A 62,252-nucleotide genomic window follows, 5' to 3' on the forward strand; every position below is an offset into this window, starting at 1 on the left:
AAGAAACTAGCTAGTTGTCCTTGTGGCGCTCGTTTTAAGAAAGAGGAGACGAAGAGAAGTTCTAGCGAGAGCACCCGTGGCGTGGATAGCAATTTGGTTTCACTGGCCGTAACAGCTGAACCTAGTTCTGGAATTCTCGCTGGCCTCTTCTCTAAGGTAATGCCAGCCAGGTCTCAGATCTTTAGAAAACGAGAGGCAGAGGGCGTCGGCAATGTTATCCCGATGGGTTCGTTGCCCAGCACCTCCCTCGAGTTTTGATTGAGATGGCTGTTCGATCAAATATTGTATACAAGTTTTGCGAAGATACTCTGCATTTAAGCTTGATTCTTCACATTCTTCTTTCACACAATTGTGTTACTGTGTGTATTTTTTTTGTAAAATAAGTTTTAGAATAGAGCATTCATGTGGCTATTGATTTGATCTGTATATACAATTACAGTGTTAAAATTGTAAACAAGCGTTGAAGTACATTTAGAATGGAGCATTTCCAATAAAAATATGAGTTATTGGTAAGAAAAATTTTACTCATGCCAAATTTTAAAGCTTGTAAAATTGTGTACTTTTCCAAGAATTATGAATAGATAAAAACTGAAATTTGACCATTATTAGTGAATTTTATACTCCATCCATCCGTCCCATAGAAATAGACCATATTTCAATTTTCGTCCATTCATAAAATAGTCCATATCTATTTATAGCAATCTTTTTCTTCTTCTCCTTTACTTTATCATTTATGGGTCCATTATCCACTACACAATTTCAACTATTTTTTTTTCATTATCTCTTATTTTACCAATTATGTATTAAAACTCGTGTCAATCCTAAATGACTTGACGGAGGGAGTAGGATTTAGCATTTTGGAAATAAATTACTGTGTTTTTGTTTTTTTTTCTACTTCATATCCCCACACATATAATATTTGATGGTATTTTCATTTTTCAAATTTTTCTCGCTACAAATATTTCCGCGTCCCCATCGCTCCACCCCCGAATTTCGCCCCGCACTCCTCACAACACTGTTTATACTATTACAATGTTTTATTTGTAAACAAGCTTTTCATATAATTATAAGGTTGCTTAAACTCTCATACTTTTTATCTATGATTTGCAGTGATTTGCTATTTGACCTTAAAGAAAGAGACAGCTACATGAATAATACATCTCTATTTTTTTTGTCAGAAATCTATTTGTAGTTACATACATTTATGGACTACTCTGTATGGACATGTACATCTCTCAAAACCTAAAAATCCACATCTTTATGAATCCAATCAACACTGAAACCTATAGCTTTTTAACCAAGTTTTTGCTCAAAACTTTTTTTGCAACATCTCAGAAAGCTTTACTGAGGTTGAGCATACCAATATGTCTCAGGAAACCACTTCTTTAGAGCCCAATGCTTCCCCTTCATCAGTAGCACGAAAACCCCATAGCACGGTATGTGCATCAACGCCACAGTTGAATACCTAAAACATAACCACACACTTCTGTTTATCCATTAAGCTACCAAGAATACTAATAGCCATGTTTGATGCTAAAACGCGCTTGTGAGTGCTCGAGAAAAGGATGCTTCTTGCTTACCACAATGGAGCATAGGATGATGAGAGGTCAAGAATGGGATAAGGCCACCTGTTTCAGATTACAAAAATGTCATTGGATCACATATATTTTGCATTTGATGGGAAATTGGGAATGTAAGAATCTTACCATATCCAGACACAGGCATGTAGTATCCATTGAAACAGGACATAAACAGAAGTCCAGAGGAAAAAGTATCCTATTCTAAACCATGGAAACCTCTGCACAAGTTTAAGGATCAATATCAGTATATCGTGTTAATTGTTATACTGAAAATAGTAATGAGTTGTAACTTTTACCAGGCTGTTTAAGGCAGTCTCCCCGAGCAGAAACACCGCGTTTATTGAGTGCATGTTTATGACCAGCTGCAAGAAGAAATAGAAAAACTCTTAGGCAGGAAAAATGATGGGAAAGTTAGATGGCACTAACACTATTTGAAGCACTTACAAAACTGAAATGGTAATCTTTGATGACAAGAAAGGGGACTAGTATGAACCAGAAGACGGAATCTGTCAGCATCACAGCTCCGGCATTCATCTGAAGAAACCAAAAAATTAGGCCTTGTGAAAGATGAGAATGTTATGATCCAATGTGATTCACCTGAAAAATGATCTGGAAAGCATAGGCCAAGAATCCTGCTTCTTCGCGAACATTATGGTGTTGATTCGGGTCCTTGCCTTTGCCACGCTCCGTGTCATGATGCGCCTCTGTGGAACCTCGGTTGTATTCATAGCATCCGTGAATAGACAGTAAGGATCCAAGCTGCATAAAATTTGAATGTGAAAGGATTAAAAGGCATGAAATATGTATATATGTTTAAAAATAGTGTATTAGTATTAGGCCATTTTCTCACTTACCCCAAAATATATGGTTATCAGTGTAAAAGTCCACCTATTCAATGGCAAAAGATATAATTAATTAACCATAAAAACAGAATTTTGAAGAGATGGATCATGAAAAAGCAAGAAACTTGAAGACTCACTGAGTGTAGAAGTAAAGAATGGTCCCTCCATCAACAGAAACATTTAGTATAAGCATGGAAAGAAGCACGAGAAACGCGAAAACTCTAAAGGCGAGGAGCCAGCCGGGGTGAATGCTTCGAAGGCAGGGTCTCCACACCTCATCTTCATGCAATATTCCAGGTGATTCTCTCTCCTGTCCATTTGAATTCTCTTGTGAGTTCCTTCGACATTCATGTCTCGATATGAGAAGAGAGGCGAACACCATCGACATCAGTACCCACAAAGAGCAGAGCAGCACCCTCCAGTTCAGCCAGTATGATGAAGCTGTTGTGTTCACTGTTATGGCTGGCTGCCATGATTTTGTGGAACCAATGAGGAATGTCAAGAAACTCATCCTCCTTCTGATCCAATCTTGATATGAGTCTTTTGAGAAATCCCAAATGAAAAAGAACTGTTTTTTGGGGCAGAAATTGTAGTAAGGTATCAAAGAATTGAATTGAATGCGTGGTTAGTAGTAGTCCTCTTGTTTCTTGAAGATGATGAGTTGAATCTACAAACATTTACACAAGAAACAGTTGAGTCTTATGAAAGAAACCAAATTCTTGAGGAAGGGGAAAATGCAGCCATGTTTAATGATAACATTAGTGAAGCTGAGAGAAATTTGCTCAGCATTATCATGTCAAAGTAATCAGATGGTGCATGATTTCAAAATGAAAGATTTGAGAAAGGAATAGAACAAATTGTAAGCAAAGAAAGGTTTAGGATCAAGGAAGAGATGCTTTGCTTGCCATTTTAAAAATTTGAAGTGAGAGAAAGGGAGATGCTTTGAGCATAAGCTTCAGCCTTTTTATATTGTGGTTATGCCCATAAGATCCTCAAATAGGGACTGGTCCAAAATCTGTTGTCACAATCTTTAATATTCTCATGCAGATTAATAAATAAGTATTTTGTTTAAAGACAGTTAAAATGAAGGAATAGTCACTTTTGTTGTACAGTTGCAGCAGCTTTGGTTTGGTCTTTATAGGATTGAAGAGAAGGAAAGAATGTTAGGATTTTTATAGGTTGTGAAAATATGTAAATTGATGGTGTTGTCAGATCAGGAGGAGGGAATAAAGCAGCTGTAAAAAAGGCATTTAGCATAGATTAAATTCTTGATAAATGATAATGTTTGATTTTTATAGGTGGTTTTATGACTAAAGGATATTGTGTTTAGCATCTACCCCACCTAAAGAAACCCAAAGAAGAAAAAGAAAAAGTAAAACATTTGAAGTTCCTTAATGAAGATTGAAGACTATAAAGACTAAAATTGGCAAATTTGTAGGACCTTTGTTCATAATTTATGATATAAAGTTCCTCAAAACGGAAGGATTATTAACTTAGGAAATATCAATGGATCTGCGCGCCAATCTTATGAATGTTGTTCGGTTTGATGCATTAGACAAGATTGAGTTATGAATGTTGTTCGATTAGGTAAATATGATTCAGTACTTAATCTCAGGACAATATCACGCATGATTAATCTTGGTTTATAAGCTTTTGGCTCACCTCTATAATAAAATTAATCTCAAGTAATCATAAAGCAATTCAATATCAAAATTTTAATTTTGAAAAACTAAACACTCATAAATATAATACTATGGGCTAAAAACTTGTCTTTGGAGTTGGGGGCCACTTTGAGATTGTGCTCAAGACATATTTTGAAACATATTTTCACACAAATGGTCCTCTTTCTTTAACAAAATTGGAGAAGTGGTCCATTTGAAAATTGAACAAGACAGAAATTGGGTCATTTATATTCATAATGTTGTGATTATTTTTATCTATTGAGATTCTATTTCAATGAAGGGATGTCGATCGAAAATATATCCTGAGTATGTCGATATTTAAAACTTTTGAAATATTCTTCCACTCAAAATTTAAATTACAGAAAAAAGAAAAATATATTCTGCAAATACTTAATATATTCCCAAGTTCCCAATAATATGTATTTTCAAGTTTTTAAACTTTTTTCACAAGAAAAGTATATTAGGAACATTTTAACAGGACCACTCATTTTACTATGGTCGCATAGAAATATGCGTGATCACATTTACCGAATAAATTTCAGACAAACAATATACGTCCAATTTCATGGTATGGGTGTAAGTATATTCTAGTCCATAAAAATTGATAAAGTATTTTCTGGGAGTAAACGAGCAACCAGAGGAAATTATTACAAAATTTAATCTAAGAGAGCATTTTGATCGTTTTTAGTATTTACATTAAAATATTTTATTTGAACGGTAATTACAATGAGTACGTAATGTTTTACAAAAAAAATTATAGACGAAATTGCTCTTGAAGTATTTCAACATTTTCTGCAAAATCTAAGGGCAATTTTGTCAAATGTTTCTTGTTGATTTATTTTTAATTTAAAATTAAAATGTCAAATATACTTTTTTGTAATTATTTAAGGACGAGATACTTTTGTTCAAATGTTAAAATGATGAAAGAAAATCATATATTTACCCAAGTAATTGTAGTCACGATACAAAATGTTACATGAGTTGTTATATTGCTAACTGACTCTTATACAACTACGAATATCAATATAAAAAATATCAATTAGGGATATTAATGTCAATTAATAAAAAGTTAGTTATATCTAGCTTTTAAAAAATAAAAATAAAAATAAAAGAACTACTCCCAAATAAAAGAAAACAAATTTTAAAAAGGCTGTGTTGACAGCACTAGAATAAAATTGAAGAAAAAACGATAAAATTGTTGAAACCGTGATAATTTGATGTCCAAATCGTTACATAGGCATCCCAAATCATTGTATAGGCATTCCATTCATAACAATATAAATTCAAATTAAAGAAAAGTAACGAAAATTGCATGACATTTACAACTGAAACGTGGAATAGCTCAAAAGCTTTCGGAAACACGCTTATTTCACAAAATCGCACTAAAACGTGGAAGAAAACACGCTTCATCAATGTTTATTATTAGTATTACCAAAGATAAACCTCATCAACCAATGCCAATTCAAAGGTGGCCTAAGTTTAATATATTCCATTATGCTACCATATCAATTATCTATAAAAGAAGTGGATAATCAAAATCAATAGATTTTGAAGTGTGACTTTTTTTGTGTGTGGGTGTTGATAATAATACATTTGTATATATTTTTTTAATAACCACCAAAATATAAAAATGTTTGTCTTTCTTTTCTAATCCTAACCAGCAATTCACGTTAGGTCATCCACAAATTAAGTGCCTAATACTACCTTCATCCCCAAAAATTTGTCCCACTTTGACCCAGCACGAGTTTTAAGAAATGTAATGAAAAGTGAGTTGAAAAAGTTAGTAGATTATGGGATCTACTTTTATATATTAGTTTTATAATAAAATATGAGTATGAATGAGTTAGTGGAATATGAAGTCCACTATAAAAAATGGTAAAGAGTGAAATGAGACAAATTTTAAGGGACAGAAGAAAATGGAAAACTGGGACAAATTTCCAGGGACGGGAGTAGTAGCAATTCGGCTACTTAGGTTTGAAAATTGTTTATTGGCTACAAAATTGAAAAAATGTTATCCTACCTGTATTAGACATAGCTAGAAAATTCAACATGAATATAATGGAAGATTCATTTAAATGTCTATCTTTCTTCATTTCCATCGATGTGGAGTAATTTACAAAAATATACTCCTTACTTTCCATATACTCTTCCTCTTATATTTCTCCTCAAGTTCTCTCTCCAACTATAATTTTCTCGCTCTAATTTATAAACTCAATTATCCAACGGAATTTTAGTAATTAAAGCGCGAAGTTTGGTCAAATTCTGACCAATCTTTTGAAATTTAAAAATAAAATATTAAATCAGGAAGTTTTAGTTTTTTTCAATTATCTCATTGGTAAATGTCATTTTTCATTAAAATGAGTATTTTCTTTATTCTAATCAAACAACACCGCTTTGAACATCACTAATGATACTGTTTTGTACGCGAATAAGATACTTTTGAGAAAAATTAAAACTTTGTAATTTGATAGTACTATAAGTACTACTATTTTATTTTCAAATTTAATAAATGTAATCAAATTTGGCCAAATTTCGTAAGTTTATTGGCTATTATAATCTATTCATATTACGTACTCCCTCTGTCCCGGCTAAGATGACACATTTCTTAGCCGGCACGGGATTTTAATAACTACTCCCTCCGTCCGCTATTAGGAGTCTCATTTCTTAGCGGCACGAGTTTTAAGAAATGTGAAGAAAAGTAGGTGGAAAAAAGTTAGTGGAATATGAGTCACACTTGTATATATTAGTTTTAAATAAAATGTGAGTGGAATGAGTTAGTGGAAGGTGGACCCTAATACCATTTATGGTAAAAGTGAACAGGGAATCCTATTCGCGGACGGACTAAAATGGAAAAACGTGACTCCTATTCACGGACGGAGGGAGTATTAGTTAATGTGTTTAATTGAAGAGAGAAAAGGTGAGGGGAAGTATGAACATACAGAGAGAGAAAGAAAGATGAATATTTTAATATGAGTGAAAAAAATAGTTGAATGTATTAATTGGAGAAAGAAAGTTTCCAAAAAAGGAAATGTCTCATCTTATTTGGGATAAGCAAAAAAGGAAAACGTGTCATCTTAAGTGGGACGGAGGGAGTAATATAAACTCTTAAAACATCTTATAAGCTATTCTTAATTTTAGACCAGGTTGAATGACTAAATGAAGTTTTGAAAATATTCCAAAAACAAAAAAAGGGCCCGACCCCAAGCCTGGGTTAAAGGCTAGAAAAGTATAAGCAAGAAAACTAGGAAAAGAAGGTAAGAATTGGATTGGTGCTCATGAAAAGGAGATGAAGATTTTTTGTGTAGGTGAAAGAGACTACAAATTTATAATAAAACACAAAAAAAGTGTAGTCTTCAATAAAGAGAAATATAGGTATAATAGTGGTGGCCATTTGATTTCACACATGAAGACCTTAAAGGGAGTGACTTCAAATGCGTGTTGCAGTTTTTACATAAAATGTTTATCTAAACAAATATTGCAAAATGGTCATAATTCCATTTTTTTTCTCTTGTTGGAAGAATCAAACATGAGTGATTTTATAAGCAATTCTTGAAAGAAACCAGTTTTTACAAGCTTCATCAACAGATTGCAAGTGCTCAGATACACTTCTTTGCTACATGTATACATGAACACTAGCAGTCTTCATTACCTGGCACACGGGGCAGACGTCGATGAACCCTTCGCAATCCGAGCACAGGCACAGATGCCGGCAAGGCAGGATCAGCACGGACACCTGTTTCGCGTTGCAAGCCCTGCATCTCGGAGGGTGCTTGTTTTTGGAGTCGTTTGGGATTACTCTCTGGTGATTCGAGCTTGACACTGCATCGTCCACCTCACTATCCCCGGATCCCTCGCGGGCCTGGGCCGTGCCCTGCTCCATCAGCTGCTGGATGTTGCTCTTGAGCACGTTCACAACTGACTCGTTGTATTTTGCTCTGTAGTGCCATGACTGAGCCTCCATGGCCACCTGCTTTATCCTGTCGCCGAGCTCCTTGTTCTTCTGGTTCATGCTCTCGATCTCGAGCTCCTTCTCTTGCAGTTTCCTGTGCACTCCCTTTTCGAGGGCGTTTAACAGAGAGACCGAGTGCCTTTGGTTTATCTCTCGTACTCCCTTCAAGACACTCTCTTCCTATCCACCCGAAAAAAAAGAGAGTACGCATTTAGATTGCAAACATTATAGTAGAACAGTCGAAGAGATGATGGCGTTCTCATACCTGAAGTTTGATGTACCGGCTGAATTCTTCAGTCTGTCGATCAATCTCCATTTTGACGGAGTTGCCAAAGGAAAGCACGGAAGGGACATTGGTTTTCATGTTCTCACAAGCAGAAGTGACAGAGGAGTTGCGCTCTTCTTCCTCATACGAGAGCTTGAGCCCCGTTGACACGGGATTGGGATTCAGAACAGAGCCAATACGGCCAGCTTCGTCCTGACAGAAGTTGTTGTTCAAAGATATGTGAAGCTTCTGCTGCATGGACAGGGTATCTCCATCCCCACCTCTGTTGATAGGGTGGTTGCTAGTTGGCGCGTGCCTGTTCCCGACATGATTTATGGTCCCAACGCCAGCACCACACTGAATTGGAACTGCAGACAAGTTCAATAAACAGATAAGGTCAAAAGGAAAACTGTCTGAGATGAGCTAATTAATAATCAGAGCAAGAGGAAAAAATCAAATGCATAACACTATAATGAATTCAAGACGTGGGAAATAGGAGCAACGGAATATTACATACTTTTAAGACGATTTCAACCTTAGAATATGAGCATTGTTGCAATCAGAGAAACAGAGGAAAACAGAGGAGAGACAACGAGCAGTCCAAAAATAGGCAAGCTAGATTCATTATTTTGATGCTCTATTTACAAAAAAACATTCCGAAAACGAAACTACAGTTGGATAGAATTAAGCATGGAAGAGGCGATAATCTTCGGATGGCAATGAAACAAATCCATTCATACACTAAACACCATAGAAACTTCAGTTCAGTATACAACAAATTCAAACAATCCCAAACTTCGTTTCATGTCAAATTTTTGCAATCTCTTTAGAAAAAACGAGCCTAGGATTCACAAATCTTGGCACGCCAAAGGAAAATCCTTTAGATGAGAAAGAAATCAGCACCACTTCATAATAAGAATTCGAAAACCAAACTAATTTGACAATGCTGATGAACCACAACAAGGTAAGATCAGAATAAGACTTCCGATTACAGTAACGACGCGTACTCTGAGAGACTTCAAGATCGGTTAAAATACATCTTAAGTTGATTGCAAAATGGATGAAAGCTCTACCAACAATCACAGAAGCACCACCATAGCCACAAATATATCAAGAAACTATGTCAAAGAGAAAGCAAACATACAAAAAAGAACCACATTTCGATCACAATCCATCCAAGGCCAAAAAAACACTCACCATTTGCAAAAAGCTGCAGTTGAGGCAATGTATTGTTATTGTATTGGGCACGATTTTCCTCCACATAACCAGGGAACATTGGATTCCCATTACTTCCTCCTCCTCCTAGCATTTTCCTAAAATACAAACAAAATATGTCGGTTCAAAGCTTCAAGAAATCCACAATATTCAAACAATACCCCTAAAAAGCCAAAGGGGCATGTGGTTTTAGCAGAAATAAACTTCAATCAATCATGAAAATCATCACAATCAATTCAATCCAAAAAGGAGCAAAATTTACAGCAAGAACACAAAAATCAAGATCCACAAAACACCCCACTAAATCAGTATTGATCGATTAATCATTGATAAAGGGAAAAACACAAGAAATCATAAAATAATCTGCATTCACCAAGAACAAACTAACCAAGAAGCAAACCCCAATCAAGATTCACACAAATGAAATCAGGAACCAATCACTCACCAAAAATAGCTCCGGTTGAGAAAAAAATCCAATCTTGGTAGGGAAGAATGGGGTATTGGGATTGCTTAGTTGAATTTAGGGGAAATGGGGAGAAGGGATGGTGACAATAATAACGAAAGAGAGAGGGATGAGTGAGAAAGAAAGGAAACGGGAATAAGAATAATAATTGCCATAATAATGAAAGTGAATGGTGGTGGTGGAGCTGTAGTTGTTATTGTTGTTTTTGGTAAGGAAAAGAAATTTAAAAAAAGGGGGAGAGGAGGAGAAGGATTCCATTCATTGGTATTGGTGATGATGCATTGTAGTTGGTGCGAGAAAATTAAGAAGAGGACTACTCCTTCGCATTGCTGTTGAAGAAATCGTCTTTCTCTTCTCCTCTCCATGTTTTGGGCTAAACTTTTGCCATTTCTCTCTCTCTTTTCTTTCACTCATTCAATTTTTTTCACTGTTTTGGTTTGTGAGGTCTGACTGTACGGCACCTTCCTTTTCGTTTTCCCCAACCACTGAATCAATTCTTCTGTCTTTTACCTTTTCTTTTTCTTTTTATTTTTTTACCCTTCTTTTTTCACTGCTCTTTCCCTCTTTAGGGCACCCGCAACGCTGTGCCGTTGCGGTTCCTATGCCGTTCCGGTGGAACGGTTCCGCGGCGGCACGCGTTGCGGGGTGCGTTCCGTCGCCGTTCCGTGCCGTCGCCATTCCTATGCCGTGCCGCGTTCCGTTCCGGAGGAACGCGGAACGGAATGTTCCGCCACGCGCCGAGGCGACGTGGCGGCCTCCCATTGACGCGTGAAGCCCACTCGCTGCCCCGCGAGTGGGCTTCGTCCGGTGACGCAATAATTCATTTTTTTAAAAAATTCAAATTTAATAATTTTTTTTTTTGCAACGGTAATGAGACCGTTTTTTTTATATCCGTTTTTTATTTTTTTTAATTTTTATTTTATTTATTTACTCTATAAATACTCCTATTTCATACTCATTTCAATCACAAACACACATCTATTCCTCTCTATTTCCACCCCAATTTTCATCTCAAATCAACTATATTTTCTTTCTCCCAAATTTAATCAAACTAATGGATCCTTATGAACAAATGCGTCAAATATTGGAACAATCACTTGAAGAAGATCGACGACGGGAGGCGGAAGAAGCCGCGCCGCCCCAACGACGCTCCCGTACGTACATCCATCGTAACAGGGAGGAAGCTCAAGCGCAAGTAGTCCGCCTCAAATAGTGGTTTAAGGAACGGTTAAGTAACGGTTAAGGAACGGAGGGTTGCAGGTTCCGTTCCTTAGTTAAGGAATGGAGTAAAAAAGTACAGTGGGGCCCTCAAATAGTGGTTTAAGGAACGGTATAGGAACAGCGTTGTGGATGGCCTTATATGCCTAGGAATGTTACCTACCCAACACTGTTAATTTTTATGGTTTGTATAATTGTATTTTAAATATTTTAGTTATTAAACGGTGGAGAAATTGATGGTTGATTTCTCAATCTGTAACCGTAATTTATTCATTATTATTTGCATCTTTTTGAGGTAAATGGGTCTAAATTTATGAAGCTTTATCAAATTTTTTAAGCAATTATCAATTACCTCTTAATTAGTGTTAATTATGAAATGTTTACATGACTAAGTAATTTATGTACTAATGGGTATCAAGTACTAGTCATATAGATATTAAAATCTTCGAAATTGACTAGTGAAAAACCATACGATTTTTAAATTTGTATAGTTGGAGTTATAATTTTTAACTCGTATACAAAATTGAAAATGAGTGAAAATTTGTACTATATTTTAACATAAATACCCATTTTCAACTTTATTTAATGAATTGTGGTTTGATCAATCATAAATTCATAACTACGTCGATTTACTTGTAAAAAGGTTATGCACCTTAATGAATGCTTCAAAAGGGTAATTATGTTAATTAATACATATAATTCAATCGATTAGACCTATTATGTACCTTTATTTTAAGTTGCCAGATATTTTTCCTAATGTATGCAGATTTAAATTTATGAACGTAATTACTTGTTCTAAATGTTTTCTTTTACCTTTTGAAGAATTCATTAATTAAGATGCAGGAATTATTTAAAATTTATGGCCAACTATATTTTTCTTAGTGGTCTAAACGCTTGAATCATAAATCGTCGATTCAATAATAAATAATTATTTTCTTTTTGCATTTTAATTTTATTTGTTTAGAATTTTAACTATGTATTCGCTCCTTTTTTTCTCACATCATTTATTAAATTTTCTTCTTTTTACCATGTTTGTCTCGTGTATTTTAATTGCCTCTTTGCTCCCAAGTCCCATCACCATAATAAAAAAATTACTGCGTTCTGCCCCCTTTTTTTAAAAATAAAGGGAAAATAAAAAAATAAAAGAAGAAAGAATGCAGGTGCCAAATTTGCATTAATTTTTTCCCCTAATTTCTACAAATATCCAAGGAGGATATTTAATCCATTTAATAAAAGCGGATATGTAGTTGCAATAGTGTTCTACTCCCTCCGTCCCATTAAATATGCAACATTTGTTTTTCGACACAGGATTTTATGCAGTGTTGTTTTGTGAGTTAATGAAAAGAGAGTAAAGTAAGAGAGAAGAAAAAGTAGAGTGAGTATTGTTTCCATTTTTAGAAACGTTTCATTTTTAATGGGACAGACTAAAAAGGAAAACGTTTCATTTCTAATGGGACAGAGGGAGTATTATTTAGAGATAAAAATAGCAAGATCTGATTGGTTTCATAGATAAATGAGAAAAAGGGAAAGAAAAGTCGTGAAACACAATGTGATGAGAAGTTGCAAGGCTGTTTCTTTGTCCACCATTTTTTTCTGATCTCATGTGATTTAATAAAGATAGCTCGTTTTAATCGAAGGCAAATAGCTAACGGCCAATATTGCTTTTCATTTCGAAATGAAAAAAAAAAATTTACAAATAAAAAAAAAAGTTCGTGACAATTATATAGTTGACAGGAAAATGTGACTATAACATGTTATGTCGAAGAGTTGAATGCATAAGAAGATTGGTACAAGTTTTTAGGTGAAATATCAGTTCAATATCGTATAGTTTGCTAGATATCTTTAGTTATTTTGTGTCCCATATCAATATACTTGTTTTTCATAATTGAATACAACTTATCAACGCATGAATATAAAAAATTCAAGGGAAATATACATGCTACTATCTTGTCATTATGCACTCATATATATAATACAAATATAATGCTAAAACTATCAGCATGATATATTTATATAAGCCATTATTGAGTAGTCTATTTTGGAAAGGCATCTCATAGGTCTTTTATTGAATTTTTGGAGTTAAAACTTAAAACTGAACATATTTTGGCAACTTTGAGTGTAAAAATCGTCTTCACAAAATCTTTGACATTAAATGATAAAAAGAAATTGCATTCAACCATCCAAGGGGTATTATAGTAATTTCACATGCATTGGTTTGTTGAAGTAGAGATGCCACTGGGCCCGATTCTCCTGGAGGTGGTGGAATCGGAACCAAACCGTGAGCCAACAACAAAAGTAGTTTGCATAAGACAACAAATGCTTGGTAAAGACATAATAGCACTCTGCGAGCGCTAACACAGATATTCCGAGCACTAGGAGGTCTAGTTCATGTTAAAACTCGGCGACATCAGATATAGTATTCAAATCAAACTAGAAAACCGGTCAGTGTTCTAAGGAAATCGCCGATTTCAGTAAAAAAAATTCGATTGTTTGAAACCGACGATTTTACATAGTATTGTCGATTTTCAAAAGTTTTTCAACCCCTACCCCAACAAAACATTGTACAATTGCACCATTGGACGAGGCTCCATGCATCTCGCCAAAACTAGCCTTCTTCGGTTACATTATTTACCCGTTACAGGTCCGGCCCATATTCGATTCCGGTAACGGTTCGGCCCAAAAACCATAGTCAACGGTTTCGAACCAATTCTTAACTATCCAATTCCAGGCCGAATCGCCCATTAAATTTTAAACGCGCATCTCTTGCTCGAACCGTTAACCGGGAGAGGCTCTCTTCCCGTGCCCGCACGACGACGGCGGCGGCGGCGGGAGAGTGAGTGAATCACGAGGGAATCAACAGGGCAATTAATAATGGGGATGCACGTGAGACGCGTGGCTAAGCTGATGCTGCCGCCCCATTTCATTTTCATAAGTCTTAATAAAGGCATGGATTTCTTCTTACTGTGTCCCCCACGTGCCAGCTAGCCTAGTAACAACAACAAATTCAACAATAATATATGGGTGAGGGAACACCGTGCAATATGGATTGCATCTTGCCGCATTAGGATTACCTAACTTTATTTAAACTTTAATTATTGACTTTTAAAATAAAATTGCTTAATTTAAGGAGACCACTAAACATGACTATATAGAATCATTGAAGGATTGCAGCAGTGGCTAACAGGCCAGTTTTTAGCCCATAACCATTTAGCCTCATCATATGCAATGTAATTAAGTGAAATCGAATGTGTTGTACTGACTTAGTGGTAAAATGATTAATGCATAAATTCAAAAGTGTTGGAAAAAGGAATCATAAATTAGCCGCCCCTCATTCATTACAGTGGAGTTCCTAGAACATATTTAATAGTGTAGTGTTCCTAGTTGTGGTGTAGTTCCAATACTCATTTATTGGTGTACTCCAAGAGACTCAAACCTCCCTATAAATACTAGGGAGAAGAGCATTTCAAATACACAACAAAAACATTGGAATATTTATCTATACACTTTACTATCAAATGTCTAACCAATCTTTCTTTACCTCTCTCGATTACCATCTTTAAGATGGTATCAGAGCAGGAAATCAACAAAAAACCTCAAATGGAGGTCAGCCAAATACACACTCTCGAGCTATTGATCGGGACAATCTCAAATCTAATTGATTTGTATAAAGCCAACCCTTATCAAAATCATATTTCCTACCAGCCGAAGAACTCTGTCTTGGAGTCTAATCCTACTGCTGCAACCGCCACAAGCCCATGCCTTCCTAAGAAATCCTCATTTCTAAATCTAGCCACTGTTCCGAAGAAGACCAACGGCGGCGAATTCAAACCTGACGGCTCAATGGAAGAAGCTGGCGGTATCTTCAGCCTGAGTAACCACCGCAACGGCTCACCATCCGATCGACTCCTCGAAGTGTTCAGTCAGCAGCCAGCGGCGGTGGCGCTAGAGCTCGGGGAGGGTGAAGGAGTATCGGCGGATTTGCGGTGGGGAAGGACGAAAAATCGGCAGAGGCACGGGGCCAACACACTGACGAACAGCGTCGATCCACCGCCGCCTTCCGAAAAGAGCGTCAATGGCGGCGGCTCTGCGGTGGGGAATGAGGATGAAGCGAAGAAGAATGAAAGGGGAGGAGCTTGGATCAAGGAGTGGTCGAAATTGGGGGAGTTTAAAAACTTTTCCTCCATTTTGCAAGTTAACCCCCCAAGTATGGAAAAATCTCAAAATAAACCCCACCACAAAATTTCCTCCCAAATTCTTCCCCAGCCAATTCCGATATTACGAAACATACCCCATTTTACCGAAAAATTGCATAAAAAACCCTCTTTTGTCCGAATTTCCAAGAATACACCCCGAACTTTCGACAAAAATGGAAATACACCCCGACATTTTGAATGTCAGCCTTCCATTACTTGTACAAACAAATTCCAAGCTTTAGCGTACTCATCTTCCTCAAACATAGGACCTAAAGACTACCATTGGATTTTTGACTGTGGGGCAACCGATACCATGTCCTTTGATGCATCGGACTTTCTCGATATTTCTCAACCCACAAAAGTTTTTGTCCAAACAGCTAGTGGGGAGTTAGCACAAGTAGAGGGGTCGGGAACTATATCTATATCACCAACCCTTCGCCTCTCAAATTGTCTCTATGTTCCGTCTTTGTCCCACAAATTGTTGTCAGTGAGTCACGTCACGAAAGAACTTAACTGCAAACTCCTAATGCAACCTCGTTTTTGCATGTTACAGGATATCAAGACGGGAACGATAGTTGGGCGTGGCACTGAGCGACATGGACTGTACTACGTAGATGAGATTGCCCAACACAGTACTGCGCTGCTAACTCATGGACTGAATGAAAGACAGGTTTGGCTCTTACACCGTCGGTTAGGGCACCCATCTATAGGATATCTCCGTCTACTCTTTCCCAAACTTGTTTCTTCTTCACTTGTTTTGAATTGTGAAACGTGTGTTTTGGCCAAAAGTCATAGACATTCCTTCAAGTTGAACAAAACTAGAGAAAAATCTCCGTTTGCTTTAGTTCATTCTGATGTTTGGGGGCCCTGCTCCGGTTACAGGGGGTCAAGGATTTCGGTATTTTTTGCTATTTGTTGATGATTTTTCTCGTATGACTTGGATTTATTTTTTAAAATCAAAATCAGAAGTCTTTGAAAAATTCACTGAGTTCTATAGCCTTGTCCAAACCCAATACAACACCAAAATCCAAGTCCTTAGATCTGATAATGGGAGAGAATATGTGAACTCTAGAATGAAAACCTTCTTCGCCGAAAAAGGTCTCATTCACCAAACAACATGTGCATACACGCCTGAACAAAATGGGGTGGCTGAGCGGAAAAACCGGTATATCCTTGAGATCACCCGTGCACTTCTAATAGAGTCCCACATCCCGAAATCTTTCTGGCCTGAAGCCATAGCCACATCCGTTTACCTTCTAAATCGTCTTCCCACGGGGATCCTAAACTTCAAAACCCCTTTAGAAATATTCTCTTCAAAACACTCAATTCCATCTTCTCTCAATCTTGAACCCAAAGTTTTTGGTTGCACTGTCTTTGCTCACATACCCAAACATGATCGCGATAAATTCTCACCATGTGCAGTCAAATGTGTTTTCTTGGGGTACGGGAAAAATCAGAAAGGGTATAGATGTTATGACCCGTCAACAGATCGCATGTATGTCACTATGAACTGTGACTTTGTTGAGAGTGAGTACTTCTATAGCCAATCTAGTGGTCAGGGGGAGAGAGAGACGGAAAATCCAAGCAATGACGCACTAAATTGGCTACCTCTGTGGGGAGAAACCATTCAGGGGGAGGATATTCAGGGGGAAAATAACCAAACTACCCTATCAGACCAAAATCTTGTCATAGAAATCGGTCCAACAGAGGAAGTTAGCAGTACCACCGGGCAGTCAAATCCACAGGAACATAACATGCCGCCTCAGGACACTGCCAATCTATCTGACCAGTCGTTGAATCCTGAGGTAAAAGCTTCTGATCTCAATATTGGTACCCTACTTGAAACCACTGACAGTGACAGGGAAAACAGAAGTGATACAAATGAGCCACCGACGGAACAAGAGACAGGGCACGACAAATTGCCCCAAAGAAGTACAAGAGGCATTCCTCCTCGGAGATATTCGCCAGACTGGAAAGGGCGGAAATCGAGATACAGCATTGCCAATCTCACCCAGGGACACCTTACCGAAATGGCTAGGGCGTTCGAAGCTGCACTTTATGAAGAAGAAAAGATTCCGCAGTCCTTCGAAGAGGCAATGAAACACAAGCACTGGAGGGAAGCCATGAAGAAGGAGATTGATGCCTTGATAAAAAATGAAACGTGGGAAAAGTGTACTCTACCTCCGGGAAAGAAACCAGTAGGATGTCGGTGGATCTTCACCATAAAAAGACGTGCAGATGGTTCAATCGAGAGATACAAGGCAAGATTGGTTGCTAAGGGATATACTCAGGTGTATGGAGTAGACTACGAAGAAACTTTCTCCCCTGTGGCCAAACTAAATACAGTAAGAGCGCTTCTATCTGTAGCTGCATGTAAGGAATGGCCATTATACCAGTTTGATGTTACAAATGCCTTCCTTCACGGAGAACTTGGGAAAGACAAAGAAGTCTACATGGAGGTCCCCCCAGGTTTTTGTGAAGAATTTGGAAAAGGACAGGTATGCAGATTGAGGAAGACTCTTTATGGGTTAAAGCAATCCCCCAGAGTGTGGTTTGGAAGATTTTGCCAGGCAATGTTCAAACATGGCTTCAAACAGAGCCACTCAGATCACACACTATTCCTAAAGAAGAGGAACGACAAAATGACATGTCTAATAATCTATGTTGATGACATGATCATAACAGGAGATGATGCCGAGGAGATCCAAAATCTAAAGGAGAATCTTTTCAGGGAGTTTGAAATGAAGGACTTGGGAGCTTTAAAGTACTTCCTAGGAATTGAAGTATTGAGATCCAAGCACGGAATATTTCTAAGGCAGAAGAAGTATGTTCTTGACATGTTAGCAGAAACGGGCCTACTGGACTGCAAGCCTGCTGAAACGCCAATGATACCCAATCATGGATTGAAGATTGTGGATGGAGCTAAGCCTACAGACCGTGAAAGATATCAACGGTTAGTAGGTAAACTTATCTATCTTTCTCATACCAGGCCCGACATCACATACGCAGTTGGAGTTGTCAGTCAATTCATGCATCAGCCTCAGGAAGACCATATGGATGCTGTCATGAGAATTGTGAGATATTTAAAGGGAACAGCCAGCTATGGGGTATTCTTAGAAAAGAAGAAAGATCTGGAGATTGATGGATACACCGATGCAGATTGGGCAAGCAATCCATTAGATAGAAAATCCACTGGAGGGTATTTTACCTTTGTTGGGGGAAACCTAGTCACTTGGAGAAGCAAGAAGCAGAAAGTTGTAGCATTATCAAGTGCAGAAGCAGAATTTCGAGGGATCAGAAGTGGTCTGATGGAGATACTTTGGCTTAGGAGGTTGTTAACAGAAATTGGCTTCCCCCCTTCACGAAGAAGTCAACTTTTCTGTGACAATAAAGCGGCAATCAGCATTTCAGAGAATCCAGTTCAGCATGACAGAACGAAACACGTCGAAGTTGATCGTCACTTCATCAAGGAAAAAATTGAAAGCGGCATCATCGAATTTCCATTCGTCCGATCTGAGGAACAACTTGCAGACATACTAACCAAGGCATTGAGTCCTAAAGTCTTCAAAGAATTTCTGGGCAAGTTGAGTATCGGAGATACCGTTGCTCAACTTGAGGGGGAGTGTTGGAAAAAGGAATCATAAATTAGCCGCCCCTCATTCATTACAGTGGAGTTCCTAGAACATATTTAATAGTGTAGTGTTCCTAGTTGTGGTGTAGTTCCAATACTCATTTATTGGTGTACTCCAAGAGACTCAAACCTCCCTATAAATACTAGGGAGAAGAGCATTTCAAATACACAACAAAAACATTGGAATATTTATCTATACACTTTACTATCAAATGTCTAACCAATCTTTCTTTACCTCTCTCGATTACCATCTTTAAGAAAAAGTTTTGGATTTGTGTAGATCGCGTAACAATCTTTTAAAACTTTTTATTATCTTTGTACATGAAAAATAAATTTTTTTTTTATTTTATTACGTCCACCAAAAATAATATTTCAATCATTTTTCACTCTATAGCTATATTGCTACTGTACTTATTTTGTATTAAAATCAGTATTATCCACTACAAAAGCGCTATATCTATTTAGACGGATATAATGTTTGTTTAACAATAAAAAAATTAAGTGCAATTGAAGTAGTCACCATTCTCCTGTATTATGACTTCCTTTCATCTCATTCAAAGTGAATCATTTTTTTTTCAATACACACTTTTATTTTATTACTCTTTCCGTATCATGCAAAGCGAATTATTTCTTTTTCAACACATGATTTTTATAGTATTATTTAGTGTGTTACATGTAAAGAGAATGGTGTTTTTATTTTTGTAAATGTTTCATTTTACATGGGACTGACAAAGTATAAAATAAATTATACTCATATTTATGCCAAAGCCTTAAGGCCTATTAATATTAGATAAATGGAGTATATAATCGTAGTAAGTATGATATTTGTGTTCTTGATTATATTAGAAGGCAACTGTGGCTCACCTGCAAGTAGAAGAACATATTGCCTAAAATCCACTTGTGCTCAAATGCAAGACGATAAATAATTTATTTAATAAAGTGATGAATCAACATACATCTTCAGGATTTAAAAACTGGAAAGTAAGTTTATATTTTAAAATTAATTTATATTTAATCAAATTACTATAACATACACTAGTACTTAATTCAGTATTTATAAAAATAAAACCAAAAAAATAGAAAGATGGAGACTTGCAAACTACTCGATACTCGAGTTTATATTCATTTATTCTTTTAACATTAGGCATCTCATAATTTTCTATAATATTTTTGGTCAAATTCACATATCATTGGCATTATAAATTCTAGAAGCAAAGAAACACTAGGCATTAAAAGTCGTTTAAATTCTCGGAGAAAAGAAACATTAGGCGTTAATAGTCGTGTTTCTAGAAAACGCGACTTCCGCGTACACAACATGATGGTGATTTAACTGAAAATAACCGAATGGATGACGTGTCAACTTCTCTCCTTCCTTCCATCTTCTATCCAGCCACTCGAAATTGGAAAATCCATCGTCCATGAAAAATCACCAAATTACCCTCGATCTCGAAGCTGAAACCAAACCGGCTTCCATGCCCATTACGGTAATTTCATATCCAGTTATCCTCCACTGATCAAAGTATAGCCATAGCCGCATGAACTCGTCAACCACAGCTCAATTTTCCCAAAAAATAAAACAAAACAAAATAAAATAAAAGGAGTGGTTTTTAGCAGGATGCATTGCTGCTTCACTCTGAAGGTTTTCAATGTTTGTCGGCGGGTCGGGTCAGACAGAAGCTGCGTAATCCGGGCCCGGTTCAAGATTCGAGCCAGATGGAAGTTTCTATAAAATTAGAGGTGTTTTTGCTTCTTCTTTTATCTTCAAAATTTAGTTCAATAGAATGCAAATCTTGTGAATTGTATTTTAGCTAGTTTGGTGGAAAGTATGCAGCATTTCTGAAGTTGAATTTGTTAATTAGTAATCATGATTTTGTGTATTAGTTGGTGAATTGATTTCTTGAACTGACTGAACATGTTATGTCAATTATTTTATTGAAAATGTGTAATTATAGTTATTTATATTTTTATATACATTCCTCAATAATGGGAGTGTAACTTGGTGAAAGTTTCCTCCTTCACCACAAAGGCAAAACCAAAGAAATTGAGAAAAAAATTGTTCTTGACCAAGAACTAGGAATAATGAGCTAAAGATTAGCACCGATCTTTGAAAAATACATCGTCCTTTCATTGAAAAAATAATTTTTCATAGAAGACTTGTGTTAATAGACAAAGACTTGGTACTCTTTTGATTGAAACAGCACAAGTTGGTGAATAAGAATAAAATGTGGTACAACCGTACAATCAAAACCAAAGAAAAGCAGAAATCGAATCGATAGAGCTAGCTTTCGAGTTCATGGCTTCACCCTCACAACCTCTAAACAATGTGCAATCTTCACTTGACTCAATCATGCCATGGATTGGCATGTATATTGCAGCAGCCTCTGCTGTCTGCGCACTTGCAATGGCAGCCGATGCTTTCATTGCCTTCCGAGGCAGAAAGTATTGGCTCCCGTGTAAGTATTTCTCCCTCAACGCTTTCTCCCTCGTACTACTAACAATCTCCATGAAGCTGCCCGTGGATTTAACGAGCCTGGACCTCAGCTTTGATCATAGATTCGCAAGGATGAGCAGCCTTGTTTTGATGTCATGTTGCATGAGTAATTTCATGACATCTTTGGGGTCCATGGAGAGTAATGAGATTGTACCAAACATGGCAGCTTTAGGCATTCTAGTCCTCACTGTTGCTGGAAATATAATCATTCACACGATTCAGATGCGTAGCTCTGGATCCGTGTTGTATTTCGTGCTGCCACAACAGGTTACGTCTTCTGTCATCATGCTCCTCTTTCTTGTGACGTTATGTTGTATGTCATTGATGGTTCCAGGAGCTAAAAGATACATAGGATTGAAGTATGATGAAATGCACGAATTAGTTTTGAATAGACAAGTGGAGTGGGGAAGGTTTAGTAGTGATGAAGTTGAAAGTATGGTGAAAGGGTGTTGGGTGATGGCTCAAACTAGCTGCCCTCAGTTTGTTCTAGCAAGGTCTGCAGTTTCTTCTGTTTCTGGACTTATGTGTCTTCTCACGGCTCTAGTTTTGGTAGAAGCTCGGTTTGGGAAAAATAGCCTCGAAACTCTAGGGGCTCGGCTTGTAGAAGATAGTCTTGATACGAACAATGGTGTTGGGTTTCTTGCTTCAAACTATGACTGGTCCGTTGGCTGGATTTTAAACATTCAGTCTGTGGGAGTGGCGATTGGAAGTATTGCTCCTCTGTTGAGATGGTTTGCTGCTTCGTGGTTCAAGATTTCTGAGACGGAGCCAAGGAGCTTCAAAGACGAACTCAAGGTTGACAAGTACTGGACTTGGAGGCTGGTGGAGTGGAGAGACAGATCACTTCCGTTTCAAGTTCAAAATCGCGTATGCAGGAAGTTGCTTCGTGATGCTGTAAGATTCGTTATGAATTTCTGCATTCGAGTTCAGGTTCTGTTTGTTTTAGCTAGCAAACTAGTTCTGTTCCTCTCTGCTAGATTTGGTAGTGCAGTTTTCTTTTGTTTTTGCAAGAATGAAGGTCCTGTTTTAGTGCCTATATCCGAATCAAGTGATGAAACACAGGTGGATTTTAGGCAATATGTTCTTCTACTTGAAGGTGAGCCACAGTTGCCTTATAAAATCCTCAACAACATCTGCAACGAAGCGGATAGGCTGATACAAGTAGGTGAAAAGAGGCAGCCAGAGAGTCTTATCCAACTTCTAAAGAAATCTTCAAGCTTCGATGGAGTAGGAAGATTTGACAGAAGCGAAATCCCAAGCTTGCATTCTCAAGAGCCTCCAAATTGCTGGTCTCTGCCCGTGGTGACTTTGACAGCCATTTCAGTTGCTCTTCTCAGCATTGATGATGAGAATGCAAACCAGTTATTGGTCTGTATCAGCGAGGGCTTGCCTATCGTGAAGCTTATAGAGGAAACTCTAGACATAACCGGAGAGTTAGAAAGCATCAGAAAAGCAGCAGTTGTGGTTTGGGATGGAGTTGAATTGTACAAAAAATGGGATGACACGGATTTGAAGAGCACGAGAGTGAGAGGCGCAACGCACAAGGAAACACTGCAAAAACTCTCTAACATTGCAGAAAAGACTGTGAGGAAATTTGTGACTAAACCAAGAGATATTCTAATGCAGAACCCTTTAAACTGGCCTGCTAGAATTATAGCTGCTAACTCAATGTACAGGATTACTCAGACGATCTTGCTAGGAATGGGAGACGGCGAGAACCAAGGTGGTGATGAGCTATTTGAGAGTATATCCGTCACCATCTCGGATATACTTGCAGCGTGCCTCACCAATCTAGTGCAGGTCATAACATTAAAGTGTCGCAGAAACGAAGTCAAGGAAAGGGAAGAAAGTGTGAGGCGAGCAGCGATTCTTCTTGGTGAGAGCAAAAAGATTCTTGAAATTCTGCAACAGCGTGAGCTTCCGAGTTTGGATGCGGAGAAAGCTGCTAAGATTGACGAGTGGAGGACATCCATGGTGTTGGATGTTTAAATTCCTTTGGCATCCATAGTGTAATAATAATTTTATGTTTATCTGTTTTCAAATCCAACATCGGTTATGTTTCCTAGTCAGTACTAGCCTCTTGTACAGTAATATTTATAGGTGCTTTGTACAGTGATAAAAATACATTTTTTCTCTAATATGTTCCTATAATTTCCAAACATGTATCTATGTTTTATTGTTTTACATGGTATATTAGAATCTGTATCTAATTTAGTGTTTAACAAAAGAAGAAATTTGGGTTTTTTTACATGGTATATTAGAATCTGTATCTACTTGGTTTGCTTTCTGCCATATTTTTTCATCATGTATAATTCTAAACCTTACGTGGAGCGTGTTGGCCCGATTGACATCCTTACTACGTATGATTATTTGTGTTATTATGGTCGACCTTTATTTTAATAAACTATTCATAAAGATATAAAAAATCATATAGCTTTAAATAGTGCACCCTTCAACCAAAGTTATTTGAGTTGTATCCTAAGTTGTTTTAGTTATTTTCCTTTATGATAAAAACTAAAACACTATCTAACTTTACTTAGTTTATTCTATCCTATTTTACTTGCTATAACATTGTATAACTTTCTTGAATTTTATGTCCAAAAGAAACATTTCTAACATGGGACTAATATTCGAGAACATATTTTTCTGCACAACAAAGAAATGGAGAAAAGTTCCTCTTGATTGTAGAAGACGGCTTAGTGGTTTACTCCATACACGTTGCATGTTCCACACCTAGCATTTTAGAGGCATCCAATATTGATACTACTTTTTCAAAGGAATAAAGAAAGAGGCATATAATTTTCATTGAAATAGCAATTTGGTAAATGCCATGGATTGATTCAACAATGCCATGGATTGATTCAACAATGCCATGGATAGGCATGTATTGACACTAGTTTTTCAAAGGAATAAAGAAAGAGGCATATGGTTTTCAGGCTTAAATGACACGACTCTTTTCATTGAAATAAATAGCACAAGTTGGTAAATAAGCGTGCTACAAGCAAAATCAAAGAGAAGTAGAAATCCAACCGACAGAGTTAGCTTCCGAGCACATGGATGCATCCCAACAAGTCGAATTTCTGAGCGATGTGCAAGATTCACTTGATTCAACTATGCCATGGATAGGCGTGTATATTGCGGCAGCTTCTGCCGTCTGCACACTTGCAATGGCAGCTGATGCTTTCATTGGCTTCAGAAGCAAAAAGTATTGGCTCCCGTGTAAGTATTTCTCTCTCAACGCTTTCTCCCTCACACTCCTAGCCGTAGCCATGAAACTGCCTGTAGATCTAACAAACTTGGAGAAAACCAACAAGGAAAAAGTTGCAAGGATTAGCAGCCTTGTTTTGATGTCGACTGCTATGAGGAATTTCATGATATCTTCGGGTTCCATGGAGAATACTGAAATTGTAATAAACATGGCAGCTTTAGGCATTCTAGTCATCACCATTGCTGCAAATGTGTGCATTCATCTTGCTCAGAAGCGTAGCTTTCCTACTGTGATTCATGAATTGCTGCGTCAACAGGTTACAATTACTGGACTTTGAAACTGGTAGAGTGGAGAGGCAGATCACTTCCTTTTCTAGTTCAAAACCGCTTATGCAAGAGGCTACTTCGTGATACACCGAGATCTGTTCTGAATTTCTGCATTGGAGTTCAAATTCTCTTTGTTTCAGCTAGCAAATTAGTTGTATTCCTCTCTGCTAGATTTGTTATTGTAGTTTCCTCATGTTTCTACAAAAGCAAAAGACCTGTTTTAGTGCCACTCCTTGAAGGTGAGCCACAGTTACATTCTAAAATCCTCAAGAACATCTGCAACGAGGCGGATAAACTGATACGTGTAGGTCAAAAAAAGCAGCCAAAAAATCTGATCCAACTTTTAGAGAAATCTTCAAACTTGAATGGAGTGGGACGATTTGACAGCAAACAAGTTCCAAGCTTGCATTCTCAAGAACCTCCAAATTGCTGGTCTCTGCCCGTCGTGACTTTGACAGCCATTTCACTTGCTCTTATCGACGTTTCTGGTGAAAATGCTAAACAGTTGGTTGGTTTCTATTAGTCAAGGGCTGCTCATAGTGGAGCTGATCGAGGAAACTCTAGACAGGACTAGAGAGTTAGAAAGTATCCGCAAAGCAGCAGATGTTTTTTGGGTTGGAGTTGAAATGTACAAAAAATGGGATGAGATGGATTTGAAGGGCACGAGAGTCAGAGGCGCAACACACAAGGAAACACTTCAAAACCTTTCTACCATTGCAGAAAAGATTGTGACAGAGTTTTTGGCTCAAACGAGTGATATTCTAATGCAGAACCCTCTAAGCTGGCCTGTTAGAGTTATAGCTGCTAACTCAATGTACATGATTACTCAGACGATCTTGCTAGGAATGGGAGATGGCGAGCACCAAGATGATGATGAGCTGTTTGAGAGTATATCCATCACCATCTCGGATATACTAGCCGCATGCCTCACCAATCTAGTGCAAGTCATAACGTTGAAGTGTCACAGAGAGGACATCAGAGAAAGGGAAGAAAGTGTGAGGCGATCTGCGATTCTTCTTGGTGAAAGCAAGGAGATTCTAGAAATTCTGCAGCAGCGCGAGCTTCCGAGTTTGGATGTGGAGAAAGCTGCTAAGATTGACGAGTGGAGGGCATCCATGGCACTGGATCATATAGACATAGTATAGTAGTACTAATTTTCATGTAATTTATCCAAAGTTTTTTTTTATCATGTGTGGTTATAGTAACTTTTATCTGTTTTGGGATTTCAGTTGCAAAATAAAATGTGTGTTCTTATCGACGTTGGTTATAACTTTTTATATGCTTTTGCTTCTTAAAATCATATGCATAGATGATGTAACAAATTAACCCCAATCCTATGTGAAAAACATGTTGTTCGAAATACTAAGGCAACAGATTAACCCTAATCCTATATGAAAAACATGTTGTTTGAAATACTAAGGCAACAAATTAGCCCTAATCCTATATGAAAAAGCTAATATAAAGATAAATTTAATCTAGGAAGGAAATCGAGTCGGAGACAACAACTAACAAATTACTAATTATTAAAATAATCAAAAGATAAACCAAAACTAAATTAATAGCAAGACCGACGCTTGTACATGCAGACGTCCATTTCCCATGCAAACTCTCTAGCTGGGCCTTAAATTTCGGCCCAAAAACTATCATGGTATTGGGCCCTTTACTCCATGGCCCATATGTTATTTAGAAGTATCGTATTTTACACTATTAAAATCATGATTCATGAGAAGATAAATTTAGGAGATTGTTTAGCTTATTCTAGATACTATATGATTTTCTAACAAGTGCTCAACTGCGGGAAGAGTAAAATTAAACATAATCCTTATTTGGGTAGAAACTAAAATGACGAAGATTTCTAAATCAAGTTCGGATCCATTAGTTTGATTTTAATGGCGAAGGAAATTATGTTTGAAAAAGCTTGACCCTTGCCCACTCCGCTTCGTTAGGGTCAGACAATGGCGTATCAACTTCGAACAAGGGGGTACAACTGTAACCCAAATTCAAATACTAATACCTTGTATTGAGATAATTTATTTAAAAGGCTTCTTTGACCAATTGGTGTGCTCTCCATTTTCAAAGCTTAGGGTCTTGAGTTCGAATCCTCTTAGTTGCTTAACTCATTTTGACACTCATTAGCGCATTTCACTATACTTCAATCCTATGTATCTTATAGCTCCTTGAACCATCAAATATACAGAACATAACCACGCAATGAAGTGGAGCATGAGGGAAGCAGATGGTAACCTGTTGGGGCAGAGATACATACAACATAGAGTGAAAGCTTACGCTCTGAACAACATGAATGCATATATTTAGTGATAACTGGAGGAAGGAAGGCCACAGCAGCGGCCGCTTGCACTGATGGATGAATGTATTCAAATTGTGAAACTAATATATATATATATATATATATAGGGTTGCGTTAAAGATAGAACCATTCTTAAGTGTAGAACCTAGAACTCTACATATTTTATTCATTGGATGAGGAAAAAATGACGGTCAAGATTAAAAATCATACATATTAGACTATGTTTTCACGACATTCCGGACTCAACATGTGAAAAAACTCACATGTTGATGGAAGAATGAATGAAACGAAGAAGAGTCCATGCATGCTTTATTTTTTCACTTATCTGCATTCACCCATTAATAATAGTTTTGGTTGTAATGGGAAGTTGTTGTGCAAATCAACACCATTGGATTAAAAGATATAACGACCTCCGTTTGACATTTGTTCTACGTTTAAGAATGGTTCTACGTTTAAGAATGGTTCTATCTTGATCACAATCCTATATATATATATATATATATATATATATATATATAGTAATAGTTCCGAATGTTGGGGGTTCCATGGGACCCCAGGCCCCAACATAGGTCCGCCACTGCTTCCAATTATATAGAGACGCAACCGGTCGGCAAAGTCTTTCAGCGTTACAGAAGTGTACTTGTGCCATCCGACAACTTGCTACTGGGTAAACGGCTGATCTCTTCGATGAATATTTGCATGTGAATGAGTCAACTGGAATCCTATGCCTCAAAATTTTTGCGCCGACGTTTGTTCTGCTTTCGGTGGGAAATTCCTTCAGGCACTCACCACCGAAGATTGTCAACGGTTGCTTCATCTTCACGAAACAGTCCACGAATTTCCCGGTATGCTTGGCAGCATTGACTGCATGCATTGGAGGTGGAAGAATTGTCCGAATGCTTGGAGGGGGCAACACTTAAGCGGCCACAAAGACGGCGGCCCAACGCTTATCCTTGAAGCGATCGCCGACTACCGCCTATGGATTTGACATGCATATTTCGGTGTGCCTGAATCCAACAACGACTTGAACATGCTTTATTCTTCACCCCTCTTCAATGATGTTTTGAATGGTGTAGCACCGGTGATCGACTTTACCGTCAACGGAAATCCATACCACATGGGGTACTATCTCGCCATTAGTATTTACCCAAAATGGCCGACTTTTGTAAAGACGCTCAACATGCCGCAAGACCCGAAACAGGTTCTTTATGCGCAGCGTCAAGAGGCTGCTCGGAAAGACGTTGAAAGAGCTTTTGGGGTCCTTCAAGCCCGATTCAACATTGTGAAGACCCCGGCTCGGCTGTGGTACGTTAAGAATATTTCCGACATCATGTACACGTGTATTATCTTGCACAACATGATTATTGTTGGAATCGTATGCCCGGTCAAAGGACTTTGACCAATAATAATTCCAACGAGACATTTAATTTTATGAAATTAAATGATATAGCGTCGATCTACATTCGGAGTAGATGACCGTGGTATATTCATTTTCTCAAATTCGATTCCCGGTGAGTGAAAAATAATGGATTAAAGTTGTGCAAAATTGCGAGCTATTTAAATGAGATACGAGAGAAGTCATGAGATTAATTAAGTGAGTTAATTATCCCACATTGAAAGTAAAAGCTTATTAAACAAGTATTTAATAAGAAGAATTATTACATGTAATAATTCTAGTAGACTAAGATGGGCTGTAGAGCCCACACGCGCGCGCCGCCGCCTTCCGCCTCGCCGCTAGCCCGTGCTCGTGCTTGTGTCCTTGGGCTTGAATCTTGGCAATTGGTCTTTGGGCCTGGTTGTGGGGCTCGGTGCTTGGGTTCGACCCAAGGCTGGTTGGTCTAGTTCTTTTTAGAGCACCAACGTTTCCATGTCAGCGAGCCAAGCGGGATGACACCTCGTCAGTATGACGCTGTAAAGCCAACATGTCTGACACGTCGTGAACGAATCTAGACGCGCTGTGTGTCCTGATACGTCCGTCCAGGATCAGCCTCTCCAGCTCTCGTAACGGTTTGTAACGCTCTGCGGTTATAGCCTCACAATGATGACAACCATCATGGCTTGTTGACCTCTGCAATGGACTAAGCCTATAAATTGGCTAGCCATTCCATGCATCTCCACACCAATTCACAAGCATACACAGCATAAGTTCTCTCCCTCTCTGCATTGTCTTTTCTGTCGAAGCTCTGCCCCCTCCTCCATCCAGTTCACCGGAGCTCTGCTGATAGCGGTGCTGCTTCATCAGAGACGAAAGTCGTTTTATCTTTGGGGATGACACGCCAATCCGAGAGCACTACTGGGGCGTATTTCATCTTGAGGAAAGAGGCCTCCTCGAATCAGCTTATTTCCTCATTTATGGTTTACTGTTTCAATCTCTACTTTGTAATTTCGTTTCAGTTTGTTCTTTTATACTCCTTCTTTTGGGTTGTATTACATGCGGTTTTATCTCCTGTAATTCAGAAAACAACAATTATAGCTGACGAACAGTGGCGGAGGGAGTAGGGACAAAGGGGGTACGAGTGTACCCCCAAAAATATTTTTTAGTAGTATTATATATTTAAATACAAATTGGGGAAGAAGAAGAAGAAGAAGAAGAAGAAGAAGAAGAAGAAGAAGAAGAAGCCTGGGTTGGATCAGCCGCCGAGCCCTGAGTCCCTGACTCTGTCTCCCGCTGTACTCCAATCGTCCGCCTCAATTTAATTTCTGAAACAGTGAAACTGAAAATTGGGGAAGAAGAAGAAAAGTGGGCTGGATTTGTTTTGGGCTATTTAATTCAATTTTGGACTGCTCTTATTTTGGGCCTTTTAACTTAATAAACTAAGTACCTAACAAACAATGCCAACCCTAAGGCCTAAGCCCTAACACAATTAGCCCAAATCTTTACAGAAAGAGCGAGAATTCACGCCTGGAATTGGAGGCTGGAGATTTCGCCCGCCGCTGCGCTGCCGGAGTTCTTCAGCTTGCCTTTCGCGATTTAGGTAAGAATTGATGTAATGTAAATAGGTGATATATCATATTGGGTATGTAATTTAGGGCTTAGTGTAGCACATCTCATTTGTCAAATCTCAAGGCTCAATTTCAATTTCAATTTTTCATGTTTAATGTTTTATTTGCCTCAATGTTTTTTTAATTTTGTACAGTATGCTTCAATTTTCAATCTTCATAATTGATTAATTGGCTTGGAGTTGATAGTTAGGTAAGAATAGAATTAGTATAAAATCATTAACATTGTCCAAGTAGTATGTTTGTAAAGTTATTATTGTATGAATATATATCGTCTAGCACTAAGAAAGTGAATGCACAACATTAGAATTGAATGGTCAATATTTATTTTGACAAATTTTGTAATGACATCGTGTGCAGGAATTAAAATAAAAAGTGATGAGAAAACAATCCGATCTTCGACAATTTATGTCCAAAAGGAGAAAAATTCATGATAGTTCAAGCTCTTCGGCTTCAAGCTCTCTACCTTCAAGCTCTCCGGCTTCAAGCACTCCACTTTCAAGTTCTCCACCCTCAAGAGGAGGTTACTAAAACCTACATTATGACAGCCAATGGGGAATTGATTACGGTAGCAGGGGCGGGAACCATAAAAATTTCCCCTACTATTCGATTGTCAAATTGTTTATTTGTTCCTAGCTATCTCAGCTACTTATGTCAGTAAGCCATGTAACGAGGGAACTGAATTGTACTTTGCTAATGCATCCAAATTTCTGCATTCTACAGGATATTCGGATGAGGAGGATCATTGGGCGTGGCACTGAGAATCAAGGACTCTACTACGTGGATGGGGTAGCTCAACATGGCAGTGCGATGTTGGCTCACGGGTCCACGAGAAAAGAGACTTGGCTATGGCACAGAAGACTAGGAAACCCGTCTCATGGTTACTTTAAACTTTTGTTCTCAAATTTTTCTTTACCTAAGGATTTTTCTTGTGAAACTTGCGTTTTGGCCAAAAGCCACAGACATTCTTTTAAACCTTCAGATACTCGTATGAAATTTATGTTTGATTTAGTGCATGCTGATGTGTGGGGGCCTGCACCTGTTATTGGGGGTAGTGAATTTAGGTATTTTGTGACTTTCAATGATGACTGGGCTTTAGCCTTTAGAAGTTATAATTAGACTACTCCCGCCTAAATTCCGGTCTGGAAATCTTCTTCCGTAAATGGAGCACTTTTTTTTTTCATTCTATCATTTTCGTCCAATTAATTACTTCTCCCCAAAGGTAATTTACATTCTTTGATTATGTCAATTTGCACCCTAGGTACTAGTATTAAAAACATGACACCAAAAAGTCAGGAGTAATTCATATTTTAATACTCCCTCCTTTCCCCAAAAATTGATAAAGTGGTATATGACCCAAGTTTTAATGTGAAATTGGAAATGTTAGAAAGATAGGAATAAAGTAATTGTAATAGTGTTAGTGGATTGTGGGGTCCACATTATTAGTGATATGTGTTTGTTTAAAACTTTCCATATTTAGACTTTGTCTAATTTTGGGGGACTACCCAAAATGAAAATACTAGTTCATTTTTTTGGGGATGGAGGAAGAATTATTATTATTATCCAAAAATAACTAAGGATTATAAAAATATTCTCGTCCAGACACCAAAATAATTATAACAAAATGTAAGAAGAGATTACAATATCTCTTTCAACTACTAATCAAAGGACTACAAACAAATATATACATGGTCCCGATAAATAATGTGGTGCGGGAGAGTCTCCCCTTTTCATCCATATACCACTAAGAAGACCAAACTTTTAGTCTATGGTCTTTGTCGTTTATATATTCACTATTCAAATTGTGTGTACAAAATAAATTGAATTTGACATGGCACAATAAAACAAGAAGGCATTTAAATTTTTTAAAAAAATACTTTTTCTAGAAAATTCAAAATCCATTTTCTAATTTATATCAACCACTCTCCTCTCTCCTTTATCGAAATTGGGATTGGATCCCCTATTTTGTGCGTAAAAGCACAGTATGTTGGGTTGTGGATGATACGCAAGAGAGAAATAGATGGTTGTGTTTCATGCCTTAAATTTTGCGTATCATCCACGTCACTGTATTTTTATGCACATTAGGGGATCATCTCCAATCGAAATCCTCTACTGTGCTATAAACACTAGAAGGTGCAATTCTATATATTACACCGTATCAAGGGGACATGTACATGGCCACAACAATCACAATTTTACTTAAATTTGAATACTAGTTCCATAAGTATTTTAGTTTCCCATGATATTCTTTGAACTCTTGACCTCGGAGCAGGTGCTCAACACCACGCTACCTAATCATTTTGCTTTTTCATAATTTTATTTACAAGAATTCATTTATCTATGAAAATTCCACTATTGGCTGCAACCAGCTACTATAATCTATATTAAAATTCAAATATTTGAAATAATTACTCAATAAAAAAAATAGTCGTAGTAGTGAACAACATGAGTTTAATGCAAAATTGTTAAGTATAAAACAGATAGAGATAAATACTGGTTGAAATATATTATTGACAAACTCGTATTTATAGTGTTGTGATTGGTATGTTGATGTGCATAATTGTTGAGTTTTTGTGCTCAAAATGGTGATTTCCAGCCAATTACCCTATGTTTCGGAGTTCACGTGTTTGTGAGTGTTTTAGGCAAAAACAGGCGAAAGTGGAGCAGAAAAGAGAGTCACCCGGCCGGGTGAATATATTGTGGTTAAATCCCACCCGGCCGGGTGGCGACGCTATGCCTATTGAAGTGCAGAAGTTGCCGAGTTAGTACCACCCGGCCGGGTGAATTTCCTTTGCAAATATTCCACCCGGTCGGGTGACTCATTTAATACGTGAGGAGTCCAGTAGCATCCCACCCGGCCGGGTGAATTTCCTGTGCAAATATTCCACCCGGCCGGGTCCGTCAAATTGACGACTTTTTCACCCAGGCGCGAGTTCAATAATGAAAATAAGAAGCAAGATTAGGGCAACGGGAGGGGCATTCTGAACCAGCCGCCAAACGTACACACTCTCTCTCTGAAGAACTCTTGGAAGAAGATTGAAGATTCGAGCTTCGATTCCTCCGCCAATTGTAATTCGTATCATGGTTTCTCTTGTTTTTTCTTAGTTTTTGTCTGATTTCCGCCATGAACATGAGTAACTAAACCGTTTTATGTGGGATTCTTGGTGAAGATGCATTAATTTATAGTTTTAATCCAATTGATTTCATTTTATCTTGCTCTTGCAATTGTTTGAATTATTCTTGTGCTTTTTACTAACAATTGCTTGATCACCAATTGGGAGTGTTAGGATTTCTTAGAGTAATCGGGAGATGAAATAATTAATCTTGAAAGAAGAGTAATTCACACCTTAATTCAATAGAACTCGAGAGAGTTGAGGTTTTGAGTGGAATCTGTTATCTTATCGATCCATTGGGAGTTAGGTCTAAGAATTAGAAGGGGACTTCAATTATTACACTTAATCTACAGGTTTTTCACCTCGGGAGGGGGTTTAATCTACAATTGTGATTGATTCAGTAATTCTAGAGACTTTAAATGGTAAATCGTTTTCAATTGGGTTAAGCTATGAGTTGTGCATCGGATCCTTGAATTCTGCATATTTCCTCACCATCTTACACAGCTTCCTTAAGTGCTTTCGTGTTTAAGTGTTCTATTTTATTCTCTGAATTTACATGCTCTTAGTAGTTGCTAGTTTTAAAACCAAAATTTCTGATTGTCTGGATAGTAGTTGAAATTTGTTCGTGGTACTTAGGTTTACACTTAGTTGTCTTTGTGGGATACGATATACTCTTGCTTGCTATTTGCTACGATAACCCCGTACACTTGCGGGTATTATTTGGGTAAAATAAAGTTGAGTCAATTATTAGTAGAAAAGAGTCTCACATTAATAGAGAAAAAAACTTTGAAGTTGATAAAAACAAGACTATTTTTTCCGGAGGGATATATTAAGTCTGTCTCCAAAGTCAAGAAGTGAGATGTTTTAAGCCAAGCTATTTTCACTTATACACAACACTTGAGCTACACACTTTCATTCAGCTAAACTCTTTCATTATGTGTCTGCAACTGATCATCTCTATCTTCCTACTTCTTCCACAACTACTCTCCGCCGCTCTTCATGCCAAACCGGGATGCCAGGACCGGTGCGGGGATTTAGTGATTCCATATCCATTTGGAGTCGGCCCAAATTGCAGCCACAGCTCATATTTTGTCATAAACTGCAATTCTTCCACTGACCCTCCAAAAGCTTACCTCTCCATTAATAAGATTAAGAAACAAGTGATTGAATTCAATCAAACTTACATTCGCCTCAAAAACCCCTACATGATTTCGGCGTGCTATGATGATCTGTCAACAGACAATCAACATATCCTGACTATGAACCTGTCGGGAACTCCATATATGCTCTCGGATGTAAACGTGCTTACTGCCATCGGAAGTGATGATATGGTGCTGCAATCCAAGGGAAGTTCCGTCCTTAGCGGCTGCTCCACGTTTTGTGCTGACAAGAATGATACCGGCTTCGGAGATTGCCACTTCAATGGTTGTTGCCATCAATATATCTACGGTAATTGTGTTGAGTTTTGTTTTGATCGCAATCCAAGTGAAAAAGTAAATATTTTAACGTTACAATAACTCATACTAGCAGACTAACAGTCTCTAATAGATTTGTGTACAATTAAGGATTAATTATATAATCTATTCATACCTATTTTGATTTATCAATTAATACAAGATCTCAATATTTGAAATATGTCAATTTTATCTCAATCTTTCCAACTTATCATTTTCATTCTAATCGTATTTATTTGTATCAATTTTTCAAATACTTCCTACGTTCCATTGATGTTGGAGATTAAGAAATAAATATTTGATGAGTTAAATGTAGTGCAAATAAAGGAGGAGAGGGAATAAAGTAGGAGTGATATAAAGTATAAGAGAGATGGACTGTGTTGTATTTTGCAAGAAAAAAAAAAAGAAAAAGAAATGACCCATGTGTAATGGAACAACCCAAAATGGAATATGTTCCAACACTAATGGAACAGAAAGAGTATTTATTAATTTAGATATAATTTACTACTTTAAGTACTTCAATTCCTCCTCCATTTTTCCTATTTTTGAAATTTTTTTCCACACATTAATGGTGCATGTGAGTTTCACTAATCTCTAACATTATAACTATTTCTTTTTCAATCTTATATTTTATGACTTTCGCATTGCTGTCTCTAAATTTCCGACTGTTTTAGGAGGAGGGAGTATATAAATTCAGTTTTCAAAAATTTGATTTTAACAAACTGTCACAGGAACAACTTTCTTGGAAGCAGAACTGATTGATTTAAGCCGAAAATCACAACGTGAAAAGCTTTTCCCATGCAGCTATGCCTTTATCCAAGAGAGTACAGAGAGGAATGAAACCGTATTTTCATATCCTTTGTACTATCTGAGTAACTCAACAGCATTGGTAAATGATGATTGGGCATCAGCATCAAGGCCACCGGTAGTGCGCTTGGACTGGAACGTTGGGGCTGATAACTGCAGCCGAGCTAAGAATTCCAACACTTACGCATGTCTAGACGAAAAAAGTGTCTGTGTTGATAATGGAAATAGCTATTACAGTGAGGTAGGATACACATGTAGCTGCGTCGAAGGGTACGAGGGAAATCCTTACTTACCGGGAGGATGCCAGAGTTAGTTTCTTTTCTCCTCTGTTCTTCAACACATGAAGTTTAGTTATCTATTTCTAGTACGATGTATTATGATACATTCTTGTGGTAACTTGCCTCTATATATCTCATTTGCTTCTTTGCCAGCAATTTCTTTTTCGAGTTCAATTGCCAAACCTGGATGCATGGATCAATGTGGAATATTTTCGATTCCATTTCCATTTGGTGTGGGTCCAAATTGCTACTTGGAGCCATCTTTTGAAGTTGTTTGCAACACGGACACCAACCCTAAGAAACCCTACATCCGTCTATTGAACACTGAAATCGTGGAGCTGAACTCATCAAAAATTATTGTCAACTACATGAACCTATCTTCAAATTGCTACAATAGGTCAGGCTCTCAAGTTGGGCGGAGCTTGACAATTGACTTGTTGAAAACGCCATATAGTTTATCAGATGACAACTGGATCACTGCCATTGGCTGCAATGTTATGCTTAACGGGGTTATTGGAGAAGACAAACGCACTTCTATTCAAAGCAGTTGCACAGCCATTTGCTCCGACAGTCTTCTTATCTATGATGATGGTACAACTCTCGCACGATGCATATATGACCCAACATCTTATGCAGGTGATGGTTGTTGCTTGGTACCAATTCCAAGAGGTAATAATAAGTTGATGTTTTCGTTTCCAAAAATAATTCAAAATAGATATTATGGGTAAAGTATACTTTGAAAAGCATTTCTTGTTTAACAAGAAATCATATATAGTGTTATTTTGTAAGTTAAGTGAAAGAAAATAAAGTTTGAGATATACGGGTATGATCAATTGCCAACTCATCTCCTAATTGCTAACTATAACTAATTCTAAACCACTAATTCTTTAGCCTCTTGTGGTCCACAATTTTTCATGTGGCTTTATTAAATTAAATTTAATTATTGATATAGGGTCGATTTAAATTATTTTTAACCACTAATCCTAATTGCTAACTACAACTCATCATTGATATAGGGTCGATTTAAATTATTTTTTCGTAAAAAATATATCAAATTAAAGGTAATTTCATAAGATTCTAATGAGATCTCAATTGCATAAGTTCCGACGATGATTGGATGATGAAATTTTATAATTTTTATTTCAATTTTTCGTATATGTTGATAAACAGATTTTATATCAATAAATGTATCAAACAATTTTAATATAATGAATATACAATATTAATAAAATTGTGTTGATATTTTTTGGTACTTGTGTTGAGATTCCATGTCACTATATTGATATTTGTAATACACTATGTTGATATAAAAAACCATGAACATTATTATGTTATAACAGATTTACTATATTACCCTTTTGTTGATATTTTATCTATTATTTTATTAAAATACATGAGCTTTAATCAATGATGTAGGATTGGTCTTAGTTGTGGATTGGATAATATATTCATTTTAACATGACCCTTAGTACTATATGTTATCTTAACTAGAAAATGTTGCAGTTATGAGTAAATATGTATTGGATCATTTGCAGGTACAACTTACCTTGAATCAAATTTGACTCATCTCAGTGAACTACCGACAAGTGCCAATATTTATTGCAGTTACGCCTTCACTAAATACATTGAAAAAATGAGTGAAAATGTTCGTTATGAAGCGGGATTTTTGCTTGCATATAACTCAAAAATGATCCCACTGCTCAGTGCACAGCCGATCGCGAGCATGGCATTGGATTGGAGGATCGGAAGGATGAATTGCAAAGAAGCACGGCAGGATATCACCAACTTCGTCTGCCGAAATAATAGTGATTGTGTTGATTTTGATGCTACGCTTGGAGGGTACCTCTGCAACTGCTCCAAAGGATACACAGGCAATCCCTACCTCAATCCAGGCTGCCAAGGTTGCTAATCTCTACTCTTTTGCCTTGTTATGCTATAATGATTTACTATTTGGAAATTGACCTACAAATATATGCTTTATCAAATTATAACTAGCTAGTGATTATGTATCGAGCAGATATTGATGAATGCGCTGATAATGCAACTGATACATGCGTCTCAAATTCAATTTGCCAAAATGGTCCGGGGACGTTTCGCTGCTCGTGTCCAAAAGGGTATATTGGTGATGGGAAAAAAGATGGCACAGGTTGCATTCCGCAGCCGCCATCCAAAACCAAGATGATTATCTTGATAGGTAACAATATAATGTTCTAACTCGCATATCAATCAGATATGCTCTGCTCATTGAGTTTTACTTATCTGTAAAATTTTGTTTGTTTTCTCACTCTTAAGTTTGCATGTAGGTATAGGCTCTGGATTGGGGTTTCTTCTTCTAGTCTCAGTGTTCTTCTGGTTGTATAAATTGTTGCGAAAGAGAAAGGAAAAAATGGTAAAAGATAAATTCTTCAAACGAAATGGTGGCCTTCTCTTGCAACAACAGACCAATGAAGGTGCACTTGGAAAAACAAAAGTTTTCCCTGCAAAAGAGCTGGAGGTGGCTACGGATAACTTTAATGAGAGCAGAATTATTGGACAAGGAGGGCAAGGCACTGTCTATAAAGGAATGTTATATGATGGTAAGATTGTTGCGATAAAAAAATCAAAGTTGGTCGAGGTGAATCAGTTGGAAAGTTTATCAATGAAGTGGTGATACTATCGCAAATAAATCATAGGAATGTGGTCAAACTATTGGGGTGTTGTTTGGAGACTGAGGTTCCTCTGCTTGTTTATGAATTCATGCCAAACGGGACACTTTTTGATCTAATTCATGATCCGAGTAGTGAATTTCCATGTACATGGAACATGCGTTTGAAAATTGCAGCAGATATAGCAGGTGCGGTAGCATACTTACACTCTTCATCTTCTGTGCCTATCTATCACAGGGACATCAAGTCTAGTAATATCCTCCTAGATGAAAAATATGTTGTCAAAGTATCAGATTTTGGAACATCGAGGTCCGTTGCTACAGATCAGACTCACTTAACTACTCTGGTTAAAGGCACATTTGGATATTTAGATCCAGAATATTTTCGGTCCAGTCAATTCACAGAGAAGAGCGATGTTTATAGCTTCGGGGTAGTTCTTGTCGAGCTTCTTACTGGGCAAAGGCCAATATCTCTTGATAAAACAGAAGAGGAAAGAGGCCTAGCGACTCGGTTCCTTGTATGCATGGAAGAAGAATGTATGGACACGATTTTAGATCCGAAAGTACGGGAGCAAGGAAGAAAGGAAGAGGTGACCCTAGTTGCAAAGCTTGCACAAAGATGTTTACACTTGAAAGGGAGAATGAGACCAACTATGAAAGAAGTTGCTACTGAATTGGAAAGTTTTAGGATGTCTGAAATGTCTAGTGGTGTTAATGTTGAATCAGAAGATGTGAGATCTTTTGAAGATATGTCTGCAATGATTTCAGGCACTGAGTACACGTGGACGAACAGTTACAAGAATGCTTCTGCATCATCGTCAGAAACACATCCGTTAGTGTTATTTGATAGTGCATCATAATATAGACGCATTTATAGTAGACTCAAATAAGATGATCAAGACTTGGTTCTATGCAATCTCTGAGATTGAAGATTGGAATATTGTTTTAAGTTTTTTTCTATTAAATGTTGTGGATCTTTTAGATTTGTGGTTTGTTCCTCGGGTTTAGCTACTTGATTTTTGTTAGTGTTAAATATCGAAGTTTAGAGTCTAATGAATGAACTGAAAGAGAATTATTACTGAATGTTTTTTTTATCTCGATTTAACTTTTATATTTGTTTGATGTTATTAGTCTAATTCACACACAAATTTGATCCATCTTATGATGTGAATAAACATGAAAATATACATCAAATGATTCCATTCTCATTAACGCCCTGTAAATTTTTTTTGTTGGGGGGAAGGTATTCAAACAATTTTAATACTAAAGTTATTGTCTTAGAATATGTATTTTTTTTTATTTTTGCCTCGTTGCAGATGTTCTTGAGGACTTTAGTAGCTCACCTTCAAGTAGAATAACATATTGCCTAAAATCCACTAAAACATGTCCTTTATTACTGCCGAAACATAGGAAAACTGCAGATGTCCATTACCCATTTATAAGCTAGAAATGGGCCTTACTTAAAATTAGGAGACTATTCTTGTAAAATGTGTTACAGCTAGTAATCTAGATGCAATTAATGCAACAGTATTCTACAATGATTTGAGAATTTAGTACATTTATATTGTCAACAACTAATACGCTGAATTTTCAGCCATATATAATATAGTTATATTGTTGCTGTAATGAAGCTTTCACATCGGTGTAGATATAAGTTAATTTTCAGGGACCACGTGTATTAAGGCGGCGAAGACTTTAAACACTTTTTTATTGAAATAGCGCAGTACAAGCAAAACCAAAGAGAAGAAGAAATTGATATTCGACAATTCAAAGTTGGATTTTCTTTTTTTCCACTTTTGATAAGCTGCCTGTTTAGGCTCATCTAATTTCTTGTGGGATCAATACTTGAACATGATAATGTGTTGAATGAAGAAAAAAAACAGTTGTTATGCGATAATGGTCAACGTTGATGGCTTGAGCATTGCATTTAAACATTCATTCATTGATTCATAGCATTTTGCAAATCAGGCAGGATGGCATATGCTGCTCTTGATTCACTCACTAAACACCTAGACATGATCTTGGATCATCGATTATGTCTAGATTGCCTACTTTCCTCGGATCGTAGTCTTGAACCTTGCATTCTGCTTCAGAAGAAGCAACACATTGAAAGGCTGCATGAAAACATTGTTTTCTTATTAAATTTTCTTGGGGATTTTGCAAGAGAAGGTGACATACTCAAAGCACGCCTCACAAATGCAGCAAACCAAGCAAAGAATCTCTTTCACAACCTCGAGTCCTCCGTGGTAAGTACTGTTTCCACCCCAATTTTCAACTTATCTTTTTTACAAACAACTAACTAACACCAAGTGTTCACGGCCTGTCCAGCGGCCGGGGTCTGCAAATCACAACAGGGAAACGTTTTGCCACGAATTGGAAAAGTCAATTGCAGAAACAGATCTCATCCGGCAAGAAGCGATGCAGATCAAAAGTAGCAAGAAAGTTCAATTGCCATCAAGAGAGACGGGTGATGGCGTGGTTGGGCTCAAAGAAGACTTATTGGAGATCAAGAGTCGGCTATGTGAAGGATCATCTCAACTCGGAATCATCCCCGTTGTTACGGTTTGAAGCTCGACAAACACAACAATAACGCGATGGACTAAAACACACCAAGGATTTACGTGGTTCGATCAAAGATGATCTACGTCCACGGACAACAAAATGGATCTTTATTCACTCCACTCTCAAGATTACAATCTCTCAATCTATCTGCTATCTCTTGATTATTCAATGAGCAAAACCGCAAGAAGCTCTTGATGAATACAACAAGAATGAGAAAAAATGATTGAGCTAACTAACTTGTATGTGTGTGTGCGTCGACTGCTTTTATATGTGAATGGTTACAACAGAATCATAGAGAGGTTGGATTCTCTAGTAACAAACTCGTGCTGTTACTCCGGGCGCCGACGACTTCGGGTTATGGCGCATCAAGATGAAGGCCGTCCTTGTGCAGCAGGGTCTGGCGGAGGCGCTGAAGCCTATCGATAAAGATGCTGCAGTGGTGGAAGAGGATCCGAAAGCTGCGATCAAAAGGCAGGAGATGCTTGATCGCGCGCGCAATTATTCTCTGCTTGGGGGATAAGGTTTTGCGCGAGGTGGCCAAGGAGAAGACTGCCGCTGATGTGTGGTCTAAATTGGAGAACTTGTACATGACGAAATCTTTGGCAAATCGGCTGTTCATGAAGCAGAAACTATACTCCTATCGATTTCTTGAAGAAAGGGGCGTAGAGGAGCAGCTGGAGGAATTCAACAAGGCCATTGATGACCTTGAAAATATTGATGTGAGTTTAGTTGATGAAGATAAAGCTATTCTCCTTCTTAATGCTTTGCCAAAGTCTTTTGATCATTTGAAGGATGCGATGTTGTATGGCCGGGAGAAAACCATCACTCTTGATGAAGTGCAATCGGTTTTGAGAGCCAAACAATTGCAGAAATCCACCATCAAATCCACCACTGATCATTCAGCAGAAGCCTTGAATGTCAGATTCAAAGGCAAGAAGCCCATGCAGAAAACCAAGAATGCAAAGGCTAAGTATCAGGGGAGTAAAGATCCTCAGAAAAGGGAAACTAGGGAATGTTTCTACTGCAAAAAGCCGGGACACTTAAAGAAAAATTGTCATTCCTGGAAGAAGAAGGTTGCTGAGGAGCAGAATGGTGCAAACGAGGCAGATATTGCTGAAGATCTGGAAATGCCTCAGATAATGAATGTAGTTGAGCTAGACATTGGCAACTCTTGGATTATGGACTCGGGATGCAGTTTTCATATGAGTCCTCACAAGTCGTGGTTCTTGAATCTAACCAAGAGTGATGGCACCGTTCTGCTAGGCAACAACCAAATCTGCCAAGTGAAGGGAATAGGAGACATCAAGATCCGAAATGAAGATGGCTCCTCTCTGATTCTTACTCAGGTAAGGTATATACCTGAGGTTAAAAGAAATCTGGTGTCCCTTGGTGTTCTTGAAGCAAAGGGGTGTGTGTTCATGTCAAAAGCTGGGGAGATGATAGTGTCCAAAGGAGGCAAGGAATTGTTGAAGGCAACAAGAATCAACACCCTCTATTATTTGCTTGGTGAGACTGAAGTCAGTTCACAGGTAAATGCTGCTACTAGCTGTGACTTGGATTTATGGCATAGGAGGCTCGGGCATGTCTCAGAGAAGGGCCTGAAAGAGCTCATCAAAAGGGGATTGATAAGATCTGGAACTCAGCAGAATCTGACAAGCTGTGAGGATTGTGCATTAGGAAAGAGCAAGAAGCTTCCATATCAGAAAGATATTCATACTTCTTCCTCTCCACTTGATTATGCACATTCAGATTTGTGGGGGCCTTCACCTACTGTTTCTGAGGGAGGAGGGAGGTATTTTATGTCAATTATAGATGACTATTCAAGAAGAGTTTGGATATACATCTTGAAAGAAAAATCTCAAGCTTTTCTAAAATTCAAAGTTTGGTGCTCTGAAGTTGAATTGGAAAAGGGCAGATCCCTCAAGTGTTTGAGAACTGATAATGGATTAGAGTTTCTTTCGAATGAGTTTCAGAGTTATTGTGCTCAAAAGGGCATTAGAAGACACAGAACAGTGCCTAACAATCCCCAACAAAATGGCACTGCTGAGAGGATGAATAGAACATTATTGGAGAGAGTTAGGTGCATGATTCTTGGCTCGGGTGTTCCTAAGAGATTCTGGGGAGAGGCAGTGACAACAGCAGCAGTCTTGATCAACAAATGCCCCAGCTCAGCTATTGATTTTGATACCCCGGATTACAGATGGTATGGCAGGGACAGCAGCTACTGCCAGCTTAGGAGTTTTGGGTGTGCTGCATATGCACACATAAAGCAAAGCAAGCTTGAAGCTAGGGCCTTAAGGTGCATTATGTTGGGGTATCAGCCTGGTGTGAAGGGCTATAGGCTATGGTCCATTGAGCCCGGGAATCACAAATTGGTGATAAGTAGAGATGTCAAGTTTGATGAAGGCAAGATGCCATTCTCTGAGATTAAGCAACCTGCAGCAGGTATCTCTGATTATGGTGGTACTTCGACTGAGGTGGAGCTGGGCAGAATGCATGGTAATGATGATGATCAGTCACAAGAAGGAGCAGAGGAGCCAGCTCCAGTAGCTGCTGAGGGTCCTATTCCAGAAAATAATGAAGAGCCAGCTCCAGTAGCTCAAAATCTTGATAACTATTTGCTTGCAAGAGATAGGCCAAGGAGAGTACAGAAGCTACCTACAAGATACAGCCAAGCTGATATGATATACTATGCTTTGTGTGTTGCTGAAGAGATAGAGTATTCAGAGCCACTGACCTATGCAGAAGCCATCAAGAGCAAGGAGAAAGAAGCATGGAAGAAGGCCATGATTGATGAAATAAAATCCTTGTTGAAGAATGGAACATGGATCCTTGTAAAGAGATCTGATCTGCAAAAGCCCATTGGATGTAAATGGATTTTCAAAAGAAAGGTGGAGGTCACTGGAATTGAGAAGCTTAGATACAAAGCAAGGCTCGTAGCTAAAGGGTACTCACAAAAGGAAGGCATAGACTTCAATGAAGTCTTCTCTCCGGTGGTAAAGCATGCTTCTATCAGAATCTTGATGGCTCTCACAGCACAACTCGACTGGGAATTACACCAAATGGATGTAAAAACAGCTTTCTTACATGGGAGCCTTGAGGAGAAGATTTACATGCTTCAACCAGAGGGTTTCATAGCTCCGGGTGATGAGGATAAGGTGTGTCTCCTCAAAAGGAGTCTATATGGTCTGAAGCAGTCAAGTCGACAGTGGTATCTCAAATTTGATGAAGAGATGCACAAGCTGGGATTTATAAAGTCCAAGTTTGATGGATGTGTGTACATCAGATACAGGAATCAGGGAGCTGTGGCATGGTTATTGCTGTATGTAGATGACATGCTCATAGCTAGCCCTGATATCAAGGAAGTAGACTGCATAAAGAGGCAACTCAGCTCAGTGTTTGAGATGAAGGATCTTGGTTGTGCCCAAAGAATCCTTGGCATTGACATTGTCAGGGATAGGAAGTCTAAGAGGCTGTGGCTGATGCAAGGAGATTATCTTGGGAGGATGTTGAAGAAGTATCAGATGCATGAGTCGAAAGGTGTCTCAACTCCTCTGAGCCAGCAGTTCAAGCTCTCTGGAAACCAAGCACCTAAGGATGATCAAGAGAAGAAGCAAATGGACATGATCCCATACTCAAACATTGTGGGCAGCCTCATGTACACTATGGTGTGTACTAGGCCGGACATAGCTCAAGCAATGAGTGTAGTTAGCAGGTATATGAGCAATCCGGGCAGAAGCCACTGGCAGGCTGTGAAATGGCTGATGAGATATGCTAAACAATCTCAGGGCATTGGCATTGTGTATGGAGGAGTGGATGATGTGGGATCCGAGCCCTTGGTGGGATTTTGTGACTCAGATTATGCTGCTAATCTGGATAATAGAAAATCACAATCCGGTTATATCTTCACTCTATTTGGTTCAGCCATCTCTTGGAAGTCTGGATTGCAGTCAGTGGTGGCCCTCTCCACCACAGAGGCCGAGTACATTTCACTCACAGAAGCAGTTAAGGAGTGTAAATGGCTAAAGGGGATCCTTGAGGATTTCGGTGTGAAGCAGAAGGCTGTGGAGATCAACTGTGACAGCAGTGGTGCTTTGTGCCTTGCAAAGCATCAAGTATTCCATGAAAGAAGCAAGCACATTGACGTGCGTATGCATTTTGTCAGAGACGAAGTTGACAAGGGAGAAGTTAAAGTGGTGAAGATCAGCACAGACCACAACCCAGCCGACATGCTCACAAAACCATTACCAACTGCCAAGTTCAACTATTGTCAGGAGTTGGTAAATATGGTTGAGAAATGAATGCAAGGAAAGGTTGACAGCAAAGTGTTTCTATGCTTCACATTCAAGGTGGAGATTTGTAGTGTGTGAATGTGATGGCATAAGAGAATAAGAGAAGAGGTGGAGTTGTGACTGCATGCGAAGTGAAGTTCAACTCAAAAATGTGGATAGTCAGCTCGGAAGGAGTCCGGCAGCTCGGAAGGAGTCCGGCAGCTCGGAAGGAGTCCGGCAGCTCGGAAGGAGTCCGGTTATCCACGTCAGCTCGGAAGGAGTCCGTTTGAAGTAAGGATCAGGAGTAACACCCATTGTTGGGATGGGAGGCATTGGGAAGACCACTCTTGCGAGGTATGCCTATGATGACCCTTTAAGTGTTCAACACTTTGACATTCGTGCTTGCCTCACAATATCCCAAACTTATAACATAAAGACAATTCTTCGCACTCTTCTCCGTTCCATCAAGGACGTGTTCAACAGTCGTGTTCCGTTTTGGGGTGAGGACGATGAGTCGTTGAAAGACAATGTATACAGATACTTAAAAGGGAGGAGATATCTAATCGTGATGGATGATTTGTGGGATACAAATGTGTGGGATGAGTTACGAAGGATGTTTCCAGATGATCTTAATGGGAGTAGAATTATCGTAACTACAAGGGAGTCAACGGTTGCTTCTTACGCCGACTCTCTTGGCCATCCTCACCAGATGCATTTGATGAGTGTAGATCAAAGCTGGATGTTACTTAAAGAGAGAGTGTTTGGATGTGAAAGTTGCCCTCTAGAATTGGAGAAAATCGGGGAGGTCATAGCAGAAAAATGTAGAGGGCTTCCACTTGCGGTTGTGGTGATAGCTGGAGTTCTCTCTAAGAAGGGCAATCAGAGGAAAGACTACTGGGAGAACATTGCTAGGAATGTATCCAAAGTTGTTTACGCAAATGATGAACAATTCAATGAGATATTGACTTTGAGTTATAGGTTCTTGCCTAGTCCTCTAAGGCTTTGTTTTCTATATATGGGGTGTTTCCCAGAAGATTATGAGATCAATGTGTCAAAACTCATCAAATTATGGTTGGCAGAGGGTTTTCTGCCATCAAATGAATCTAAAGACATGGAAGAGTTGGGATACGAGTATTTGGAAGAATTGGTTAGAAGAAGTCTTCTCTTGATCAATAAAATTGGTACCGATGGAAGGATTAGGACAGTGAAGATCCATGATCTCTTGAGAGACCTCTGTTTGCGAAAATGTGAGGACGAGAGCTTTTTTTGCACCATAAATGAGTTTTCAGGCAGCTTTCCTCAAGGTATTGAGAATTCAAATCGCCTTAGTGTATTCTGTAACATCTCTGGTAGCATTCCAAGCATGGAAACCTCAACTATGCACACCATCCTTCTTTTCAAGCACTGGGCCTTTGATTCTTGGAAATGTTTTAGACTTCTAAGGATATTTGATGGATTAAGTGTAGTTATACACTCAACATCCAGCGCTGATATATATATCGGTGAGCTAATTCACTTGAGATACCTTGCTTTGACATGTGAGCCAGTCAGGCAGACGATCACACTTGTATCTAACTCCTTGTACCGCCTTCAGCATCTTCAGACATTAATCTTCAGAATCAAAGAGTTCATCCGAGATACGGATGGCAGAGTGGTGCCACAGGGACTTCCTCAACTGCATCAGGAGTATATGGAATTTGAATTTTGGAGACTACCGAACTTAAGGCACCTCATCTTGTTGGATGGCTTCTTGCCTGACCCCTCTACAAAGAGTTTCGAGCAGATTTCTTCTATGGAAAACCTGCAAACACTTTGTCTCATGAAAGATTTTAAGTGCTCGGAGAGATTTTTGGAAATGCTACCAAACTTAAAGAAGTTGGGAGTTATTTACTCATACAAGAGCACATATGAAACAGGATGGTCACAGTATTGCTTGCTAAATCTTGTTCGTCTGCATAGGCTGGAAAAGTTGAACTTGTATGCAGAGCCCTATCCGTCCCTGAGGGCGTATGATCTTCCTCAGAACATTGCCTTCCCATCAGCATTGAAAAAGTTGAGCTTAAGTGGGAATGATATGGGAATGATTGGATGGCTGCCTAATCTTCAAGTGCTCAAACTGAAACGGCACGCCTGTCATGGACCCGAGTGGGAAACAAGTGAAGGGGAATTCTGCCGACTGAAAGTACTGCTAATTGACAGCACAGATCTCGTTCAATGGACAACAGAGAGTTCTCATTTCCCCAAGCTTGAGCAGCTAACTCTGTTTGAATGCAATAAGTTGAGGGGTATCCCGTGTAAAATTGGGAAAATTCCCGAGCCGTTTCCAGGCAGTACTCTAACTATTACAATGGAAGAACAATACAAATACAAGTGAAATGGAAATTACAACGAAAATAGAAAATAACCGTACTGTAATTTTTTTGTTGGGGGTGGGGGAAGGTATTCAAAGCAATTATTGCCGAATATTGCCGGATAAAATATCACTAAGTAGAATAACATATTGCCTAAAATCCACTAAAACATGTCCTTTATTATTGCCGAAACATAAGAAAACTGCAGACGTCCATTACCCATTTAGAAGCTAGAAATGGGCTTTAACAAATCGGCCCATAAACTATCACGTATTGGGCCCGTAACATAAAATTAGGAGACTATTCTTGTAAAATGTCTTACAGCTAGTAATCTAGATGCAATTAATGCAACAGTATTCTACAATGATTTGAGAATTTACTACATTTATAAGGTGGAATTGTCAACAACTAGTACATTGAATTTTTTTTATCGAGTCATGGACCATATTAAATGCTCTCTCTCTCGGGTTTTGTTTGTCGGTTCTCTCCCGAGTTGAATTAAGAGTCGAACCGCATAGTGTTTAAATTTTCTATATATATAGGAGATTTGTTTCGTTTTAAAAATATTGGTGTATGTAATAACATTTCTCATCACAATTTGTTATTTTCTTTTTCTGCTTAAAGTCATGCATGTTGTTGTTCAAAATATTGTGTAGATTCATTTGCAGGTTTGTAGGCATCCACACGTTGTTGTTGCCTATTTATTGGTGATTTCATTTGGTTTTCATCCTCCTACTCACTATTCACTCAAGTCAGCAATGATTTCCAAATGAAACCATTAAGATCCAAACGAAACCACAAGGACAATGGCTCGTATATTGGTGTTCTAACCCCTCGAGCAGACACTTTATGGGAAGTCCTGCAACATGTTCCATTTTCTTGACCTCCACCTTGAGGACCTCATTATCATATGATTATCCATCTCGAATTAAGTTGTGAGATTCAATTTAATGAACCGAATCTAATACATTTTCAACAATTATGATATAGTTGACATGAACTGAGTCTGCTAGGCGCTAGCCCACATGAATCCATGCAGCCCACGACTCCACGAGCCAAGCCCAGAAGTTTAGGCCGCCGCAGCCGGCCAACCTAGATGCCATGTCAGATGTCCCACCAAATGGACGTTGGATAAAATTGGGAAAATTCCCGAGCCGTTTACATGCAGTACTCTAACTATTACAACCGAAGAACAAAACAAATACAAGTGAAATGGAAATTACAATGAAAATAGAAAATAACCGTACTAACTATAAGTCGAGTCGAGGAAAGCCCTATTTCCGCAAGACAAATTACGCCCCGGCTAGTGCTCACGGATTGGCGTAGTGTCCCCAAAGATAAAACGACTTCGTCCTAGTGAGTAGAAGCACCTCAAACTCACTAGGCACCGACGAACTTTCAGAGTTTCGAGAATTGAGGAGACTATGCTCCTAAATGGCTAAATGAGAGAACTAGTTTAGAGAGGAAATGGAGATGTTGTGATGTTGATGTTATTTATAATGAATTCTCCTTTCAATCTCCTCACATATTTATAGGCTTAGAGAATAAAGTAGTGATCATGTTGAATTTTTCTTCCAACAAGAGAAGATCATCTTGATTTTGGCTTCTTTGCAAGTTGTTCCAACTTGATCTATAAGAAGCTTCTAACTTGATCTTCTAGAGATCATTTTGGATTTCTCTACCAACATGTGTAATAGGAAGCTTCCACCAAGTGAGATATCTCTACAAGTAGAGATCATTTTTATTTTTTCTTCTAACATGTAGTAGTCATCTTGGAGTTCTGCTCCTCCAAGTTGCTATCCAAGTTGATCTTTTAGTGATCAATTTGGATTCTACTTTTCACAACTAGCTATCAACTTGATCACCTCCAACAATCCCCCACATTGGTTAGAGCTTCACAAGCTCAAACCAACATCTAAGTCACACTTTCATCGGAGGAATGCATATGCATGTATGTAGACACTAGCCTCAATTCTCAAGAAATAATATTGCATTTGAAAAGGTAGCTTGGGGCTTTGAACCTTCCATAGTCAATACGATCGGGCATACCAGCAGCCTGGTGGACGCGATGCCTTGAACCATTCCTTCTTAGTGTATACCGAGACAATAGTATTGACACAATATTATTTACAAACTCGTCAGTTCTCAAGTTTGTGTCCTTTTCTGGCCATGGAACACCACTTTGGATTCATAAGTGATTTACACATTTTGAAGCGGCCCTCACTTCTCACTTACATAGGTGATTCTTTCTCGAGTATCCTGCTATACTCTACCTCCAAGAGGTTTCCAAGAATCATTAAAAGTCAAAGACTTAACCTCTTACCACGTGCAGGTTACAACACTCAATGTTTTCTAAGGAATGGGCGAAGACTAAGATCTTCTAAGTGTTACGACTAGATTCATATAGCTTCGTTTTCCCATTGAACCAAGCCCATGGGATCTCCAATCGTATGGTTGGGTTACCACTATAATCATCTTTTAGATGTGATTTTCAACCCCATACCTTCTAGCAGCTTAAGCATTTGATCACGACATAACCCTTTGGTTAATGGATCCGCTAAGTTATCTTTTGACTTTACATAATCAACTGAGATAACACCACTCGTGATTAATTGCCTCATGGTATTGTGCCTTCGACGTATATGTCGAGACTTTCCGTTATACAAACTATTATGTGCTCTCCCTATAGCCGCTTGGCTATCACAGTGTATCACTACTGTGGGCACTGACTTCTTCCAACATGGGATGCCTTCTAGGAAGTTTCTAAGCCACTCGGCTTCTTCCTCTGCTTTATCTAGAGCGATAAATTCAGATTCCATGGTGGATCGAGCGATACAGGTTTGTTTCGTTGACTTCCACGAAACAGCACCACCCCCCCACAGTGAACACATACCTACTTGTTGAAAATGAGTCTTTTAAATCAGAAATCCAATTTGCGTCACAGTACCCTTCAAGTACTTGGGGATATCTGGTGTAATGCAGCCCAAAGTTGAGAGTATACTTTAAGTATCTCAAAACTCTACGAAGAGCTTTCCAATGTTCGTTACTTGGATTGCTCGTAAATCGGCTCAACTTGTTCACTGGACATGCAAGATCAGGTCGGGTGCAGTTTGTGATAAACATCATATTCCCTATGATCCTTGCATATTCTTCTTGAGCAATAGGCTCACCCGTGTGCACGCTCAAATGCACATTAGGGTCCAATGGAGTCTTAGCTGGCTCACAATCAAATGAGCGGAACTTCTTGAGCACTTTCTCAGCTTAGTGAGATTGTGTCAAAGTAATTGCCTCGTGATCTCTTACAATCTTGATTCCAAGAATCACATCAGCTAGACCCATATCTTTCATGTCGAAATTTCTTTTCAACATATTTTTCATCTCGTTGATAATGCGATTATTATTGCCCATAATCAACATATTGTCTACATAAAGACACATAATAACAAACCCATTATCTGTGTTTTTAATATAAACACACTTATCACACTCGTTGATAGTAAATCCATTTGACAACATCACTTTGTCAAACTTCAAGTGCCATTGCAATGGCGCTTGCTTTAATCCATTTAGAGACCTCACTAGTTTGCATACCTTCCTTTCTTGGCCAGGTACAACAAACCCTTCAGATTGCTCCATATATATCTCTTCTTCCAATTCACCGTTCAGAAATGCAGTTTTCACATCCATTTGATGAATCTCAAGATTGTGCAATGAAGCAATCACAAGAAGCATCCGAAGAGAAGTGATTCTCGTAACCGGTGAATAGGTATTAAAGAAGTCATATCCTTCTTTCTGCTTAAAGCCTTTCACGACTAAGCGAACTTTGTACTTATCAATAGTACCATCAGCTTTATATTTCCTTCTCAGGATCCACTTGCACCCTAAAGGCTTGCAACCTTCTGGCAAGTCCACTAACACACATGTGTTATTTCTCATAATCGATTCAATTTCACTATTGATCGCTTCTAGATAGAATGGTGCATCTAGGCCAGACAGAGCTTCTGCTAGTGACTTTGGCTCATCATCCAACATAAAAGTAATAAAGTCGGGACCAAAGGTCTTTGAAACTCTGGCTCTTTTGCTACGTCTTGGTTCTTCATTCTCAGTACTTGGCTTCGTCCTTTTCAGAGAATGAGAACTAGTAGCTTCATCCACCATTCTTTCACTAGAACGGTCCTCTTGCTTCTTACAAGGATAAACATTCTCAAAGAATATAGCATTCCTTGATTCCATGGTCGTTCCTTCAGCTGTGCCAGGCACAACCGACTTATGGACCAAGAAACGATAGGCGTAGCTATTGAGTGCATATCCAATAAAGATACAATCGATAGTATTGGGGCCAATTGCAACTTGTTTTGGAAGAGGCACTTCCACCTTCGCTAAACATCCCCAGACTTTGAGGTATGAATACGATGGTTTCTTTCCTTTCCACAACTCGTAAGGAGTCACATCCCTACCTTTAAGTGGAATTTTATTCAGGATATAATTCGCTGTTAACACAGCATCCCCCACATGTTCTGGGGTAACCCTGAATTAATCAAAAGAGCATTCATCATCTTTTTCAATGTTCGATTTTTACGTTCAGCAACGCCATTCGACTAGGGAGAATAAAGAGCCGTAGTTTGGTGAATTATACCACTCGCATGCCATAATTCTGCAAACGGGGCAACATATTCGCCACCTCTATCACTTCGAACAAACTTAATTTGACAACTAAGTTGATTTTCGGCATCATTTTTTCCGTTTGTGCTTCAGATAATTTTTAAAATCTGTCCAGCATGGAGAAAGTTTCTCAATCATTGCCGCAACAATGAACTGATCTGGTAAGACCATTCCTTCAGCGTGGACATCATGGATTATGATTTGCAGCTCTTCGGCTTGCGCCATCACTGGACGAGAGTCCACCATCTTGTAGTCCAAAATTTTTGCAACTACATACTTTTTTGTACCGGCGTCCTCGACGCGGTACTTCTTGTCAAGAGCCTCCCACAATTCTTTTTAGGTCTTAGTCCCTGCGAAGATAGAATAAAGACTATCCTCTAAGCAGTTCAGGACGTAATTCTTGCACAAGAAATCGCCTTGATGCCAAACATCATAGGCATTCCGGACATGGAAGTCCGTCTTTTCCTCAGATACGACTGGCGCATCTTCCGTGAGAAAGTTGGCAACACCTAACATAGTTAGGTAGAACAACATCTTTTGTTACCAACGTTTAAATTCAGAGCCCTTAAATTTCTCTAGCTTATCGGCCTGAGGCATCACCCTCGAGGTCGAAACAGGTGTCAACACCGATGTTTTGGCAGCAGAAAAAGTAGATCCATTTTGTTGGTGTTAGTTTCCTCCAGCTCCATGGTTTCCGTTCATCGTAACTTCGGTCGACATCACCTAGAGTACGACTAATTTGTCTTGCGACTGTTGGATAAAATTGGGAAAATTCCCGAGCCGTTTACAGGCAGTACTCTAACTATTACAACGGAAGAACAATACAAATACAAGTGAAATAGAAATTACAACGAAATTAGAAAATAACCGTACTAACGGTAATTTTTTTGTTGGGGGTGGGGGAAGGTATTCAAGCAATTATTGCCGAATATTGCCGGATAAAATATCACTAAGTAGAATAACATATTGCCTAAAATCCACTAAAACATGTCCTTTATTATTGCCGAAACATAAGAAAACTGCAGACGTCCATTACCCATTTAGAAGCTAGAAATGGGCTTTAACAAATCGGCCCATAAACTATCACGTATTGGGCCCGTAACATAAAATTAGGAGACTATTCTTGTAAAATGTCTTACAGCTAGTAATCTAGATGCAATTAATGCAACAGTATTCTACAATGATTTGAGAATTTACTACATTTATAAGGTGGAATTGTCAACAACTAATACGCTGAATTTTCAGCCATATTGTTAAGGGTATTCTCCCCTAACACGATTTCGACGTCGACGAGAGATCGACGGCGAGGGGATATCGATGGACGTCTCGAGCTCTCCCTGAGATCAGCTCCAAGAACTAGGGTTTTTGCGAAAGGAAAATAAAGAAGACGTAAATAAAGGAGAATTATGATATTTTCTTGATTTAATAATATGAAGGTCTCCTACACATATTTATAATATATAATATATGGGGATACAATAATATCCTACCAAAATCTAGTAAATCAAATATAATAATATCCTAAGCAAAAGATATGGTGAATCAATAAAATATGGAAAAGATATGATAATTAATTACTAAATAACTAATAGGATAATAGGGGATATTTTGGAAGATGTACCGTATCACATATATAGTTATATTGTTGCTGTAATGAAGCTTTCACATCGGTGTAGATATAAGTTACTAATTTTCAGGGACCATGTGTATTAACGCGGCAAAGACTTTAAACACTTTTTTATTGAAATAGCGCAGTACAAGCAAAACCAAAGAGGAGAAGAAATTGATATTCGACAATTCAAAGTTGGATTTTCATTTTTTCCACTTTTGATAAGCTGGCTGTTTAGGCTCATCTAATTTCTTGTGGGATCAATACTTGAACATGATAATGTGTTGAATGAAAAAAAAACAGTTGTTATGCGATAATGGTCAACTTTGATGGCTTGAGCATTGCATTTAATTGATTTACCGTTTGGTCAGCTGTTAAAACACTCATAGCAAATGAATTGCTACTGAATTGGAAAGTTTAAGGATGTCTGAAATGTCGAGTGGTGTTAATGATGAATCAGAAGATGTGAGATATTTTGAAGATATGTCTGCAATGTTTTCAGACACTGAGTACACGTGGACGAACAGTTACAAGAATGCTTCTGCATCATCGTCAGAAACACATCCGTTAGTGTTATTTGAAAGTGCATCATAATATAGATGCATTTGTATTAGACTCGAATAAGATGATCAAGACTTGGTTCTATGCAATCTCTGAGATTGAAGATTGGAATATTGTTTTAAGTTTTTTTCTATCAAATGTTGTGGATCTTTCAGATTTGTGGTTTGTTCCTTGGGGTTTGGTTCCTTGATTTTTGTTATTGTGTTAAATATCGAAGTTTAGAGTCTAATGAATAAACTGAAAGAGAATTATTACTGAGTGTTTTTTTATCTCGATAAAAATTTTATATTTGTGTAATGTTATTAGTCTAATTCACACACTGATTTGATCCATCTTATGATGTGAATAAACATGAAAATATACATCAAATGATTCCATTCTCATCCACAAATAACGCCCTGTAATTTTTTTGGGATGGTATTCAAACAATTTTAATACTAAAGTTATATGTCTTAGAATATGTAATTCAACTAATGATATAATTTAATTAATTAGTTTAATTCAATGAATTAGTATTTCGTTTAATTAAATAGTTTCATTTATAAATATTGACAAAGTGCTATGGATATATGGGCTGCTTTTTTTCACCTATCTGTATCTGCTCATCCGCCTCGTTGCAGATGTTCTTGAGGACTTTAGTATATGGGCTCCCCTTCTAGTTGTTTTAAAAAACTGGGTTGACCATACCTCAACATAGGATTACGAAAGTTATTGTTGGTATTTAAATATTTGTAACAATTTTAAAATAAATTGTGAAATATGAGGTGTAAAATAATCCGATTAGCTTGACTAGTAAATAGTAAGTATGGCAATTTATTATGTTTTGGGCCAGTCCAATTAAATTATATGATTTTTTAGATATTGTTATATACAGTAGAATATTTTCAATATTTACACATACGATTATATTGATAAATCCAGTTTCCATCAAGTCAGACATCGGATGGGCACTTTACACGATTTTCAGTTTTGGGTACCCGATTTTCGGGCCTGGTACATGTTTTCATAATGGGCCGCACAGTTAGTCCTAAATTCATGTTCAAGGTATGACTCAAAAAAATATTAGATGGGCGGAAATCGAATAGAACGATTTGCATATTTGATGAAGACAAGAAGATTTTGTCGACTTTGTACAATATTTAGAGTTTGCATTTAATTGCATCTTTGAAACACTAATTAACTTTTTGTATAAATTAAATATGTAAACTTAAAACTTTTTATACTAAATTGAACAATGATAAAACATTTTATATGTACCATGTAATTACCCTCACTCGTCTTTGTGTTCAGTAACTCTCACTCGGCAAAATCATTCCTTCAACTTTTTTCTTTCAGCGACAGGCCTAATACAATTTGATGCATAAAAATTTTCAATTGAAAATTTTCCATCATCCATCGTTGTTGTTGACAAATAACATACACAATTAAGAAAAATAATAAATAATGCCCTAAGTCATGGATCTGAATTTCTGAGAAAAATATTGCAGACTTGGCAATGAAAACGAGCCAAAAACGTTAATCTAATTAGAATTCCTACAAATTCTCTATCTCTATTGCTAAACTCATCATACTTCATTCGTCCAATTGGTGTTGAATCATATTCATTTTTAGGCCAACACATTAGAATTTATTTTTTGGCAAAAAGTATGGTTTATGGAAATCTTCATGTCCCGTCCAATACCAAAATAATTATGAAATTGTAAGAGGTGGTAGCTAAATCTAGTCTATCAACTACTAATCAAAGGTCAAGAAATAAATATATACGCGGTCCCGATAAATAATGGTGTGCAGGAGAGTCTTCCATCTTCATTCGTCAATCATCCCCACCACCTCCAGTCTACGAAGACTACACATTTACTAGTCTTTATGGTAATGGACTTGGTCGTTTGTAAAAGTTGGGTGTTTTTTTTACCTTTTTAAAGATAATGTGGGAGAAACCCTTTTACATATTTTTGGATTAATACATATATTTAAATATTGTTGTGATATTTTCACAATTCAAATTATCGTACAAATTCTTCGATTTGAATCTTGATTCAATTCTTTATATAGCTTCAATATAATTACACTTGATATTGCATAAACACCCATCTCTGTCCATATATACCATATCTTTATGTGTGTATATATTTCTAGTGTGAGGGAAGGATTTAAGGAAATAATTTTGTTTCTTAAAATAGATTTTAATTATCTGTAAATTGGAGCAAAATCGTATTCAATTGCGCCATATCATGTTCAATGTACAACAATTTAAACAGTGGAAAAATTATGAAAAACAGTAAGTTCATGCATTCTCATGCACCTTTCAAAAATTTTATGTAGATATAACATAAAGCTAGTAGATATAACATAATTTCATGTAGATATAACATAAAAATTAGTAATATTATTTTAAAAAATTATCATAAAACACATAAAAATTAGTAGTTTTATTTTAAAATTTGGAATATATAACCACTAGTATTAAAATAAATTTCTACTTCCGTTCCTAATCTTGGTCTTTATAACTCATACTTCCTCCGTCAACCATTAGGAGTTCCATTTCTTTCTTGCAGGGGTTTTTAAGAAAAGTGAGTGAAAAATAGTTAGTGGAATATCGATCTCATTTCAATATATTAGTTTTAATTAAAATGTGAGTGGAATGAGTTAGTGGAATATTGGTCTCACTTGAATATATAAGTTTAAATAAAATGTGAGTGGAATGAGTTAGTGGAATGTGGGACCATATTACCATTTATAGTAAAAGTGAACCAGGACTCCTATTCGCGTACGAAATAAAGTGGAAAAACAAGACTCATATTCACGGACAGAAGGAGTATCACTGATTTTCAGTTTTATATCTTAGTCCTCACTCAACTTCGACCAAGTAGACAAGCAACATACTTGACCTAAAATAATATTTCCTTCATCCCATTCAAGATGTCCACCTTTCCTTTTTTTTGTTTGTCCCACTCAAGATGCTCACTTTCTATATTTGTAAATAAATCCCTCACATCTCTTCTCATTAAAATATTCAACTATTTTTTTTCTCTACGTACTTCTTCTAACAACTTCTCATAAAGAATGGTGGACGCAGAAATTTTGTTTGGTAGAGGCTTAATTGTACTTCATCCAGCCGTGTTTATAGTCTTATTTTAATTCTGTACGAGTTTTAAAAAATTGTTTGACTCTTGTGAAGAAAATGGGGAAAGAAGTTAGTGGAATGTAGTTATCATTTTTATACTCCGTATATTGAGTTTATAATAGAATATGAGTATAATGATTTAGTTGAATGTGAGGTCCGATTATCTAAAATGGAAAAAAAGGATGAGAGTTTAAATCGTGGATATTTCAAAATAACAAATGAGAAATTTTTCATAGACTAAGGGAGTAACGTATCCATAATTTTTAATTTTATGGTGAGATAAATAATTATAGCATCTTAGAACTTTAAAACATAAAATATATAGTAAAATATTTTATATCAGAAGAACTCAACCAAATAAAATGCTTATTAGATGAGTGAATTTAAAAAGATAATGATGCACTATTTATTAGCACTAAAAATACCTGCAAGCATACATGGTAGATCTAGTATAGCTAAAGGTCAGTACTGGATATCGAACACAGGGAATAAGATTGCAACTGACTACCATATACTAAGCGTCATATACTATCTAGAGACACGTGATTTTTGGGTTGATTAATTAAACTAGACAGAAAGAAATAAACAAAAAAAATGGAAAACATAAAAAGAAATAATATAAAGCAGGCTTAAGAATGTAGAATTTTAGGATCCAAAAACACAATCGACTTCCTTGAATTACGGTCTCCAGAGCTATTAAGTCGATCACAATTATAGATTAAACCCCCTCCCGAGGTGAGAAACCTGTAGATTAGGTGATAGGATTGAAGTCCCCTTCTAACCCTTAAACCCCTAACTCCTAAAAGCATATAAGATCAAAGACCTCACTCAAAACCTCAACTCTCCCGAGTTCTATTGAATTAAGGTGTGAATTATCCCTTTTTCCAAGTCAATTATTTCGTCTCCCGAGTACTCTAATCAACTCTAACATGTATTCAAGAGGTAGCTAATCAATTGAACATAGAAAGCACCAGATATATCAAATAACTTCAAGAGCTAACAAGAAAAATCAATCGAATATTTATACCAAAAATTCTACAAAAGATGTTCTATTCATAGACAAGTAAAAACTACAATTAAAGTACGAGACATGAAAGAAATTGATAAAACCCAAGGTTGAATCTTCAATCTTCAGTCTTCTCTTGCCTGGATCTGCAAAGCTCCGCTCCAATGGAAGATGGATGAATTATGTGTGGATTATGGAATGGAAAGAGGTGTAGAGATGGAGAAGGATTGGAGGCTCTGAGATGAAGATTATGAATTAGGTTCAGAGATATTTATAGGCTAGAAAAAGGTTTATTTTTGCTAAATTTCGTGCCCTACAAGATATAGGAGAGATTTGGCCTCACAATATAATAATTTCTTTTCTTCCCTGAATTTCCGCCTAAATTCCCGCCAGTTTTGACTGCACTGCGCAACGTTCGAAGAATTGTCATAACTTTCTCCACATAACTCCGATTGAGATATGCGAGATATCCACGCGAAGCTCTTTCGAAGACGAAGAGAATGACATATAATAAGCACTGAACAGACTTCAAAATCGCTGGCAGAATGGGATCGAACAGAGGCTGCTGCACTTTGGCCTTTTTTCACCTTTTTCTATCTTTTTCTATCATTTATCAACAAACACATCAAAAATACCAAATGTATAACATATGCAATTTAAGAACATAATTTGCATAATTGACATTTAAAACAAGTCAAAGCTAGTCCTTAAAAACATGCAAAATCCGTGTTTGTCAGATAACAAAATAACAGTGTATTAGTAATAGAAAATTGAATTGAAAAGAATTAGATAAAAAAATCAAAAAAGAGTTTTTACAATTGAATTGATAAGAAGAAAAAATTAAGAGAAATAAAAATTATCAATGAAATGTAGTTCATATTTTTTAAACATAAAGAATCTGCATTGTTTTAATCTTAAGTTTTTAAATTGAAATAGAATAGGCTGTAGTACTATGTTTTTCAAATACTTAAACCAACTGGAAGAAATTAGGATTTAGGAGTATAACAATTGCAAATAAATCGGTGGTTAATTTATTGAAATTATTTGTGGATTTTAAAAAGACGGTTTTCATATTTACAGTCAAATCTCATTACTTGTTATGTAATAGCCGAGACTTAGATTTCTCGGGAATTATGAAATAAAATACTAGAACTTTTCAAAGTATGATGGAGTATTTTTATTTCTTAAATAGGAGTACAGTTACTTTCGTTTCAGAATCTCAAACTAATTTTTACAAACTTTGGCGACGAAAATAAAAGTCGAGCTACACTTTTACATCTAGAAATCCTTAACAACTTCTCTGGCCTTCGTCATCGGGCGTCTCGGCCCCGGATTCTCAAACAAGCAGGGAGGGCGAGACCACGAGGGAAGACGGCCTCGTTGGCAGCCGCAGCTCCTGCCAAAGCGCACACAAGAGAAAGATAGCATAAGAGAATAAGACAATTGATGGGCTAAAAACCAGCAAGGTTAAGAGACAAACCTACTTTAAGGGTTGGAGACCATAACTTGCTTAAAGGGGTAAGATGGCAGGCTGCAATTACCTGGGCACTGCGTGCAGCAAATCACAACTAGAATCGCAGCGTCTGCACCACATCTCTAACCACCTTTACTCCAGCTCATATCTGCAAATGGTCACACATACTGCAGTGAGTACATAACAGCAGTTGAGGACTGAGAAGGCCTGCAATATGGCAACAAAAGAAGTTATAAAACCCCTATAAATCCACGGGTACACAGCCTGCAAAGCTGCAGGAAGGCCAGCCAAACCAGCAGCCACCTGCACTCCAGCTGGCGCCTGCGAGGGGAGTACACATTTGCAGTTAAAGTGTGCAGCAAATAATACAAGAAATAGGCACAACCAGGTGCCAAAGGCTCATCCAACTCACGAGTACACCCTGCGAGTTTATTGCAGAGGGAACAACTGCTGCCCAGCCAACAATTTCAGCCAAGTACATCAGTCATTGTGCAGCTTTCAGTTACAAGCTGTGCATAAATATGCCAATCTCCTCCTCAGTTTCATCCCCCATCACACAACAAACTAGTTACTAAACGGAGCAGCAAGCGGAGGAGCAAGGGAGGTCAAGACCAAGGAAGGGAGCAGCTTAGCAAGTTCAGTGGAGGTGCAAGGGAAAGGTAACACCCATCAGCTCAAATCTCAAGTCTAATGGCATCATTCGAGCATGATAGAAACAAAACATGGAAACGATTTATGATAACATGAGAATCTGAGAAATCGGTAAACCTCCATTTCACATACCCCAGCCTCATTAGGATGCATGTCTAGGGTAGTGTAGCACTTTTTGAGACTGGAGGAAAGAAACCATGGAATGGTGTCTTCCACACAGAATCAGTCACATAGAAGCACAACCACATTGCTATCAAACGCGAACTAGGACTAGACTATGACAAGAGAAAGAAGATAACTAGTAGGAACTTAGCTTCGGCGAGGTGACTGCCTGATTAAACGGCGAACTGCTACGAGGGTCTCCGCAGCGGCAGAACCGCCGTCTGCGTGTCACTCCTAAGCCGAGAGGTCCAGCGTTGCCGAAGGGAGGAAGATGGAGGCTACGGCAGCGTGGACCAAGGGATGCCGCTGAAGGACGGAGAATACGACGTCTTCCCTCCGCGGGTGACCCCTCCGCGAACGAAACGTCGTCGAAATTGCCCGTACAAGGGTATGCCTCAAAGGGGGAAGAGATGGTGGGTGGTGGGTCGCCGGTTAGACAGCGACGAGTCCTCCACCTCCCCAGGTTTCCGAATTTTAGACCCCTTCTTGTCGAGTAGGAGACAGAGGGTGGGAGCGGTCGTGCGATGCGGAGATGAACGGAGGAGAAATGGGCTGACTCCGATTCCTCACACGCCGGCGAGGAGCGCCGAAGGTGGCAGGGTGCGAAATCGCCGAGAGGAAGGAGAGAAAGGGGGCTAGGGTTCCTCATTCTCATTTTGGGAGAAAAGAAGAAAGGGGTGAAGGAGAGAGAGAGGATAGGCGACGGGTGGGAGTGAAGATTTGGGCTTGCCCATTTAATTTTTTAAATTGGGCCTCCCCTTTAACAAAATTAAAGAGAGAGAAAATCAATATGGGCCGGTTAGTAGAGTCGGGCCTGCTTAAACTTCTCGGGCCACCGAATTTAATGTTCCTGGGCCGAAAGAATTTTATCCATTGGGCCATGCCCAATCCAATTAAATTTGGATGGGCCACCGCTCGAAATAAATTCAGAATTTAAGAAGAGAAATTTTTCCCTAAGCCACGGAAGAAAAGAAACTATTAAGCCGTGTTGAAATAGTATTCAATAAATAATTAAAGCAGACTTTTATTAGTCCAAGTAAGTATTTCAAGATACTTAAAGAAAATAATCCAGGAATTTTTTGTACCCGAGCAGTTCGGCAGTTTATGCATAAATTAAATCGCCGTTTTAATTAAAGAATTTAGATCTCTAAG

General features: G+C 38.0%; 6 protein-coding genes and 1 pseudogene across 7 annotated transcripts in view; 5 read left to right on the forward strand and 2 right to left on the reverse strand.

Moving 5' to 3' along the window:
• LOC121785025 overlaps positions 1-513 on the forward strand; it is a 4,677-nt gene extending 4,164 nt beyond the window's left edge. The window contains exon 5 of the mRNA XM_042183352.1: positions 1-513. This exon is cut by the window's left edge and continues 57 nt beyond it. Within this exon, the coding sequence (XP_042039286.1) occupies positions 1-258 (258 nt within the window). The 3' untranslated portion in view covers positions 259-513.
• Positions 514-1,148: 635 nt separating this feature from the next.
• On the reverse strand, positions 1,149-3,343 carry LOC121783467. The gene is made up of 8 exons (XM_042181547.1): positions 2,560-3,343; positions 2,435-2,468; positions 2,178-2,339; positions 2,025-2,114; positions 1,877-1,942; positions 1,707-1,798; positions 1,581-1,628; positions 1,149-1,465 (listed from the first exon to the last, which is right to left on the reverse strand). The coding sequence occupies exons 1-8, from the start codon at positions 2,931-2,933 to the stop codon at positions 1,342-1,344; spliced, it is 990 nt and encodes a 329-aa protein (XP_042037481.1). The 5' UTR covers positions 2,934-3,343; the 3' UTR covers positions 1,149-1,341.
• A 4,244-nt stretch (positions 3,344-7,587) lies between these two features.
• LOC121785433 (BOI-related E3 ubiquitin-protein ligase 1-like) lies at positions 7,588-10,411 on the reverse strand. The gene is made up of 4 exons (XM_042183852.1): positions 9,979-10,411; positions 9,516-9,631; positions 8,319-8,686; positions 7,588-8,233 (listed from the first exon to the last, which is right to left on the reverse strand). Exons 2-4 carry the CDS (start codon positions 9,625-9,627, stop codon positions 7,718-7,720), a joined length of 996 nt encoding a protein of 331 aa, XP_042039786.1. The 5' UTR covers positions 9,628-9,631; positions 9,979-10,411; the 3' UTR covers positions 7,588-7,717.
• A 10,011-nt stretch (positions 10,412-20,422) lies between these two features.
• Positions 20,423-26,321, forward strand: LOC121784530. Of its 2 annotated transcripts, none has more exons than XM_042182686.1 (2): positions 20,423-21,491; positions 25,054-26,321. In XM_042182686.1, the coding sequence occupies exons 1-2, from the start codon at positions 21,332-21,334 to the stop codon at positions 25,584-25,586; spliced, it is 693 nt and encodes a 230-aa protein (XP_042038620.1). In that variant the 5' UTR covers positions 20,423-21,331; the 3' UTR covers positions 25,587-26,321. The 2 variants fall into 2 exon arrangements, with proteins under 2 accessions (XP_042038620.1, XP_042038619.1); XM_042182685.1 differs by lacking the exon at positions 20,423-21,491 and adding an exon at positions 24,554-24,748.
• Positions 21,508-23,721, forward strand: LOC121784529. The gene is made up of 2 exons (XM_042182684.1): positions 21,508-22,423; positions 22,592-23,721. The coding sequence occupies exons 1-2, from the start codon at positions 21,542-21,544 to the stop codon at positions 23,516-23,518; spliced, it is 1,809 nt and encodes a 602-aa protein (XP_042038618.1). The 5' UTR covers positions 21,508-21,541; the 3' UTR covers positions 23,519-23,721.
• Positions 26,322-34,331: 8,010 nt separating the features above from the next.
• Positions 34,332-39,761, forward strand: LOC121783989 (annotated as a pseudogene).
• Positions 39,762-45,822: 6,061 nt separating this feature from the next.
• LOC121785248 (putative late blight resistance protein homolog R1B-16) lies at positions 45,823-47,874 on the forward strand. The gene has a single exon (XM_042183632.1). The coding sequence runs from the start codon at positions 45,823-45,825 to the stop codon at positions 47,872-47,874; it is 2,052 nt and encodes a 683-aa protein (XP_042039566.1).
• The last annotated feature ends 14,378 nt before the right edge of the window (positions 47,875-62,252 follow it).

The sequence above is a fragment of the Salvia splendens genome, chromosome 21 (assembly GCF_004379255.2).
Source record: "Salvia splendens isolate huo1 chromosome 21, SspV2, whole genome shotgun sequence".
Classification (NCBI taxonomy): Eukaryota; Viridiplantae; Streptophyta; class Magnoliopsida; order Lamiales; family Lamiaceae; genus Salvia; species Salvia splendens.

What these genes read in the sequence shown, in the direction of transcription:
- LOC121784530 (XM_042182685.1), top strand. Translation starts at nt 24,583, where the DNA reads ATGGATGCATCCCAACAAGTCGAATTTCTGAGCGATGTGCAAGATTCA. An exon ending in CAAAAAGTATTGGCTCCCGT is followed by an intron (nt 24,749 to 25,053) that starts GTAAGTATTTCT and finishes CTGCGTCAACAG; the next exon opens with GTTACAATTACTGGACTTTG.
- LOC121784529 (XM_042182684.1), top strand. Translation starts at nt 21,542, where the DNA reads ATGAAGCTGCCCGTGGATTTAACGAGCCTGGACCTCAGCTTTGATCAT. An exon ending in GGAAGTTGCTTCGTGATGCT is followed by an intron (nt 22,424 to 22,591) that starts GTAAGATTCGTT and finishes GATGAAACACAG; the next exon opens with GTGGATTTTAGGCAATATGT.
- LOC121783467 (XM_042181547.1), bottom strand. Translation starts at nt 2,933, where the DNA reads ATGAGTTTCTTGACATTCCTCATTGGTTCCACAAAATCATGGCAGCCA. An exon ending in CATGCCTGTGTCTGGATATG is followed by an intron (nt 1,629 to 1,706) that starts GTAAGATTCTTA and finishes AATCTGAAACAG; the next exon opens with GTGGCCTTATCCCATTCTTG. An exon ending in TCATCCTATGCTCCATTGTG is followed by an intron (nt 1,466 to 1,580) that starts GTAAGCAAGAAG and finishes GTTATGTTTTAG; the next exon opens with GTATTCAACTGTGGCGTTGA.
- LOC121785248 (XM_042183632.1), top strand. Translation starts at nt 45,823, where the DNA reads ATGGGAGGCATTGGGAAGACCACTCTTGCGAGGTATGCCTATGATGAC.
- LOC121785433 (XM_042183852.1), bottom strand. Translation starts at nt 9,627, where the DNA reads ATGCTAGGAGGAGGAGGAAGTAATGGGAATCCAATGTTCCCTGGTTAT. An exon ending in ACTGCAGCTTTTTGCAAATG is followed by an intron (nt 8,687 to 9,515) that starts GTGAGTGTTTTT and finishes ACTTGTCTGCAG; the next exon opens with TTCCAATTCAGTGTGGTGCT. An exon ending in GCCGGTACATCAAACTTCAG is followed by an intron (nt 8,234 to 8,318) that starts GTATGAGAACGC and finishes TCGGGTGGATAG; the next exon opens with GAAGAGAGTGTCTTGAAGGG.